The sequence below is a fragment of the Capricornis sumatraensis genome, chromosome 10 (genome assembly GCF_032405125.1).
Source record: "Capricornis sumatraensis isolate serow.1 chromosome 10, serow.2, whole genome shotgun sequence".
Classification (NCBI taxonomy): domain Eukaryota; kingdom Metazoa; phylum Chordata; class Mammalia; order Artiodactyla; family Bovidae; genus Capricornis; species Capricornis sumatraensis.
This window is the reverse complement of record NC_091078.1, coordinates 98,431,290-98,502,712: the sequence shown is the minus strand read 5'-3', so window position 1 is coordinate 98,502,712 and position 71,423 is coordinate 98,431,290. Positions and strand designations below refer to the sequence as shown.

At 47.0% G+C, this 71,423-nt stretch overlaps 2 protein-coding genes across 4 annotated transcripts; one reads left to right on the top strand and one right to left on the bottom strand.

The window, feature by feature from the left end:
- The first annotated feature begins 18,717 nt into the window (after window positions 1-18,717).
- On the top strand, window positions 18,718-20,222 carry CCRL2 (C-C motif chemokine receptor like 2). The gene is made up of 3 exons (XM_068983132.1): window positions 18,718-18,737; window positions 18,840-18,893; window positions 19,169-20,222. Exons 2-3 carry the CDS (start codon window positions 18,874-18,876, stop codon window positions 20,220-20,222), a joined length of 1,074 nt encoding a protein of 357 aa, XP_068839233.1. The 5' UTR covers window positions 18,718-18,737; window positions 18,840-18,873.
- Window positions 20,223-31,591: 11,369 nt separating this feature from the next.
- Window positions 31,592-62,057, bottom strand: LTF (lactotransferrin). 3 transcript variants are annotated; one of them, XM_068982995.1, is made up of 18 exons: window positions 61,930-61,976; window positions 60,309-60,313; window positions 57,952-58,115; window positions 54,951-55,059; window positions 54,472-54,654; window positions 53,994-54,141; window positions 52,998-53,053; window positions 49,349-49,527; window positions 48,746-48,920; window positions 48,174-48,328; window positions 46,437-46,527; window positions 44,184-44,231; window positions 43,302-43,457; window positions 41,251-41,392; window positions 36,919-36,986; window positions 34,782-34,966; window positions 33,469-33,658; window positions 31,592-31,922 (listed from the first exon to the last, which is right to left on the bottom strand). In XM_068982995.1, exons 1-18 carry the CDS (start codon window positions 61,974-61,976, stop codon window positions 31,888-31,890), a joined length of 2,136 nt encoding a protein of 711 aa, XP_068839096.1. In that variant the 3' UTR covers window positions 31,592-31,887. The 3 variants fall into 3 exon arrangements, with proteins under 3 accessions (XP_068839096.1, XP_068839094.1, XP_068839095.1); XM_068982993.1 differs by lacking the exon at window positions 60,309-60,313 and having other exon boundaries at window positions 61,934-62,057; XM_068982994.1 differs by lacking the exon at window positions 60,309-60,313 and having other exon boundaries at window positions 48,180-48,328; window positions 61,934-62,057.
- Window positions 62,058-71,423: the final 9,366 nt, after the last annotated feature.

The window sequence follows — 71,423 nt, the reverse complement described above, 5'->3', positions numbered from 1 at the left end:
GTCCTCATGAAGATCTAGGACCTTCACCCCGAGGTGTACCAGTAGAAAGAAAGCGCAATCCAGAGACCCCACAAGCCCACACTCCTCCCACAGAAGCTGGGACAATCAGGGTTGAAATAAAGGGTCCACATCGGCCCTCCACTGAGAGGGAAAAGGGATGTGGGCAGAGCCTCTGCCTTCCGTGGGCCAGAAGTAGAAACCTGGGGAAACAGGAAACGAGGGCAGTCACCCTAGTACCATTCAGCTGTGCATTCAGTTCAGTTCAGTTGCTCAGTCGTGTCTGACTCTTTGCGACCCCATGAATCGCAGCACTCCAGGCCTCTCTGTCCATCACCAAATGACAGGGTTCACTCAAACTAACATCCATCGAGTCGGTGATGCCACCCAGCCATCTCTTCCTCTGTCGTCCCCTTCTCCTCCTGCCCCCAATCCCTCCCAGCATCAGAGTCTTTTCCAATGAGTCAACTCTTCACATGAAGTGGCCAAAGTACTGGATTTCAGCTTTAGCATCATTCCTTCGAAAGAATCCCAGGACTGATCTCCTTTAGGATGGACTGGCTGGATCTCCTTGCAGTCCAAGGGACTCTCTTGAGTTTTCTCCAACACTACAGTTCAAAAGCATCAATTTTTCAGTGCTCAGCTTTCTTACAGTCCAACTCTTACATCCATACATGACTACTGGAAAAACCGTAGCCTTGACTAGATGGACCTTTGTTGGCAAAGTAACGTCTCTGCTTTTTAATACGCTATCTACGTTGGTCATAACTTTCCTTTCAAGGAGTAAGCGTCTTTTAATTTTATGGCTGCAATAACCATCTGCAGTGATTTTGAAGCCCAAAAATATAAACTCTGACACTGTTTCCACTGTTCCCCCATCTATTTCCCATGAACCGATGGGACCCGATGCCATGATCTTCGTTTTCTGAATGTTGAGCTTTAAGCCAACTTTTTCACTCTCCTCTTTCACTTTTATCAAGAGGCTTTTTAGTTCCTCTTCACTTTCTGCCATAAGGGTGGTGTCATCTGCATATCTGAGGTTATTGATATTTCTCCCGGCAATCTTGATTCCAGCCTGTACTTCTTCCAGCCCCATGTTTCTCATGATGTACTCTGCATAGAAGTTAGGTAAGCAGAGTGACAATATACAGCCTTGACGTCCTCCTTTTCCTATTTGGAACCAGTCTGTTGTTCCATGTCTAGTTCATGCATATAGGTTTCTCAACAGGCAGGTCAGGTGGTCTGGTATTCCCATCTCTTTCAGAATTTTCCACAGTTTATTGTGATCTACACAGTCAAAGGCTTTGGCATAGTCAATAAAGCAGAAATAGATGTTTTTCTGGAACTCTCTTGCTTTTTCCATGATCCAGCGGATGTTGGCAACTTGATCTCTGGTTCCTCTGCCTTCTCTAAAACCAGCTTCAACATTTGGAAGTTCACGGTTCACGTATTGCTGAAGTCTGGCTTGGAGAATTTTGAGCATTACTTTACTAGCCTGTGAGATGAGTCCAATTGTGCGGTCGTTTGAGCATTCTTTGGCGTTGCCTTTCTTTGGGATTGGAATGAAAACTGACCTTTTCCAGTCCTGTGGCCACTGCTGAGTTTTCCAAATTTGCTGGCATATTGAGTGCAGCACTTTCACAGCATCATCTTTCATGATTCGAAATAGCTCAACTGGAACTCCGTCACCTCCACTAGCTTTGTTTGTAGTGATGCTTTCTAAGGCCCACTTGACTTCACATTCCAGGATGTCTGGCTCTAGGTGAGTGATCATACCATCATCATTATCTTGGTCATGAAGATCTTTTTTGTACAGTTCTTCTATGTATTCTTACCACCTCTTAATATCTTTTGCTTCTCTTAGGTCCATACCATTTCTGTCCTTTATCGAGCCCATCTTTGCATGAAATGTTCCCTTGGTATCTCTAATTTTCTTGAAGAGATCTCTAGTCTTGCCCATTCTGTTGTTTTCCTCTATTTCTTTGCATTGATCACTGAGGAAGGCTTTCTTATCTCTTCGTGCTATTCTTTGGATCTCTGCATTCAGATGCTTGTATCTTTCCTTTTCTTCTTTGCTTTTCGCTTCTCTTCTTTTCACAGCTATTTGTAAGGCCTCCCCAGACAGCCATTTTGCTTTTTTGCATTTCTTTTCCATGGGGATGGTCTTGATCCCTGTCTCCTGTACAATGTCACGAACCTCCATCCACAGTTCATCAGGCACTCTATCTATCAGCAGTAGTCTCTTAAATCTATTTTTCACTTCCACTGTATAATCATAAGGGATTTGATTTAGGTCATACCTGAATGGTCTAGTGGTTTTCCCTACTTTCTTCAATTTAAGTCTGAATTTGGCAATGACAGAATGTGGTCCACTGGAGAAGGGAATGACAAGCCACTTCAGTATTCTTGCCGTGAGAGTCTCATGAACAATGAAAAGGCAAAATGATAGGATACTGAAAGAAGAACTCCCCAGGTCAGTAGGTGCCCAGTATGCTACTGGAGATCAGTGGAAAAATAACTCCAGAAAGAATGAAGGGATGGAGCCAACGCAAAAACAATACCCAGTTGTGGATGGGACTGGTGATAGAAGCAAGGTCCAATGCTGTAAAGAGCAATATTTCATAGGAACCTGGAATGTTAGGTCCATGAATCAAGGCAAATTGGAAGTGGTCTAACAGGAGATGGCAAGAGTGAACGTGGACATTCTAGGAATCAGTGAACTAAAATGGACTGGAATGGGTGAATTTAACTCAGATGACCATTATATCTACTACTGAGGGCAGGAATCCCTTAGAAGAAATGGAGTAGCCATCATGGTCAACAAGAGAGTCAGAAATGCAGTACTTGGATGCAATCTCAAAAACGACAAAATGATCTCTGTTCGTTTACAAGGCAAACCATTCAATATCACAGTAATCCAAGTCTGTGCCCCAACCAGTAACACTGAAGAAGCTGAAGTTGAACGGTTCTATGAAGACCTACAAGGCCTTTTAGAACTAACACCCAAAAAAGATGTCCTTTTCATTATAGGGGACTGGAATGCAAAAGTAGGAAGTCAAGAAACACCTGGAGTAACAGGCAAATTTGGCCTTGGAATATAGAATGAAGCAGGGCAAAGGCTAATAGAGTTAGGCCAAGAGAACACACTGGTCATAGCAAACACCCTCTTCCAACAACACAAGAGAAGACTCTACACATGGACATCACCATATGGTCAACAGTGAAATCAGACTGATTATATTCTTTGCAGCCAAAGATGAAGAAGCTCTATACAGTCAACAAAAACAAGACTGGGAGCTGACTGTGGCTCAGATCATGAACTCCTTATTGCCAAATTGAAGAAGGCTGTGCATTAACCATCTGCAACTCAACATGCATTCATTCAGCAAGCATTACAAGGGCCTTCTACATGCAAGATAGCAACCATTGCACAAAAGACAGTTCCTGCCTTCACAAGGTTCACTGTTGAGAGAGAAAGGCAAGCAAATAAACAAAGTGGTCTGGTGTTTGAAGGCAATGAGGTACAGGAAGGAGGCCCTAAGAGTCAGAGGAGGGTAGCTCTCCCAGCCCAAGCACAGGATGCCCAGGGAAGTAAACCGGCAGGAGGCAATGTGTACCTGGGCAAGGGCTGCAGAGAAGCTCCTCAAGGAGATCACTGGAAAGGGAACAAGTGCGCAAAGGCGACCAAGAAAATGGCACAGGCCAGGGGCTTCAAGTGGCACAGCCACTTGATGAGAGAGGTAGATGGATGGCTAGATGGACTGCAAAGACAAACCATGTGAGTGTGTGAGAGGAGGGGAGGGGGGCATCCCTCCCAAGGGAGGTTAGGTGTGGTGGCCAGTACAGAGGGAGGGCGGGACCAGGTAGTGTCCCCTCCAGGCACTTCCTTTGAGCAGAAGCAAAACAGAAGGTGATGGGGAGCCAGGAATCTCCCCAACACAGTACCCAAGTGCATTAGCTATTTATGATTCCATATCCCCCATTTATTCATTAATTCAACATTTATTAAGTGCCTACCGTATGCAACATCTATATCCAGCTCTCAGGAGTGGATTCTATCCTGCCGGCCACAGGAAACCCTTGATACCATGAGACACCCTCAGCCTTGCTTTTCAGAAGTCTGTAGGACAAAACGAGAGACTCAGAGGAGGAGCAGTGTCACAAACCACAGCTGGAATGAAGTTTCTGTGTTCACCAAATGATTTAAGAGTCTGGAGACAGCAGCCAGAGAGATAAACAGACTATCCTAGAGCATAGAGTGAGGCATGCTTCAGCACCAAGGAGGACTCTCCAGCGGGGTGCTGGGTTGTCAGAACTGACTTCCTGGCAGAGATGATGGCTCAGTGAAAGCCTGAGGATCAAGGAGAGCCTTAAGACATCTCAGGATTAAATCAGCTCCCCCACCCAGAAGCATAAAAGAAACTATTTTATAACCAGACATACTTTTCCTCATTCTAAGTTGCATTTGTTTCAGAACGCAAAGTTCCCATTCCATCCTTCCTAGCATGTTCAATCCAACCTCATGACTCTTCAGCCAAATTCAGGATACATACCATTCATTTTCTGTTCAGTGCTCCCTTGCCAAAAACTCCCCCTTTCTCCTCACTCCCACAGTTGATTCTTCTAGTGTAGTGGATCTCAACTAGAAGATGGCTTTCCTCCAGGGGCCATCCAGCCATGTCTGGAGACATTCAGGTTGTTACAATTTGGGAAGAGGCCTAGAATCCCCCACAACAAAACCATACCTCAGCCCCCATCTGTTAGCAGTGCCATGGCAGGGAACCCTCCTCCAGTCTCAGCAAGGAGGACCCTAGATCAGGCCCCACACAGATGGCTGCAGCTGACTCCAGACTCATGGAACATTCCAGATACTTTACATGGCCAAAGGAGACTCAGGCTGTCCACAAGCGCCCATTCCTGTCACTCCACCATTTCCACAGCCTTTCCATACCTGCTGATGCAAGACAAACCCATAGCGGGTCCCACCAGAGGTGCTCTCCGCTTCCCCACAGCATGCGCAGACCTAGTGGGGGTGTGATCCGTCTCCCTACCCCACCCTCCTCAGCCAGGTGACTTTAGAACACAGCAGTTTTAGGTTATCTTTCTCAGCAATCCAGTCTGTGCGCGTATGGCAAGGGGTGAGGGGGGGCTATTAGATGAGGAGAAATTATAAGGGAAAGTCTATATATGTGTGATGAATGGAGGCATTTCACTGGCAACAGTGTATGAGAAAAAACAGAGTCACAGAGAAGAGGTGGCTTCACAGAATAGGTGGTGAGTGGTTTCATGAGAAGGGAAAGAGAGAAGGGAATGGAAAGAAATGGGACTGGCGGCTGGAGAGTAGACGGCAAATGAGGACAGACTTGCTACGGAGTCTGGCCTGTTGAAGCCAGGGAATAAATGCATACTTGGGCCCTGAATGGCCCGGGCAAGTGGTCGATGTGCTGGAGGAGGACAAGAAGCAGGGCAGGGACTCTGGGTGGAGGTTTTGGCAGTGCTCCTTCTGGGACACAATGGAGGGCTCTGCCAAGGTAAAGAGCTCTGTGTGGAAAGAAATTAACATATTTGGAAGCTACATTTTTAGTTGTTTGTTTTATTGGAGGATAATTGCTTTACAATATTGTGTTGGCCCTCTGCCACAGAGAAGCACTTATCAGGACTGCGATTTAGGGAGTGGGGAAGGTTAAGGGTTGAGCCCAGCCCAAAGGGATGGGGAGCACTGACTCCAGGATGTGGGATTCTGTTTTTAGGACAGGCTGAGTTAGAACTCCTGGAGGTGGCAGTGTCAAGAAAAGCTGGATGTGCTGGCCCTGAATTAGCAAAGCAAATGGGTAGAGATCCACATTTGGGGGGTCACAGGAAGTGAACACTGTGGGAATGGAAAAGTGGCTCAAGACAGGACCCAGAGGAATAGAGGCAGCAGAGGAGTCCCAGAGGAGAAGGTGAAGGTGTACTAGGCGGGGCAAAGACAATTGCAGAGGAGAGAGCTCTGGGCGGAACAGGAAATGTCAGTGGTGTTTAATGCTGCCAAGCAAGATAAGAGCAGAAAAACACATCTCCTGATCCTGTGACGCAATCAGAAAGGCACAATAATTTAGAAGCTCCTGCCGTGTCTCTTCCTGGGCCAACTCATGTAGCAAAGGGGCACAGAATCGTATTTCTTCCTTCCCACAGAAATGCATGATTTTTGTCCCCAAGTTCTGGGCTCTCTCAAAGACAGGACCCGCCTTTGCGGTCTGAAGGTCCTGTATACTGGGAGAGGAAGTGCCCTTTCCAATGACCCTTTCCAGAGGGTGTAGCTGACTCCTTTGGAACAGGAAGGGATGGGACCGTGGACTCTGATGCAGAGATAAGAGCCCGCTCAATGGCCCCGGGCCTGTAAGGGATTGGCTGCAGAGCCTCTGAGGAGCCTCAAGGACCAGCCTGGGGGAGCACTGAGCAGGAGGGAGCACTGCCTGAAGTTTCCAACATGGGGGCTGGCATGGGTGCTGGCCCTCGGAGGGGCCCAGAGCAATCACCCAGGCTGAGGACCAAGGCAAATCCCATCCTGCACAGGTAAAATCTGTCAGGATTTAATTCTAAAGGAACTACTTTTAAAGTGAGATGCTACTTAGTTTATTAACTTTTGTTCATAAGAAAAAAGTTTTTATCTAGTTAAGGTATGGTTAATATACAATCAGAGTGACTGTCCAGCACAACCAACCCTACAAAAGCTGGAGCAGGGAAGGCGAGGAGAAGGGCACGCTGGGGGTGGGGGTGGGGGGGACGAGCCACTTCCTCTTCCACTCTGCTCTCCATACCCTGTGGACAACGGTGAGAACCAGGGGGACAGTCAGATGGAGTGTGTGCGCAGCATGGCCTCCCTGTGCACATGACTTGTCCTTCCGTCCAGCATACACATGGGTTTCACAGTCTTGCAACATGATGGTGCTGAAAATTCCAGTTTCCATTTCCTGTCATCCAGGGTAAATGGCAATGCAGAAAAGCAGAACCCTCAGCCTGTGCCCTACTCTGCCCAGATGCCCACTGCAGTCCTGGGGATGGAGCTGCTGCCCCCATCACTGGAAACCACCCTCAGCTGCTAGGACCTGCCTGTCTGCGGGGTGACAGAGGCCAGTGACTGCTGGGCTGGGACTGCAGAGGCTGTGCCCCTGCTCTCCCCGTGGCATGGCGCTCACAGGCCGCCCCAGAGCACCGCAGAGGGTCAGCCGAGCCCTCACACTGTGCGGAGGCCTGTGCTATGCCCACGTCATGATGGCTTCTCCCTCTGGCCGGTCCTGCCTCGCTCACTCCCTCACACGTGAGTGTCCCGGAAGCTACCCTAACAGGCCCGCTGCCGCTGAGAGCTCTGGATTGCCAGGAACGCAATCTAAGATAGCCTGATTTGGGGTACAACTTTCTCTTCCACTGAAACTCAGTCACAGATGCCAGTAAGTAATAAGATGTCTCCACCTTGAATTCTGTTACTTTCCCTTCCCTTGCTCCATCTCTGGGATCCAAGTAGATGGTCCCTCAGGAACCTGAAAAACAAGAAACTAAGAGGAAAAGGGAGGAGAGGGGAAGAGGCCTCCGCACACTTCACCTGGTTAACTAGCATTCAGACTGCACTTAGAGACTCCCACACTGGAAAACCCGGCCTGGTGCCCCTGCTGACAGCTCCAACAGCTCCTGAGTGCTCCCCTCGCACAGCACGTGACCCCCTGAATCACAGCCGGGTGTGCACCCGACCATCTCCCCCCAGGAAGTTACTGCCATGAGGGCAGAGAAGAGGTCTACTTTGCTTGCCATTTTCTCCAGGGACCTGGCAAAGCTCCCGGCACTTGGGAGACACGTCCTGTAGGGTCCTGGCAGGAAATAAACAGCACATACAAGTAGGGCAACTGAGGCAAGTTTGGTAAGAAGACTCTTTACAAGATTTAGTCAGGGCATGAGGAAGCCACAGTGTACAGTGCGGCACCTGGTGGCAGTTGAGACCAGGCTGCCATTCCCACTGCCAGGAACAGGGGGCAGGGCACAGGCGTGGGGAGAGGCTGACAAGAGCCACACACAGGGCAAGCGACACATCAGTCCCATCAGTAAGACGAACCCTGAGAACCACCAGGAAGGACCCAGGGAGCTAAATCCCCTGACCTCACTCTCTAATCTCCTGCCTAGAACTCCCCATTGGCCAAATGCAGCTGATAGAGGACAGAGGAGACTGCCATTATAAGATAAGGCGCCCTGGGCATAAACCAAGGTGGAGGTGAGTAGAGAGTGGATCAGTTCAGTTCAGTTCAGTTCAGTCGCTCAGTCGTGTCCGACTCTTTGCGACCCCATGAATCGCAGCACGCCAGGCCTCCCTGTCCATCGCCAACTCCCAGAGTTCACTCAAACTCACATCCAGGAAGTCAGTGATGCCATCCAGCCATCTCTTCCTCTGTCGTCCCCTTCTCCTCGGCCCCCAGTCCCTCCCAGCATCAGAGTCATTTCCAATGAGTCAACTCTTTGCATGAGGTGGCCAAAGATTTGGATTTCAGCTTCAGCATCAGTCCTTCCAAAGAACATCCAGGACTGATCTCCCTTAGGATGGACTAGTTGGATCTCCTTGTAGTCCAAGGGACTCTCAAGAATCTTCTCCGACACTACAGTTCAAAAGCATCAATTCTTCGGCGCTCAGCTTTCTTCACAGTCCAACTCTCACATCCATACATGACTATTGGAAAAACCATAGCCTTGAGTAGATGGACCTTTGTTGGCAAAGTAATGTCTCTGCTTTTCAATATGCTATCTAGGCTGCTCATAACTTTCCTTCCAAGGAGTAAGCATCTTTTAATTTCATGGCTGCAATAACCATCTGCAGTGATTTTGGAGCCCAGAAAAATAAAGTCTGACACTGTTTCTACTGTTTCCCCATCTATTTGCCATGAAGTGATGTGACCAGATGCCATGAAGGGATGGGACCAGATGCCATGATCTTCATTTTCTGAATGTTGAGCTTTAAGCCAACTTTTTCACTCTCCTCTTTCACTTTCATCAAGAGGCTTTTTAGTTCCTCTTCGCTTTCTGTCATAAGGGTGGTGTCATCTGCATATCTGAGGTTATTGATATTTCTCCCAGCAATCTTGATTCCAGCCTGTGCTTCTTCCAGCCCAGCGTTTCTCATGATGTACTCTGTATAGAAGTTAAATAAGCAGGGTGACAATATACAGCCTTGACGTACTCCTTTTCCTATTTGGAACCAGTCTGTTGTTCCATGTCCAGTTCTAACTGTTGCTTCCTGACCTGCATATAGGTTTCTCAAGAGGCTGGAAGTGGACAAACAGGAGATGGCAAGAGTGAATGTCAATATTATAGGAATCAGCGAACTAAAATGGACTGGAATAGGTGAATTTAACTCAGATGACCATTATATCTACTATTGAGGGCAGGAATCCCTTAGAAGAAATGGAGTAGCCATCATGGTCAACAAAAGAGTCAGAAATGCAGTACTTGGATGCAATCTCAAAAATGACAGAAAGATCTCTGTTCGTTTCCAAGGCAAACCATTCAATATCGCAGTAATCCAAGTCTATGCCCCAACCAGGAACGCTGAAGAAGCTGAAGTTGAACAGTTCTATGAAGACCTACAAGACCTTTTAGAACTAACACCCAAAAAAGATGTCCTTTTCATTATAGGGGACTGGAATGCAAAAGTAGGAAGTCAAGAAACATCTGGAGTAACAGGCAAATTTGGCCTTGGAATACGGAATGAAGCAGGACAAAGACTAACACAGTCTTGCCAAAAAAATGCACTGGTCATAACAAACACCCTCTTTCAACAACACAAGAGAAGACTCTACACATGGACATCACCAGATGATCAACACCAAAATCAGACTGATTATATTCTTTGCAGCCAAAGATGGAGAAGCTCTATACAGTCAACAAAAACAAGACCAGGGGCTGACTGTGGCTCAGATCATGAACTCCTTATTGCCACATTCAGACTTAAATTGAAGAAAGTAGGAAAAACCACTAGACCATTCAGGTATGACCTAAATCAAATCCCTTATGATTACACAGTGGAAGTGAGAAATAGATTTAAGGGACTACTTCTGATAGACAGAGTGCCTGATGAACTATGGATGGAGGTTCATGACACTGTACAGGAGACAGGGATCAAGACCATCCCCATGGAAAAGAAATGCAAAAAAGCAAAATGGCTGTCTGGGGAGGCCTTACAAATAGCTGTGAAAAGAAGAGAAGCGAAAAGCAAAGAAGAAAAGGAAAGATACAAGCATTTGAAAGCAGAGTTCCAAAGAATAGCACGAAGAGATAAGAAAGCCTTCCTCAGTGATCAATGCAAAGAAATAGAGGAAAACAACAGAATGGGCAAGACTAGAGATCTCTTCAAGAAAATTAGAGATACCAAGGGAACATTTCATGCAAAGATGGGCTCGATAAAGGACAGAAATGGTATGGACCTAAGAGAAGCAAAAGATATTAAGAGGTGGTAAGAATACATAGAAGAACTGTACAAAAAAGATCTTCATGACCAAGATAATGACGATGGTGTGATCACTCACCTAGAGCCAGACATCCTGGAATGTGAAGTCAAGTGGGCCTTAGAAAGCATCACTACAAACAAAGCTAGTGGAGGTGACGGAGTTCCAGTTGAGTTATTTCGAATCATGAAAGATGATGCTGTGACAGTGCTACACTCAATATGCCAGCAAATTTGGAAAACTCAGCAGTGGCCACAGGACTGGAAAAGGTCAGTTTTCATTCCAATCCCAAAGAAAGGCAACGCCAAAGAATGCTCAAACGACTGCACAATTGGACTCATCTCACAGGCTAGTAAAGTAATGCTCAAAATTCTCCAAGCCAGACTTCAGCAATACATGAACCGTGAACTTCCAAATGTTGAAGCTGGTTTTAGAGAAGGCAGAGGAACCAGAGATCAAGTTGCCAACATCCGCTGGATCATGGAAAAAGCAAGAGAGTTCCAGAAAAACATCTATTTCTGCTTTATTGACTATGCCAAAGCCTTTGACTGTGTAGATCACAATAAACTGTGGAAAATTCTGAAAGAGATGGGAATACCAGACCACCTGACCTGCCAGTTGTGACTAGAGACCATAAATTAGTCACAAATTCTGTCTTCATGGGTAAGTGGTTTTAACCAGCTATTCTCAGAAACACATTCCAAAAAAAGAATGGCAAGCAGAACTAGAGTGATGGGATCTAAAGCCGGGAATCAAGGGCACCCAAGGTACTGACCAGAGAATGACTGGATGATAGACTATGGGATCTTAGCTGAACTAGGAGGGATGTGGCTATAGCAAGGGCTGAGACAGAGGCTAGAGGGCTTGATGAAGGAGAACAACAGTACAGAAGGAACGAATGCAGTGAGAAAGATCTAAGGAGTAGATGCTGGGATCAGAAGAGTGAGCAATTTTACTGTCAAAGTTCAGTGGGGAATCAACTTAACAAATCCCAAATCTGACTGTTAGTGTGTTATCCACTGTTATGTGTTATCCACATACCCTTGTCTTAATAAAAGAGGAGGCGGTCAGGCAGACAGTGGTAATCAGCAATGATGAGCAGAGTGCAGGGTGGGGGCTGGAGACCGCAGTAGTCTGTTATATATCTACCTACTGAAACCTGTAGGAGTAATGGTCAGGAAGAGGCACTGGAGCCAGGAATACCACCTTCTGACCCTCAAGGATGAGGCATGTGTGAGAGGGAAGGAGCACCCTCAAGGAACATGTTGAGGAATGTTCTGGGATTCAGTTCAGGAGGTCAGGAGGATTGTCTGCAGTGGAGTTCAGATTTCAGAGGGCACAGAGGAGAGCAGTGGAGAAAAGGGAGCATTAGGAAGGGAGGCGAGGGCAGAGGAGACAAGAAGAAGAATGCAATCAGAAACTGACCTGGGGCACTGAAGATGGCGTGGACAGGGGCATAATGACATCAAGTGGCCGTATGTGTCCCAAAAAGATTGACCCCAGCAGAGCACAGGTAAGTGAAATGAAGTCTCTCAGTCATGTCCGACTCTTTGCAACCCCACGGACTATAGCCTAACAGGGTCCTCCATCCATGGGGTTTTCCAGCAAGAGTACTGGAGTGGGTTATCATTTCCTTCTCCAGAGGATCTTCCCAACCCAGGGATCAAACCCAGGTCTCCTGCATTGTACTCAGGCACTTTACCATCTGAGCCACCAGGGAAGTCAGGTAGACACTGGCTAAAAAGATGAGGAAGGGATTAAGATGCTGATAAAGAATCTGCCTACAATGCAGGAGACCTGGGTTTGATCCCTGAGTTGGTAAGATCCCTGAAGAAGGAAATGGCTACCCACTCCAGTATTCTGAAGAATTCCATCAGAAGAGTCTGGTGGGCTACAGTCCATGGGGTTGCAAAGAGTCAGACATGACTGAGCTACTCACATTTAAGATGCTGCAGAACGTGTCATTCTTCAGTAAGTGAAGGACTCAAGACTCTCTAAAGACTGATGTCTCCCTTCCAAGGCTGTGTTTACCCAAATTCTTTCAAGATACAGACACTAATATGGGACACAGCATAAAATAAATGGACGAGATGAAACACCTCTGAGAGAGATTGCGAAGGGTGGTGGGCAAAGCTGGGAAAGTTACCAGATCACAATGCAAGTCTGACCCCAAGCGGAGGACAGAAGGAAAAAGTAGGGTGAGGGAGAAGCACCAGTCCATCATCCAGGAATGGGCCCATCCCAGTGGCCCTGTTAGGGATGGGAGCAGCCCACTGACTGGGAGCAGCCCTTGGCAGGCAAGGCCTTCGCATGGATGCAAGGATGTATTTTTGGAGTGAGGAAGCTGGGCTCCTCAGCCAGTTATGCTCATTCCCACACAGCACAGCAGTATTTGCATGTCTGAGGTAACATTTCTCGAAAACATGTTCTGCAGAGCACTTAGTCCATACGCAACAGCAAGAGAATTAACAAGAGAACTCCATGATCTAACAACTGTGGGAAATACCACATACTTTCTCCAGGATCCAAATGCTTATCAGCACTTGAAGAGCTCTGAGAAGCACTGTAGTAAAGACTTGTTTTATATTTTTAGTCCACCTACCTTCTAAACATCCTTGAGCAAAGTCACTCTCGCCCATTTTTTACGTTTTTTAGCACAATGCAGAATAAACCAAACATACGTTGAAAAAGTCTTTGTTAAGGATATAATTAACTACTTTTCTTCCAGTAAGTACATATAAAATCTGTATTTCAGAGTTGGTCATCAATACAATTGTTTTTTGAAAATCTTGTCTCCCCCTTGTTGCCCTCCCAGGTAGCCCAGGTAGTAAGAGGACTAAGCACTAAAGAAATGCTGTAAGCTTGGCCAGGATGTGGGAGAAAATGTGGGGGCAGGATGAGACATTCTCAGAATCCCTACAATTACAACATGAAGGTATGTTCCCCTTCAATCTACTGCTCAGCACCAAACAACGAACCCAGAGGAAAACTGATGGTTTTCTCAAAATAGGTTTTACACACTTTCCATCAAGAAGTAGTTCTATTTAAAAATTATAATCGCTGCTATTTGGGAATATCTATATCAAAGATTTTTTTCCCTATACTTACCAAATTTTCTGGAATATTTACTAATAAAAATTAGATAGATAATCTGACAGCATTGATGAAGCCATTTTAAGAAATAGATAAAGTATTGTAATTCTAAATTTTTGAATACCCTTTTCTTTGAAAATGCCACCACACTAGGACATATCAAGCATCCTAGCAATCTCCCATCCTTCACTCAACTAATTTAATGTTGTATCTATGAATTAGCATCCAGTTAAGAGACAGGAATCATACCAGTAATTTGAACAAAGAAAATTCACTACCAAGAACTGTTAACCAGTCAAAGGGGACTGAAAATCCAAGGGAGGAGGAAGCAGGTACAGGGAGTGGCCTCCAGGCTGAGGTAGAGCACCCGAGAAGGAACACACCTGGAAGATGCCTGCCCTTGCAAATCTGAGATTCAGACCTTGTCAGAGAGGGTGACTGCAACCCTGTAGATGGTCAGGATATTTGCCAAGGTGCTGCCCTTCGGGGCTGGCGAGTAGGAAACTGCCTGAAAGGGCACCAGAAAGACACACAAGAGGGCGGGCGTCACTCAGTCTCCACACAGCACTGTCAGCTCATCCCAAGGAGCAAAAACAAACAACAAAATCCTGGAGCCAGAGTGAGAAGCCCCGGCCTCTTCCTGTGATTCTCAGCACCTGCTATGCCAGCTGGCAAAGGACAAATGTTTACAGAGTTCAGCTTGAGGATCACAAAGCAAAAGAAGGAAGGTGGGTTAGGGGCTAAAAGGCAATGAATTACTAACAGGTGCACTGCACCCTCAGCTTTTTTTTTAATGGAAAACCAATGTAACATGAAGAATATTTCCACATCTCCTGTCAAATTATTGCTAAGTGTGTTTTCTAATCTCCCTGATACAAGAACTCAGTAACACAGAAAAAAACGAGTTGAGTATAAAGTATTGGACCTAATCATTTGCTGTTTCATCTCATCAGAGATTATTTTGTCAGCAAGGCTTTCTCCGACTATTCTACATAAAATGTGAACTCCCAAACCACCCTGGCCCCTCCTAGTCTCCTTCCCTGCTTTACTTTTTGCCACAGAACTTCTCTCCTACCACCTTCAACTTACATACTTATTTTGTTTTTGTCTGCAATGTAAGCTCCATGAAGGTCAGGATGTTTGTCCACTGAACAGTGCTGGGCACATGCTAGGCATTTTATAAACAATCTTTGAATAAATGAATGATCTACATGTTAGGGGGGGAATAAGAGTTATAACATGATAGCCTCCTATACTGAAACTGGGACTGAACTTGAATAAACACTTTTCTAAAATCATACAGACTGCCAACAAACACATGAAAAGATGTTCAACATCACTAATCATCAGATAAATGCAAATCAAAATCACCTCATTTCTGTTAAAATGGCTATTATCAAAAAGGCCACCAATAACTAATGTTGGTGAGGATGTAGAGAAAAGGGAACCCTCGTACACTGTTGGCAGGAATGCAAATTGGTGCAGCCACTACGGAAAACAGTATAGAGGTTCTTCAAAAACCTAAAAATAAAACTTCCAGATGACCCAGCAATTACACTCCTGGGTATATATCTGAAAAAAAAACATGAAACCACTAATTTCAAAGATATAAGAACCACAACTTTCACAGCATTATTTACATTAGCCAAGATATGGAAGAAACCTAAGTGCCCATAAACAGATGAATGGATAAGGAAGATGTGGTGCATACATGTACAATGAAATATTACTCAGCCATCAAATTGAATGAAATGTTGCCATTCACAACAACATGGATGAACATAGTATTATGCTTAAATAAATCATAGAAAAACAAACACTGTATGTTATCACTTATATGTGGAATCTAAATTTAAAAAGCAAGCTCACAGATATAAAACAGAAAGAGCCTCACAGATGTAGAGAACAAACTAGTGGTTACCTGTGGAGAGAGAGAAGGGCCAAGAGAGGGGTAAAGGATGAAAAGATACAAACTATTATGTATAAAATAAATAAGCAACATTGATATATTGTACAACACAAGGAAATACAGCCATTATTTTGCAGTAATTTTGCTGTTATTTAGTCACTAAGTCATGTCCAACTCTTTGCGACCCCAAGGACTGCAGCACACCAGGATTCCCTGTCCTTCACTATCTCTGAGAGTTTGCTCAAACCCATGTTTATTGAGTCGGTGATGCCATCCAACCATCTCGTCCTCTGTCATCCCCTTCTACTCCTGCCCTCAATCTTTCCCGGCATCAAGGTCTTTTCCAATGAGTCGGCTCTTCACATCAGGCAGCTGAAATATTGGAGGTTCAGCTTCAGCATCAGTCCTACTAAAGAATAACTTTAAATGGAGTATAATGTATAATATACTGAATCACTATGTTATACACCTGAAACTAATATAATATTGTAAATCAACTATACTTCAGTTGTCTAAAAGACTGGGGTTTAATTATGTTTATCACAGAATCATGTGAAATTTGAAGTTTCCTAGAGAAAAGCATTGTTCGGTAAGGATCACCCTAACTTCCTGATATTCAAATGGACTTCACTTTCAGAATTATTTTATTTGGCTTGATTCCCAGAATTCTGCTTATTTACATCCAGACCTTGGACTTTTTTTTTTTTTTTAATTGAGATTGCAGCTCACAAACCTCAGAATGTAGTGAAGTTTCACCAATAATGATGACCCTATTACAGTTCCAGATACTAAAATGGTAAATAAAACCTTCCTCCTGCTTCAACTTTAGACCTTTAAACCACTCCTTCCTACTGATTTTCAATTTTCAAGCATCCCGTGGTCTTCGAGATCGAATATACAGTATAGTGATTACAGACAACCAAACTGTATTATAAACATTAAATCTGCTAAGAAAACAGAACTTTATTGTTTTTACCACATAAAAAAATTGGTAATTTTGTTAGCTAACACTACCATAGCAATCATATTGCAATATAAATGTATCAGTATGGCACACCTTAAACTTCTAGAATGCTTTTCGTCGATTATATTTCAATTAAAAAAAAAAAAAAGAACTCCAAGGTCTGGGTGTAAATAAGCAGAACTCTGGGAATCAAGCAAAATAAAATAATCCCGAAAGTGAAGTCCATTTGAATATCAGGAAGTTAGGGTGATCAGGAATTTACCGAACGATGCTTTTCTCTAGGAAACTTCAAATTTCACATGATTCTGTGATACAGATGAAGCACCTGTTTGCTATTTTCCTCCACTTAACCACACAACGTGCAGTGTGTATGTTCACGGGGTTTTTTTAAGTTTCAAAGTTTGACTTGACCCTCATTCCCCTCTTGGAGACTGACCAGTGAGCATCAGGCAATAAAGCACCATGAGGCACCATCCCTTAGTCAAAGTTGTGGGGGTACTGATGTGTCTCCAAATAGCCCAGCTCCAGGGGGCAGAACCCCCAGGGCACGGTGACCCTCACTGACACAGAAGCCATACTGGGGGATGATGGGGGAAGAGTTGCTGGGAAACATTCACAGCCCAGGTTCCCAGCAGCACCGATCTCTCCCAACCCCTTCCAACCCCTTCCTACAGAGGAACATCACGAGTTTCCCTCTGGGTTAAATTTAATGCTTGTCACATATTTGTCCAGGCGTTTATTGTTTATTTTTCCTTTCCCTTAATAGATCCCTCAGTTATATTTCTACTTTGACAGGTCCACATTCTGCACCGACTATCACCTCAAACACATTTTTGGCATTAACAGAAGTCTTTTAACCAGTGAAATGAACACGAAGCCAACATGTAAGACTGGTCCCCAAATTAGGTCCATCACAGGTACAAAAAGTTGATCCAGGAGTTCATACAGATTTTCCAGTCACTTAAAGTTATTTTTCTCAGTTCATCTTTCTTTCCAACTACCCCCATCTCCCTTCAAATTTGGACTCTCAGCTTCCTTTCTCTCTGGCCTTAAACGTCACCCACCCCAGCCTCAGTCTAAGGTTGAACTTGTTCCCCTCACATTCTCTGCACAGCATCTCGATAGAGCCTTTGTGTTCTCACCATGGAATCTTCCTGCACTAGGCCCTTCTTACAGGAGCAGGGTCAGCTCCTAACACCCTTCCTAACTCCATCGATTTCCCCCAGGCTCACTGGTACTGAGGTCTCATCTCTGCACCCACTCTCTTCCCAAATGACATCATTCTGTGGCTTCCACTGTCCCCACATCCTCCCTTGGGGACCCATTCTTCAGCCAAATATCTGACACACAAAAAATGTCTCTCAAAAAGAATAAAGAAAGTCACTCAGTCGTGTCCTACTCTTTGCAACCCCATGGACTATACAGTCCACAGAATTCCGCAGGCCAGGTTACTGGAGTGGGTAGCCATTCCCTTCTCCAGGGTATCTTCCCAACCCAGGGATCGAAGCCAGGTCTCCCACATTGCAGACGGATTCTTTACCAGCTGAGCTATGAGGAAAGCCCTGTTACTGCTCCTCTCAGTTACTGCTACTTTGAAAAGTAACAGTACCAGTCCAAGCAGAGTTGCTCACTACAAGTTCTTGAAGACTGACCCATATGCTAATACTGATGAAATGCTACAGGGGAGCGTCAGCCCGGTCTGGACGCACAGTCACCGCGTATGACACTTGTCTGCTGCTACCCACTACCTGCTCAGAGTTGCACATCAGAGCACTTTCCATCCCTCCCTCAGTATCACTGAGAAGCAGCAATAACTTAGTTCCTTATCTGGGGCAGCCAGCAGGATGGCCACAGGGAAATCAAAGGCGGGGTGCGGGGTAGGGGTGGGGAGAGCAGCAGCAGGAGCAAACAACTTCCCGGTTTCTCTCTGCAGCTTGAGAAACTCTCTAGGGGTTAGTGGGAGCTTTCAAGTTGCTTTATTTCGCTTAGTCCCTGAGACCTGTGACTGGTGGGACACAGCCACCAGGGGGATAAACAGTGGTTTCTCTTGCCCCAAAGGGTCAGGGGCCAGCTATTCAGAAGGAAGTTAGTCTTTCATCTGGCCAGACGGCTCCCACAGCAACTCGGATGGTAGGTCAGGAGGCTGTTCCCTCCCCTCCCAGGAACTCAGTCACTGGTAAGTCATCGACGTATTTAACCAGTTGTGTCCATTTGATACTTAGAATGGTTTCACTTTTGCAAGCATTTATTTATATCCTTCGAGACAAGAACTCAGACTTCTCTGCCTATCACAGGAAGCTGTTTACAGAGGGTGAGCAAACTTTTTAAACACATAGGAACTGTGACTGACACCAATTTTGTGAAACTAAACCCTGGTACTTAGTTCTCTCTAATTGTGTTTTTTCTTATATAGCTTCAAGTAGGCAAGTCTTGTTTCTACCAAGAGAATGAAGTTGTATGAAGAAGGGTAACGTTTACTTTTGTCTCCCTGTGGTAGCTGGCATACTACTAAACACCTCAGTGCTTAATGAAGGGATGAATTAGAGCAGCTGCGCTCGGGATGCAGGGGCATGTTAAAGAAATGTTTATTTTAAATCTTCTGAGTTGTAGACCTGCTCTGGCTAAAATAAACACCAGAAAAGAATGAGTGTGGCTGCAGGGGCTCTAGTCCTGTGTGCTGTTTCATCCAGGACCACACAGCTGTATGAAGGAAAAATAACCTTTCATTTCTCCCCAGGGCAGCCTGAAGATGGCTAATTACACGTCAGCACCAGAGGATGACTATGACGTCCTCATCGAGGATGATCTGAGTAACAGCAAAATAGAACCATGTGTCCCATACGACCCCAAGATTCTCTCAGCCCAGCTGGTGCCTTCCCTCTACACCACGGTGTTCATAGTTGGCCTCCTGGACAATATCTTGGTTGTGTTTATCCTGGTAAAATACAAAGGACTCAAGCAAGCAGAAAATATCTGCTTCCTCAATCTGGCGCTTTCTAACTTGGGTTTCTTGCTCACTCTGCCATTCTGGGCTTACGCAGCCTCTCATGGGGAGGGCTTTGATGACCCCCTGTGTAAGATTCTCCTGATGCTCTACTCCATAGGCCTGTACAGTGAGGCATTTTTCAACGTCCTTCTGACTGTGCAAAGGTACAAGGAGTTTTTCCACGTGAGAAGGCGCTTCTCAGCCTGTAGGACTGTGGCCGGCAGCATCCTCCTGAGCGCTCTAGTGTGGGTCACAGCCACTCTGGTCACTTTGCCTGAACTTGTTTTTTACAAACCTCAGATGGAAAGCCAGAAATACAAGTGCTTCTTTACCGGACTTCACTTCTTACCAGATGATGAGACATTCTGGAAGCATTTTCTGACCTTAAAGATGAACATTTTGGGATTTCTTTTGCCACTGTTTGCTTTTGTATATTGCTACGTGCGAATGAGGAAAACACTCCAGTTCCAGAAGAGGAACTATGGCCTCTTCAAGCTTGTTTTCACCATAATGGCAGTTTTCCTTCTGATGTGGGGACCCTACAATATTACACTTTTCCTGTCTGCTTTCAACAAACACGTCTCCCTGCATGGCTGTGCCAGTAGTTACAACCTGAACAAAAGCGTTCAGATCACGAGAATCATCGCCACCACCCACTGCTTCATCAACCCTCTCCTCTACGTGTTTCTTGACAAGGCATTTAGGAAACACCTCAGCCGCCTTTGCTGCCTGTGTAGTGACACTGCACCGCAACCCACTGAGGAGCCTGCCCAAGGCACCTCAGGGGAAGAATATTACCTTTCTCCCTAAATGGAAACTAGCTCCTGTCAAAGGCAGGATAAATAAACATCGATTTTTCACTCATCGCCTTGTCCTGTCCAATAGTTTTTTACACATTTGTATATAAAATAGGGTACAGGGAGAAAAGAGGGCAGTGAATAAACACCCACCAAGCGCCGAATCTGTCTCAGGCAATGTGCTAGGCTTTTGACAAACATGAGCTCCTCCACATCTCACTGTTTGCTCATGATATGGGTGGAATTAGTCTCCTTTCTCTGGGGAGGAAACAGGCTCAGAAATTTGTCTATGATCACACAGCTAGAGAGTGGCAAAGCTGGGACACAAACCCAGTGCCATTCACTCCAGAATCTATGCTGTAGCCAGCACACCAAACTTTCAAAATTCAGGTGAGAAAATACATAAAGAAAATATGCACTTTTACAACCAACTGGACTACATTCTGTAAGAGAAGCAACCTACTCACACAGAAGTAATTTATCAGGCACCTTTCCTTTCATGTAATTGAAAGAGCTGGCTAGCTGGAGGGTCTGGATGGCAAAACCAATACAGTATTGTAAAGTAAAAAAATAAAATGTAAATTAAAAAAATAAAAAAATTAAAAAAAAAGAGGAAAACAGACTTTCTCTGTGGAAAGTACTCTGGGTCTTCTTGGCTACTTGCCACACCCTCAATGAGCCCAGATAACCCCAACCACTGAGCCTCCCAAGGTTTCTAATACTTCCTCCTATTTAACAATAGTAAATGCAAGATTGCGTCTAGAAATCTTTAACACAAGGCATCCTTTGTTCTTTTCAGTGTAACATACACCTTAGGCCTCACCACATGTAACTACAAAATGCCACAACAGGCTTGCCGGGTGCTATCTAGCGCCCGTTTTCTGTTACATATCCCAAGTAGAGGTGACAGCTTAAATGTGGGATGACTATAGACAACAACCTCTCACCTCCATTACAGAGGAGGGAGGAGAAAGAGGTAGCACCTGGGAGAGATCTCATAGTAAGCACTGCTGCTACTGCTAAGTCGCTGCAGTCGTGTCCGACTCTGTGCAACCCCATAGACGGCAACCCACCAGGCTCCCCTGTCCCTGGGATTCTCCAGGCAAGAACGCTGGAGTGGGCTGCCATTTCCTTCTCCAATGCATAAAAGTGAAAGTGAAGTTGCTCAGTCACAGGCTATACCAATCCCTGGCTCTTTCGTGTCCTCACAGGGTAGTATGGATGGATCGTGTCCTCCAAAACATTCATATGTTGCAATCCAAGCCCCAGTGTGACGGTATTTGGAGATGGGGACTTTGTGGGGTAACTTGGTTTAGATGTGGAGCCCTCAGGAAGGGATTAATGCCTTTTAAGAAAAGACACTAGAGAATGTGTTCTCTCTGCACCATGGGAGGACACAGCAAGAAAGTGACCATTGGCAAGCCAGAGAGAGAGCCTGCACCAGAATTCCACTGGTCCCTCAATGCTGGACCTCCCAGCCTTAAGTACTGTGAGAAATAAGATTCTGTTTTTTAAGCCACCAAGTCCGTGGTATGTGTTGTGACAGCCTGAGCTAAGTCAGGACTCATCCTGAATGACATTAAATAGCAAATAAAAACACCATGACAAGTTAAAAGCAAGACCTCAGAAGAAAGTACCCCAGCAGATATGAAGAGAGGAGAAGGAGAAGGCACGTGGGAATCTTCTTCACATGCTGATATGAGTAGGTCTGGACTCTCCATTCACCTCTACCACATATGGGACAGAAATCGCAGACAAAATGACATTGGTTTTGGATGTTCACAGACACAGTGCTGAAATAACAGAACACATCTTTTCAGAATTTTCAGAATGAAAACATGGGCGTATATAAATTCTGACAGTGACTCAGAGTGAAATCGTTATTGAAAAGCAAAAGTTTGTGAAGGATGATCCAGTTACAACAGCTCACACACATAAGTAGTATATTTGGAACATTGATAATCCAGCAAGATCTTCTTTCCCTAGCAGGAGACAGTTGTCCTAAAGATAAGAATGATTCCGGCTTGCACCATTTACAACAGCCAAGACATGAGAGCAGCCCAAGGGCCATCAAGTGCAGATCAGACAATGTACACACACCCAAAGCGAAATATCGTTCAGCCATAACAAGGAAGGAATTTTGACATTTGCAGAAACGTGGATGGACCTACAGAATACTGTGCTGCATGAAATAAGTCAGACAGAGAAAGACAAATACTGCATGGCATCACTTCTATGTGGAATCTAGAAAATAACACAAATGAGTGTCTATGAAAAACAGAAACAGAGGCATGGACATAGAAAATACACTTGTAGTTACCGAAGGGGAGAGGAAGTGCAGGGGACAAGTTAGGGATATGGGATCAACAAACACAAACCACTACGTATAAAATAGACAAGTATCAAAGGTGTGTCACATAGTATAGGGAACTATAGCCATTACCTTATAATAACTTATAAAGGAGTATCATTTGCAAAAATACAGGAGCACGATGCTATATACTTGAAACTACTAAAATACTTGAATCAACTATCTTTCAACTAAAAAAAAAAGCACATGCTTTTGCACTTTTCTATAGATTATTGCATTAGAAAACTAACAATCATTAAAAAGCCAAAGAGAAGATAGTCAGCATAGTTAAGAAAAATTGATGATGTTTCTGTTTTGCCTGTAAATTAAATTATTTTCTAATGCAAAAAGAATTTCCTATCAAGTCAAGATAATTCTGATTTGGGACATTTGAGAGAAAGGCTGAAATCTCACGAGAAGTCTCTTGTTCATCTCAATTCTATGTATTTGTGGGTATAAATGGAACAAATTATAAAATGGTAAACAACTGATACAGTGAATGAGAAAACAATAAAATTTGAGGTTGAAAGAAAACACAGGATGCCAGTTAATTTTGAATTTTGGTTAAGCAACAAATACCCTTTTTTTTTTTTTCCAAATGTTCTGGGGCCACATCAGCCCCAGTCATCCTCCTTCCTAAGAGCTGCTCATCCTTTGCTGGTCTCAGGCTCCCCCACCTAGCTGGAATTTCAATAAGACTTTGTTGTTGTTGTTGTTTACCAACTGCCTTCACAGACATATCTGCACCACAGAAAAACCAAAGAAAACTGAGAATCATCAGCTTCAGTTTACAAGTGTGGAAACGGAGAATTAAATCAGACAGCTCCCAGGGGTCAGAATCTGGGCTTCACATTTTCTGATATCAAATCTTATGCTCCTTCCTCTCCTCCACCCAGTACTTCCTGGTTTGTCTCTAGAGCTTGGTTTATAGAATGAGTTCCTGTATATAACTGCACCAGATTTTTCACAATATACCAAGTGATTGGGGGAAGGCAGGTCTGAGGATTGCCGGTCCCGTCAGCCACCCATTTACGGACACTGAGAAAAGCAGAGTTCTCCAAACAACCATCTCTGGCACATACAACAGAAGAAAATCTTTGATCTAAATTTCAGACTCTAAATCCTTTGATCTTTCCCTGGGGTGTGGCCTTTAGCTATGACCAGGGCCATTAGTCACATCCCTAGAGTCCCCTGCCATGCCTGCTTGGAGAGAGGGTAGGAAGGGGTGTCTCTCTTCCAGTGGGACCCAACACAGGCCATCTAGCCTCCCTGACCTTCAGATAACTGGGAATAAGACTTCTCCCCAGGCAGGGTTGATAGACGGGATGAGGGGTTAGTGAGCAACACAGTGACTGGCCCATTAGATGCTGCCACACAGCACTTTTCCTCACACCCTCCACAGATGCTGCCTGAAACTTGATGGTGTTTGAATTTCAGTTCTCATGGGCCTCCTCCTCCCCATATCAGCCTCCTGCAACTGCCAGGTAAATGACTATGTTTAACAAAAGGATCTGGGGACATGTGGCTCATCCCCGCTTCTTTGTTTGAAGGAGTGGTAGGGAGGATCAGACCATCTGGCTTGTATCGCCTACGACAATACATGTTTTCCTCTGCCCTCAACCACATGGTCAGCTCAATAGTTTTGCTGTGAGTCTGTGGACAGCCCTCCCCACCAAGCCCTCGCCCACACGCTACTTCAGGCGTCTGTCTTTGCAGCTCACCTGCCACACACTTCCTGGGGGTGCACCCAGCTTGCTCACCATGGCTCAGGACCTTCCCCAGCTGCCCTATGCAAACAGGCTGGCCCTCCTCTGCAAAGCACACAACACAAGTCCCCAAGTACACGCCAGCTCTGTCTGACGATGATCTGCACACACACACACACACACACAGTTTCCACTCTGTCTCTGAAAGACTCCAAGGCAGAGGGTCAGGTTCATCTCCAAATGGACTAGAGGAGATGGGATGCAGTGACAGATGAGGCGGCCAAGAAAACGACTCCAGCCAATACAGGTGCTGTTATTCCCACAGAGAGAAGTGAGACTCATGCCCATGAGGGAAGGTAAGAAGGAGGGGTTGACTACCAATGGGTAATGGGAACACTTCCTTAAAAAGAGGCTAAAGACATTACAGGGAAAATCTGAAAAATATGACTATGAACAACATATCAGATGCTATAGATTTATCATTTCAAGAATAACAATAAAACTGGAATTATGTGGGACACTGTCCTTACTCTTAGAGAATGCATGCTCAGGAATTTAGGAATGATATGGCTGATTCATGTTGATGTACTGCAGAAATCAACACAATATTGTAAAGCAATTATCCTCCAGTTAAAAATAATTTGTTTTTAAAAATGCAAAAAGAAACAACTTAGAAATGAAATGTCACAGTGGTCACAACTCACATTCAAATAATTTAATGTCTCACACACACACACACACATCAGGTCATATAAAGGAAACGAGGAGGAAAACACATCAAAATGTTAACACCTGTCAGCTCCACATGGTGGGTACCTAGATGTCCACTGAGCCCTCTTTGACTCTCACTGCACAAACAGAAATGTTCCTAAGATCAACCTGAAGAGGAAAACTGATTTTTTTTTTTTAATTTTCTGGCCATGATGGGTCTTCATTGCTGTCTGTGTGCTTTCTCTGGTTGCAGGGAGCACGGGCTACTCTCTAGCTGTGGTGCATGGGCTTCTCACCGCAGTGGCTTCTCACCTGTGCTCAGCAGTGGCAGCTCCCTGGCTCTGGGCACAGGCTTAGTAGTTGAGGAACACAGACTCAGTTGCTCTGCAGCTTGTGGAACGTTCCTGGACCAGAGATGGATCTCATGTCTCCTGCACCGGCAGGTAGATTCTTTACCACTGAGCCACGAGGTAAGCCCAGAAAACTAACTCTGATATTGTCTGGATAATATAGTGGCCAGAGGACAAAAGAACAAGCTGAGCTCGAAGGGCCTCAGAAGGCAGAAACAGAAAGCATCAGACCCTTATCGCCCTTCCACCCATGTCGCAACTGTTGCCATTTTTGCGCCATCCTGGGGAGCATAGCTCGTCCCTTTGCTAACCCCATATTAGAAAGGGTATTTGTCCTGTTCTTCTCCCCCGAAAAGGAAAGCATACATATGGTACCTAATTAGTAAATGACAGCAAGATTTCTATCCCATTCCCTTCCTTGTTTCCCAGCTAGAAAAGACAGGCAGATGACGCGTGTTCGTTGTCATTTCTTCCCTGATCCTGCCTGCTTTGTCTATCAGACACACTCTATTTAATAAGAGTGCCCTCTAATAAACTGTATTCACCTCTCGTTCTGCCTTTCCAGAAATTCTTTTCTAGCCTGCACACAGACCACCACAGGTAAAAACAAAGAAAAAAGTATGATATCCTCCCCCAGGACAAACTTTAAAAATCTTCTCCTTTCTGGTCCCTCATGACTGGGGTGAGACTCAATCTGTTCGACAGTCATAGAGAACAAGGCCCAGCCCCTCATTTCACCCAGAAATAAAGCTGAGGCAAGAGCAGCTAAGGGACTTACCTGAGGTCGCACAGCCACACAGCAGCAGAGTTGGGCCTGGGCTCTAGATGTCCTGCTCACAGGCCACTTCTTTCCCACTCAGGACTGACTTGTAATTATTTCTGGAAACAATGCGGCGCTAAACTAGTCCAAATACGCTAAGGGTAACAGCTAACTCCCTGAGAGAGAATTACACAGCCTCAGTCTGTTTCCCGACTTAAGAATACACGACGCTCCTCCTGACAGGAAGCTCCTCGCACCACATGGTACCGGCTTTTCCCTCAAACTAAACCCGCAAAACAAGGAAAGCAGCCCGAGGGAAAACTTTGGAGCCCTCCAGGGAACGTTCGAGCCCTTGACAGAATCTTCGAGGCCGCCAGAGAACTTTTGAGGCCTCGCGAGAACCTTCTAACCCTCGCGGTAACCTTCAGGCCCTCTGCCGCGCAGCCCTCCACGGAAGGACTGCGCAGGCGCAGGCGCAGGCGCAAACACTGCCAGCCACGTGGACTCCTGCGCGGTACAGATGATCCGAATAGCACTGACCAAGCGCTGCAGCACCGCGCTGGAGGTATCGGCGTGGTGGCTAAATCGCTGCCCCAGAGCAGCTCTAGGCCCTTTCGACACGTGGTGCAGTGGAAACAAGAGTCGTCGTTGTTGTGCTTGTCGAGCTCCTCCAGGACCTTGTCCTGCTGGGCAGGGGCAGAGCCTAACTTGCGAGAGTAGATGGAAAGGGCCAGGGATGTTCCTACCAGAGAACAAAGGGCGGCATCCAAAGGAACTGGCAAACCACAAGCCTTGGAACAAACCCAGCCTACCACCTGTCGTTTTGTTTGGCAGGGCACCTGCATAAAGAATGGCTTTTACCTTATTTTTTAATAGTTGGGAAAAAGTCAAAAGACTATTTCATGGCATGTGAAAGTCATATGAAATAAAGATTTCAGTGTCCATTAACAAAGTTTAATTGGCATTGTAAATATGTATTGCTAGTGGGCTTTTTTTGCACTGTAATGGTTGAGTCCAGTGGTTGTGAGATGGTTTCTGGAACTCATGGCTTCCTGCTGCCCTTTGGTGCGTTGCAAACCACAGTCAGGTGGTTATGATTCAACAGCACTACAAGTAGCAGACGGATGATGTGATACGGCAATGACATGTACATGCACACGTACAAAACAATATGACATGTACATGCAATCTTCAGCCTAGACTGGTGGGGTGATAAGAGTGTCTTTTGTTATTCATAATAAACTTTATGCCTGAGTTTCAGTCAGACCTGAGCATATGCTGGTGAAGTAACTTTTGCTGCTCTCCTATCTAAGTTCAGGGTGGGAGCTGGTTCCCAGCACCAACTTGTAATTAGAGGATTGGATCTTTCAGCTCTACTTCCCAACCTCCAGGGATGGCAGAGTGGCTGGATAATCACCAGAGGTAAATGGCTCAATCAATTGTGTGTATGTTACAAAACTTCCATACAAACCCTATACTACGGTGTGCAGAGAGCTTCTTGGTTAGTGAACGCATTCATGTGCTGGAAGAGAGGCACACCCCAACTCCACAGGGACAGAAGCGCCTATGCTCTAGGCCCTCCCAGTCCTTAGCCTATGTACCTCTTTATCTGGCTATTCTGTATCTTTTATATGCTCCTTTAACATAAACAGGAAACAATAAGTGAAGTGTTCCCCTGAATTCTGTGAGTCATTATAGCAAATTATCAAACGTAAGGAGGAAGTTGTGGGAGCCCTCGGTTTATAGCCAAGTTGGTCAAAAGTATATGTAACCTGGGAACCCACTACTTGTGATTGGCATCTAAAGGAAGAGGGCAGTCTGGTGGGCCTGGGCCTTTAACCTGTGGTGAACTCTTAAGTGGTTAGTGTCAGAATTGAAATGACTTTCAGGAAACCCAGTTGTGTCCACAGAGAATTAAAGAATTGTTTGGTGTAAGAAACCCACATATTTAGTATCCAAAATGGTTTGAGTAGACACATGCATACAGAACAGACTTGTGGTTGCCAGTGGCAAGGGTGTTGTGGCAGGGATGAATTGGGAGTTTGGGATTAGCAGATATAAACTATTATCTATAGAATGGATAAACAACAAGGCCCTGCTGTATAGCACAGGGAACTATATTCAAACTCCTGTGATAAACCACAATGGAAAAATATTTGTAAAATAATGTACATATATATATACAACTGAATCACCTTGCTGTACAATAGAAATTTGACACATCATAAATCAACTGTATTTCAATATTAAAAAAGTGTTGTCAGTAGAGAAAACAGTTTCTCTTTACACACAATGTAAATTTTTAGAAAATGTTTTCAGTAGACAGTTTCTTTTTATTACCAGTTCATATCCAACATGTCAAAAATAAGCAAAAAGAAAAGTGAACTTCAAGTGTCACTATGGATTGTGGATTATTTTGTTATCAAATTAGATGACAAAGCAGTGTATTTATTACACAGTGAAACTGTCATTGTGCTAAAAGAATACAACATGTGTTGATATTTCCAGCCTAAGCATTCATTGCACTATTCCAAACTCAGAGAGAAAAAAAAAAATCAGGAAATTTATAAATTTTAAAGTGAAATATCTCATCACAACAGAATTTCTTCAAGGGAATTCCCTGGCAATTCAGTGGTTAGGACTTGGCTCTTTCACTGCTATGGGCCCAGAATCAATTCCTGGTCAAGGAATTAAACTTCAACAAGCTGTACAGTCCAGCCAAAACCAAAAAAAAAAAAAAAAAAAAGAAAAATTTTTTTTTCTTCAGAACAAAAAATGAATAAGGCTACAAGCAAAGTAAGTTTCTAAATAGCTCATTTGTTAACCAAGCAAAAAAAAGCCTTTTAACTATGTTGAATTAAAGAAATCATTTGATTGCAACTGCAAACAAATGTGTCCAGAGAAAATTAACTTATTTAAGACTGTTAGGGCTTCCTGGGTAGCTCAGTGGTAAAGAATCCGCCTGCCAGTGTAGAGGACACAAATTCAATCCGTCATCTGGGAAGCTCCCACGTGCCACAGAGTAACTAAGCCTCTGCACCCCAAGTACTGAGTCTGTGCTCTAGGGCCAGGGAACTGCAACTTCTAAAGTTCTCATGCCCTAGAGCCCGTGATATACAACGAATGAGGCCACCACAGTGAGAAGACCAAACACCGCAACTAGGGAAAAGCCCATGCAGCGACTAAGACTGAGCACAGCCCAAAATAAATAAATATTTAAAATTTCCGAAAAGACTGTTAACCTTTCATTGACAATTCTTGCTTACAGAGCTGAAGACACTGGGACCAATATCCATGGTCAGAACACAAGGCAGATGGTTCTGAATAGCTTTCCTTGGCTTTTGATGAGTAAACAGATGTTACAGATGCTGCAAACTGTTGTCTTTCTGAGGAATTAGTGGTGAGTTTGAAGTGAGTAAATAATTAGCCTCCGTGAATAGTCTGCATGGGTTAACTATAGAGGAGAATATTTTCCAAAAAACTGAGGAAACACTAATTCAGTACAATCTGAAGTGGAATGTGCTAAAATGTATTACAGTTGATTGTCATTAATATTTGTGTCAGGCAGAAAAAAGCTTAGAGTGGGAACCATGCAGAATGCAAGGCCATGTGCTTTCCTAGAAGATTTTAAGGAACTTGGGCGTTTCAGAAAGTAAAACCAGGGACACCAAACAGAGTTCACACTCAATTCAGGGTCAGAGTGAAAGGATGTGAGACCAAAGACCCCTCCCCCACACACACACAGTGATGCTGTGACCTCCTGACTTGTTTTGGGGTGATGAAATGATGGAAATTATATGGCCTCTCCCAGGAGGAAGCTTTAAGAGTTATTGTGTTGTGCCTCCAACCCTTTTATTTTCCCCTGTTTATAGGCCAGCACACCCCAGGTGGGAGCTGCTGGTTCAGCCTGGGTCTCAGAATAAAGAGACCCAGGTGCGGTCAGAGTGCGGGCTCTGATGACTCATGACAGGCATGAATGTGACCCATGACCCATGAATGTGGCTTTGTTATGTAAGGCACTGGGATGTTGACATAACTTAGCATGAGCTAATGGATACAGGGGCTTCCCTGATAGCTCAGTTGGTAAAGAATCTGCCTGCAATGCAGGAGATCTCAGTTCGATTCCTGGGTTGGGAAGATCCCCTGGAGAAGGGAAAAGCTGCCCACTTCAGTATTCTGGCCTGGAGAATTCCAAGAACTATAGTCCATGGAGTCGCAAAGAGTCAGACATGACTGACCAACTTTCATTTTCAATGGATACAGTGAAGTTAGACTTTGAACTTTATTTCAGCCAGAAAAGGGGATTTCATGGGCCTTTCATTCCACTTAAGTTATCTACTGATACCCTTGAGCCCTGGAGTCCATGCTCCACAACAAGAGAAGCCACTGCAGTGAGAAGCCTGTCACAACAACTAGAGAAAAGTCCTTCCAGAAACGAAGACCCAGTGCAACGAACAGAAGAAGAATAATAAATTTTAAAAATAAACTTTAAAAAATGTTGAAGGCAGAGAAAGGAAGGAGGAGGAGCAGCAAGGAAGATCAGGAAACAGGGCTTCAAGAAACACATGGTCCACAGGATCGGAGATGTACGGGGCTTGGGGGAAGAGATGGGAACCCTACTAAGCTTCTGTCTTATTCCAGAATTCTTATTCACTTCAAGGGAGTGAACAGGTTAGAATCAAATTACAGTGAGGTGAAGAGAGAATGACCCAACCACCCATCCGACTTGCTGAAGGAAGTGAAGGCAGCCCTCTCTGACAGCTCTTGAAAAAGCTTGGCTGAGAAAAGTAGGAATAAACCGATGACTAGAGGTTAACTGGAGAATGAGGACCAATAAAGCCAAGGGATAAATGCACAGTTATGCACAGTTAGTTTTCCCTTGTACCTCAGTATACCCAGGGATTGGTTCCAGGACAAATCCAAAGATGCCCAAGTCCCTACGTAAAATGATGTTGTATTTGCATACAACCTATGCATATCCTCCTGAACATTTTATCTTTTTTTTTTCCTCCTATACATTTTAAATCACCTCTAGGCTACTTACAACACCTAATACAATGTAAACCATATGTAAATAGTTGGCAGCACATGGCAAATTCAAGTTTTACATTCTGGAACTTTCTGAAATTTTTCAAATATTTTCAGTCCTCTGTTGGTTGAATTCAAGGATGTGTAACCCAGGGACATGGAGGGCCCAATGTATTCCACATTTTCCCCTGGTTGTCTATATTTGTACATGTATTACACCTGATGCTATTTACTTAAAATACCAAATACTCATAAACCTTCTTGGCACCCACTTTCTTCCACTGATCACTTGATTCCTACTCTCTATTTCTTCCCCACCTTAGAAACAAACATATATGCACATACACACTCAAACCTACACTCACACAGACAACTATGTAACTGACCAACCATGTTCCCTAGAGGAAAAGAGTTTCTTGGCCTGACCTTAGATTCCAGACCATCAGACACCAAACACAAAACTGCAGGAAAGTGGGAGGCAGGTGTGACCTGGAAAACAGGGAAGGAAAGGTTCCACTGGGCAGGTATTTTGTCAGACACGATTTCAGTAGAACATTCGAGAGAAGATAATTGGCATTTTATAGGGAATGAAAATCAACAGCATTTCTAATTTTATTTCTTGCTAAGATGACAGCAGGGAATTGTGAATACTGATGGGCTTGGCAAAAATCCAACTTCAGGAAGGGAGAGGAAGGTCCCTCACGCCTGGAGACTGAGGCTGAGAGCAGGGAGGAGCTGAGGCCCGGGGAGGCAGGCTAGCTTCTTTGCAGGCTTTACCTCGTCAGGAAGGCGCAGGCTTCCAGAAGCGCTGTGGGACACAACAAAGCCAGAGATTCAGAAAAGGATTCCTTTTTTTTTTCCCTTGGAATCAATGCATCAATCAAAGAAGACACTAAAACAGATTTCCCTCTGCCCTTCTTCCCCACTGTAGGTCAAAGCTTACCATCCCCGTATTTCCCAATGACCCCTCCTGCTAAGAGCAGCAGGGCCCAAGGGAACACACAGAAGCTCTGGTCCTCATTGAGTTTCGAGATTTCCTGCTCTGGCCTGAGTGACACGACCCCCACCCACTTGTCTCCAGGTGAATCAGCTGTTACACTCTCAAGTTCGCATGGTCCTCGAATTTCTTTTGCGAGCAACCAATCATCTTCATGCAAATCTGCCTGCAATAGTGTCGACCTCGGCACTCACTCATTCATCCGTGAATGCCTCCTGAGCACCTGCTTTGTACGAGTCTCTGCTAAGCCCTGGGGATTCAGCACAGACAGAGGAGCCTGCCCTGCAGAGGCGCATGATCTGTGCAGTCCTGAGTGGCTGCTCTGAGAGTAGCCCTGCAGCAGGGTTCTGAGTGTGGCCCTAGATCCACCTGCATCACGATTCCCGAGATACCTGTGGATACAGCAGGGTTTCTCAGCCTTGGCACTACTGACATTTGGGGCTGGGGAACTCTGCATTGTGAAGGCTGTTCTGTGCTTTGTGTAGAAACATCCTTGCAGCACCCCCACCCCAAGTCATCAGAATTAAAAATACTTCCTGGCATTGCCAAATGCCTCAGGGACAAAATCATCCTCGGTTGAGAACCACTGATGTAGAGATTCCCAGCTTTCCCCCTCCCCCTGGACCACCACACAAGCCCCACCAATGCCTCCAACTCCCCTGGGGAGGGACCAGAAACAGGAACCCGGATGACTCCAGTGCACAGAGGAGGTAGAACTCACTGAGATTTGGGAATTATTGCCTGGAGCCTGACAACACTCTGCTATGTCTTCTAAACATTTTTAAATTGTTGTCAATACATTTTCCTGGCTAAAATGGTTTATGAGAATTTGTATTCTCTTTATGGTTACTGTTTATGGTAACTGCCTAGAAATCAGAATTTGCCATTTCTCAATATATATGTATAGACATGTGTACATATGTTTATATGCATTGGAAGGCAGGTTCTTTACCACTAGCACCACCTGGGAAGCCCATGTGTATACATACATACATATATTTACGAACATAGATATATTTACATGCATAAATATATTTACAATTGCTATCAGCATTATAAAAATTTAGCATATTATCTACTGCTTTATTTTATTCTCTAATTCTTTCACTTCATCAATGAGAGCATAATTTCCTGAGGTATTTGTTGTTCAGTCGCTCAGTCGTGTCCAACTCTTTGCAACCCCATGGACTACAGCATGCCAGGCCTCCCTGTCCTTCGCCATCTCCATCTCTGAGGTACAGAGACATTGTATTGCCTTAACGTTTTTAAACCCACATCACCCCTAAAATGTTTGACCCTCCAACTTTGACCTTCATGCAAGACGGTTTCTCAGTGATGTTATTTATATTCCACTTACGGGAGGTTGAGCATTTTTTCAGGTTGGCAATGGCCGTGACATACTCTGTCCCCAAATATTTTTCATACGTTGGTCTGCCTCCAAGTTTGGCCAGACACTCAGTGTTGTCATTGAACAGAAGGTTTTTGGTTTCAGATTTGAACAAACAAAACTTGTCCGGGCAGTTTTTTCCATTTTTCCCGAACAGAGCCTATGTCAGAAGGGCAGACAATAAGAGACCAGCTGAGGAAAAGAAGAGACATTATGGACTTGGGAGGCAATCTCTGCTGTGCAGGATCAGCTGCCCGAAGACCGTGGGGCAAAAGGAGCCGAGTTCTAGAATTGATCCACTGCCCTGGCTGAGCCTTCCCCTGCTCCAGGCCCCAGGCCAGCGCCCAGGCACCTCACCACTTCTGATCTCACCTCCCACCATCTTGCCTTGCTCCTTAAATCTGTGGCTTCCGCCCTCAGAACTTCTTATGGGTGACTGGGTACCAGAGGAGGAGTTTGAGATCCATCCTCAAGGTTAATCACCTCTAGCATTCTAATAGGCCAGCTCTCCCAGAGGGGCAGTCTGCACGGGAAATCCTCTCTGCCACAGACCAGGTCATTGCCTTGGGCGGGTCACCTGGCCTCCCCCAACCACGGTTCCTCCTTTGTGCCCAGGGCTCCTCCAGAGGTGAGCTGCAAGGACCAAGCACCTTCACGGTGGCAGACCTCTTATCAGCACCTGTGACTATGCATAGTGGGAGCTCCAGGCATGCTAGTAATTGGGCTTATTTTTACATCCTAGGGTCACTGTCTTTAAAGCTCATCTAGAAAAAAACATGCCGTTTTAACACAGAACTAGACAAGCTAATAGAAAAATCCCAGACTTTAAGGAAATTATAGGATGTCTTTCAAATAGAAAGAAATCTTCACACAGATAGCCTTAAATCTATAGAGGTTCTGGGTCAGCTGTTTTTAGAGATTACAAATGCAGGGGCCTTGTCAGAGAACATTGCCTAGCCAGCCCAGGCTCTGGAGACATCAGCAGAAGAAACTCAACTCTCTACCTGGCTGTGAAAGGAAGGCTCAGTCGCCTCCCTCATTTGCCGGAAGAACAACAGGAGGCTCAAGGAGAGACAGCCTCTCCTGGCTGGGCAGTGAGCACATGTCCAGGGGCCTGAGACTCGGGGCAGGCCAACAGTGTGGACAAACACTGTCATCTCCAGCCTCAAGCTGGGGCACGAGGAAGAATGGCTGGAGATGAGCGGATCCGCCGAGCTCTGTGGTTGCCCACCTGAGGGGAGCCCCTGCAGGTAAGCACAGGCAGGAGGCCCTGTGATCCTTACCTGCTGGTGGAGCAGCACCTGTTCCACGTGTGCTGCCCTATCGCTCCGAGACACCACAGCGTGATTCGGGGCCACCGCCAGGTAGCAGCTCTGAGCCTCCGTCACAGGCTTCGTGGTGCCATCGAGGCAGAGCAACCTGAAGTCCTCGCGATTCAAGTTCTTGGCCCAGTCTGCAGAGCTCTCTCCTGGAGACAGAGAGAAGGCTGCGTCAGCCACGGCTGCCCGGCTGAGTCCAAGCCTCCTTTCTGGGGCTGTGACCACCCACCGGCCTCTTGAAATGCACGCACGTGAAGGAGAACAAATAAAGCTCCTCAAGCTACACAGACTTCAAGTGTATCAAATACCAGCACTATATGCTCACGACGGAGCCTTAATCAGCAACAAGAAGGAGCCAGGTTCTGACGCATGCTACCACGCGGATGAAAACAGGGTGCAAAATAAGACAAACCAGTCACAGAAGACCACTTAGCGTAGGATTCCATTTCTGTGAAATGCCCACAATAGGCAAATCTATTTTTTGGAGACAGAAAGTGTATTGGTGGTTGCCAGCTCTGGGGGGTGTGGGGAAGGGACTGCTAACAGGAGCAGAGCTTTTTAAAGGGGTTTTGTGAACGTTCTCCAATTGGATTTTGTTGGCAACTGCACCACTCTGTGAATGTGCTGGAGATCACTGAATCAGAGAGTCCGAACGGGTGGATTTTACAGTATATAAATTATATCTCCATAAAGCTGTTACATTGGACTGTGTATTATAAAAATATGAAAAATCCATATTTTCCAGCAAGTTCCAGAAATAGAAGTGCTGGTTTGTGTTCAAGAAGAAATTGTTTTCTTTCGTATTCCAACGCTCTTAATGTAACTAGAAGAAGGATAGGAACTTCTCTTATGGGTTTATCCAATATATTTAAATCAATTTCAATAAAATACAGTTGCAAAATCCCAGAGCAGCTTAAAACTATACTCATCTGAGCCCTGGAGATCACTTAGATTCACGGTTCCTGAATTCGAAATACAGTTGTGTGCAGGCCCGCCTGTGTGTACGCAAATCGCCTGTGTGTATGCAAATACGGCTTCCCCGGTCACACGGCTGGCTGCTTCTCTCCTTTTGCCCTCTCCCCTCAAGAAAATACTTCCTCCAACCTCTTGGCTTTGTCTATCTGATACTCAGATCATCCCAAAATTTACATGTCTGGCCTCAGTCACTCTCCCCAGGGACTTGAGGAAGCAGAGCCTAGGACTGTAGCTGTCACTGAGGGAGGGAGGTGGAAAGCTGAGGCAGGTCCTTCTCCAGGGGAGGAAGTGGTAGTTCCCTCTGGGTGGAGAGGCTGATGGGAGGTGAGCACAAAGGTGCAGTTTAGAACGAAGCAAACTGCGGAGAGTCTTGAATTTATCATTATTATTTTCACCAGAGGTCAGAAGAGAGAGTGGCTACTTCTCTACTGGCTGGCGGATCTTCCGCTTCATCATCCGCCTGTGATTTTGCCCTCATTCACTCTCCAAGGAGTCTCCCCACTGAGAGCTCATAGGGGCTGAATGAAGGCTTCTACTTCCTTCTAAAAAAGGGGAAATTTTTACTTGCATATGTTCAACTTTTTTTTGTTTTAGTATCATTCACCTTCAACTTCTGATTGGCTGAGACAGGCAGATGGCATGCTTCTGTGGCCCAGAGTCAAGGGCACCTCTGGAACTGACTGAGCCCCATAGTAACCATTGCCAAAAGCCCATCTGATCCTTACCGACCAGTTTCCTGACCCCATATTATTAACAGGAAAAATTGCCTACCCTGGTACTCACCCTCTAGCGCCCTAACCAATCGCCTAATCCACCCTTCCAGCAGCAATTTTCGTCTTGAGGTTATAAAAACTGGCTACTAACCCAGGAAAGAGTCGGCTCTCCCTTGAGCCTGGCTGCTGTTCTAACAGCGTTCGGTCGACCATCCCTGGTCAGGAGGTCGGCCCACTGTGCCTGCAGCACCCTCATTATCTCTGCTCCTTGTTCTTCTAAAGTCACTCCTTGCTGAAATACTTTGTGTCAGGAAATGCTTTTCCAACCCGCGCGGGGGCTGCCACAACAGTAGGCTATGCTGTGACGGCAGAGATTGTGCTCTGCAGGGGGAAAGGACAACACCTTCACCTACCATTCGTGTTCTCCCAGACTGTGTCGTTTTTCACAAATGCAACGTCCCCAGCGTCCTCAGCCAGGCACCTAAATTGTTCCAGAGAATAAAAACATTGCCAGAGAGGAAAGACTATTAGAATTTTCATAGCTATTTATGATACACATTCCAAAACCTGCAACGTGGAAGTAAACATAGAAAAAATAAAGATAAATATGTCCAGGAACTTTTAGAGTTTAAAACAGTAGCTCAAAGACTTCTAAGTACCCTCCCTCCTTGTAAAATGCCAATAACATGGCACGAATGAGATTTTCTTTTTTTAAGCCACAAATCCATGAGTGAGAGGAAGGCAAGAGGGAAAGAGGGAAGATAACAATGTCATTTGGAAGTCAAAGATCAAATGGATGAATGGTAATTGACCCAACAGAGCAAAGAAAACTGTGACATAAATTGGACGCCCAAGTGTCCAACTTGGGTGGGGAACACCCAGGGAGAAAGCTGATGTGCACAGCAGAACCCCAGAAAGACTCAACAATTAGAAGTACTAGGTACCACTGAAAGTAGCTGAGAACAGGAGGACTAAATAGAGCCGATATACATGCAGCGTAAATACACACGTGCCATCCAATGGCTTAAAAGAAGACCCACACATATAACCTCTTGAAGTTTCAGAACACTGGAGGGAGCTTTAAAAATAATTTTTACAACTATTGCTTATTTCTTTTATTTTTTAAAATCAAAAACGTTTCAAGAAAATAACTTTCAAAGCATTTTACACTGGATGAAACCCCGAACTCATTTTTCCTAAAGAGTGTTTTTCATTCATTGTTTAATCTCTGAAATTTAGAGATAAATATGCATCAAATATGTCTGATTTATTTACACTTCAAAAATATATTCTTTGTGTAGATCTGTTTACTAAAACATCTCATGAGCTTTCTAAAACTTCTCTCTCAGAATTAGGAAGCCAAAAATAAACTGCTAAAAACTTAAAAACAATTTTCTTTTCAAGAAGAAAAAAATGTCATATACAAAGAATTAGGAAAGCAATGGCAATCCACTCCAGTAGTCTTGCCTGGAAAATCGCATGGAGGGAGGAGCCTCATGGGCTGCAGTCCATGGGGTCACTAGGAGTCAGACACAACTGAGAATTTTCACTTTCACTTTTCACTTTCCTGCATTGGAGAAGGAAATGGCAACCCACTCCAGTGTTCTTGCCTGGAGAATCCCAGAGATGGGGGAGCCTGGTGGGCTGCCGTCTATGGGGTCACACACAGTCGGACACGACTGAAGCGACTTAGCCGCAGCAGCAGCAGCAGGGATCAAAAACCGCTATCAGCTTTCTCATCAGAAACTTTAGATTTAGAAGACAATGGATTGATGCTCTTAAATTTCTAAATTTGCTTATTTTCTTTCTATGTTACATTCTACATAATTTTTTCATGTATTTTCCACATCACTACTTCTCTTTTTAGCTATGTTTAATCTGTTAAATTGGTCAGCTGCATAGCTAACTTCAATTGCTGTACTTTTTTTCCTTCCTAGAAGTTCTATTTATTCCTTTTAAGAACACTAACCTGCTGATTCTTCTGTTTTCCACTTCTGGCAACTTCTTCCCTGTATGTTTGCTTAACAATGTTATAGTTACTGTTTTCACTGTGTCTGGCTCATTATTATTCAAAGAGTATTTCTGAGCAGTCTTTGAGGCCTAACCTGAAGATTCTGTCTTCCAGACAGGTTTCCTAGAGGAGTGATCTTGCTAGTCTAGGGTCCCTTTTTTTGGAATTATGAGTTGAGAATTCCTGAACCATCCTAAGAGACACAAGTTGGAGCTGCAAATTCATGTAAGAGCTGGCCCATGGTTTCACTTTTTCAGGGATGGTGTGTATTTTCCTCCGCCTCTAGGCAACTTGAAGCCCTATGGGAGTGGAGGGGAAGCTACCTCTCGTTCACTCCTACCCTAAAGATGTATGTAAACTCTGAGTGTAAGTTTGTCAGAGTCGATAACTGTCCTCAGGACAAAGTGGCTCCACTTAGCTCCCTCAATCCCTATTTGCCTTAGATTTTAGTCTAATAATCCCTTGTTACTTTGTCAGCTATTCAATGCTCTTAGGAACATGTCTGTGTGTGTGTTTGTGCTGAGTCCAACACTTTTCCTTGTTTTTCGTGGGACCGTTGGTCAAACCAGTTAATGCTGCCATTTCCCAGATGTGGAAATCCTGCCAAAATTCCTAGGAAAATTTTTTCTAGCCTACATTTAGTTATTCAAACTATAAATCCCTTCAAGGGTGGACTAAAGATGTTTTTAAACATGTAAATACTCAAAAACCAGCAACTCCTATTCACTCTTCCTCAAGAAGATATGTTCTGTCGCAACAAAATCAAGAAAGCGAAAGATGCAGGATCCAAAAAACAAGTCCTTTAACGGGAAGTAAGACAATGGAAAATCCCAGAATGATGATTCAGGGGAATCCCACGACCACAGATGTGCGGGGGGCCTAGAAAGGGCCAATCTAGATTGGGAAGGAGGGTGGAAACTTCAGATGCAACATGTGCAGGTAAATGATGCACCTGGGGCAGCACCCAGTCTGTTTATGCACGGGATGTTAGGAGATTTGTGCTATGAGTGGAAGGCCTGGGGATGAATGAGTGATTTTTTCAAAGCAGTATAGAAAGTTAAATGAAGTTTAATAAGACACTTATCAACTCCAGAGTAAACTAAAACTTTGTACAGTAAGGTAAATATAATCTTATTGTATCACATATTTAATATGAGACTAATATTTGCATATTCATGATAAAGTAAACCCTAAATACGTCATACTCTTGCTGGATACTAAAAGGAGGTGAAGCTTGTGGTTATGAGTAGAAGAGGCACAGGAGCAGTAACAGAGGCTAGATTTTCTTTTTTCCTAATAAAAAGTCAGCAGAAAATGACTGGCATTTAAAAATTGAAAACCAGCAATATATGAGGATGTTAGAAACAGAGAGATGAACAGAACTTCCAGTTCCAACTTTCGAGTTGAGCAAAAGACAAAGCATTTCCTTTTAGTATAAACAGGAGTTCTAAAGTGTATGTGTTTTCAGTGAAATAGTGCCTTACTATAGGTTTGAAAAGGAAAACCTCATGGTTTTTTATCAGACAAGTTGTCTGTTCAGTATTTCTGAGTGGAATCACATTACAACTTTTCCATGTGCAAAAATTTAGCCCCTTAAAATTTTTTTCTAAATTCATGAAATATTTAATAAGTCACTCAGAGTATAGGAAAAGCTACTTTTATATCATTCCATCACTGAAGAGGGGGCTACTGAATTTACATTAAAAAAAAATTCCAAGACCAGTTTGAGCAGTGTTTCTTAAATACATGACGCCACCTGGTGGTGAAATATATTCTTGGCGAATAGAGATAAAATAACGGATGGGGGAGAACTCTGCCCTTCAAACCCCCAACCATATCACTCAGAAGTAACAGCTGCATGAACGTGATTGAAAAAATGAGGACTGTGAAAAGATACTGTAATTCACTACGTGTTTATAATTTGTGAGTTCTGAAAACACTTTTTTGGTTTATTTTTCACTAGTGGAGAATAACTCTGCAACACTCTTTCTCCGCCATTTCTATAGGCCAAAATCAAACAGAGCAGAAAAGCGTGAGACATAACTACCTAGACTGGGGGAGAAGGTGGTGCCTACGGGAAAGAGAATTCTTCCCCATAAAACTGAGTTGCCGAAAGGACTTACACCACAACCTCTCCCTATCTGATTCTGAACACGACACTGAGGTCCACTGAGATTGACCTTGGTTCCAGGACACAGGAAGGGGCCCAGCAGGGCTGAGGTCAGACAGCCCCGGGGTCAGTCCCCACTCGTGGGATGATGGGAGCCCTCCCCAGCCCGCCCATCAGCTGATCCCCAGGCTGCCCCCAACAGACCACATCAGGCCGCTTAGCAAAGCAGTGCCAAAGACTTGCGGGCACAGCAGAAGGAAGGAGAGCGTGGGACAAACTGAGAGAGAAGCACCGAAATGTAACATCACCGCGTGTAAAACAGAGAGTCAGTCGCTGTACCACACAGGGAGCTCAACTTGGTGCTCAGAGATAACCTACAGGGGTGTTCTCGGGGGGCAGGGGGCAGAGAGGGAGGAGATGTACATGTACTCCTGGTACTTACGGCTGATTTGTGTTTTCTATGGCAGAAACCAATACAACATTGTTAAGCAGTCATCCTCCAATTAAAAATAAAGGAAATATATTTTACAAAGAGAAAAAAAATAAAAAGGAATGTGATGTACCAAGACCCTGGAGGCTGAGGGCCAAGGCCCTGTCCTGGTGAAGCCTGGCCACAGCACCCACCTGAAAGCCCCGGTGTAGCCATAGTACTTCTCCTTAGAGTTGGGCACACACTTGTCCAGGCCCTGGTCATCGCCGGCACACAATGCACAGAGGCTGGATTTCGGGTCGGCCCCAGGGGCACAGCTCTGACTAAAGAATTCATCTGCAGAGAAGAAACATGGGGAGCCAGCTCTTCCTACCTGTGTCAAGATTAAGTGGTCTCTGCCTAACAGGTGACAGGCGTGGCTTGGTCTGACCAAGGCAGGCAGAACACACTCATTATAACACATAGTAACAAGTTACTACCAACCTGGGCCCCAACAGGATTCAGAAAAACTTGGGACTATAGGCAACCTGACTGGGGCTGGAGAAGAGAGTCTGTGACTGTACAAAGGGTCCCATCCTCGCAGCCTCAAGCAGGGGACTCAGCTTGATGAACTCCGTGGTCATTGTATCAGAAGCTGCAAAATGTCCAGGTTCTGCTCTCCCCTTTTCCTCAGGAATAGGAACCCTGCTTTTCACCAGGGCCCCTGGTACCCGGTAAAACAGAGAGAAGCCTTATCAGACTGTGGCTAGTAAGCCACGTGGCCAGGCACTCACTTCTGAAATATGAGCAGGAGTATCAGGGGCCAGTGTCCTGACATCTTCAAAAGACAGCTGGCATACACGTTCTGCCCTTCTCCTTCCCTTCCTTCATTCTGCACGTGGAAAGCAGAAGCGCAGGCTGGACTGCCAGATGTGACATGAGCCGTGAGTGACCTTGAGCATGGAAGTCACGTACGTGTCAAAACAGCCAGATATTTGAAAGCCAGGTCCCTGATTCCATGGTGCTGTCCTGTCAGCTCTGGACAAGCCACCTTTGGGCTTCACTCACATGAGAGAGAAATAAGCCTCTACTCACTTCTACTGGGGGTTCTCTGCCCTTGCAGCTGAACCAAATCTGGACCAACTCATCATGCGATTTAGCCCATATTAAGAAGTTAGTGGAGCTTCTCTGGCGGCAAAGAATCCACCTGCCAATGCAGGAGACTCAGGTCCGATCCCTGGGTCGGGAAGATTCCCTGGAGAAGGAAATGGCAACCCACTCCAATATTCTTGCCTGGAGAAATCCCATGGACAGAGGAGCCTGGCGGGCTACAGTTAATGGGGTCGCAGAGCTGAACACAACTTAGCAACTAAACAACAACAAGGAGTTAACACGGATTAAAACAGGTTAAAGAGAGAGGAAATAAAAGTGACAAGGAAGCCCTGCCCCAGTGAGCAAATAGCACCCCTTATCTGACTTGTGCATTCTCTGCCACTGAAAAAGCCACACCATGTGCCAAGCTCAGGCGATGCTGGGAGTGTCCCTCCATGGTCCTGGCAGCCTCCCCACAGCTTGGAGGCAGCCGTGGGGTCAGAAAGAGCCACACCAGCGTGCACTCCTGGGGAGCAGCAGAGCCACATGAAAGCCTGCCAAGGCGGAACCGCAAAGACCCGTTCAAAACGCAGCAGGGCCCCAACGAGCAGAGGCCTTCCCGGGACGCGAGCCACAACGAGAACGTGGCACACACCTCCCCATCACCATGCCCACGGCAGGTAGGGTGTGGCTCCTATGTGAGGCACGAGCATGGTGTGCAGTGGGGAGGGCAGGAGGGGGGAGGCTGAGGCAGAAGTCAAGAGGTCTTACTGGGTTTCCTCTGTAAGTCAGTTCTGTGTAGTAGCAAAAGGCACCTTTTATGAGGAAGGCAGGTGGCTTTTCCCAAATTAGGGAGCCAGCACCTGGGAGGAATTTAGATCTGGAGCTCCAGGAGGTGGAAAAAAAAAAAAAAAAAGACTTCTGAACTTCTCAGTACCTGCATCCATTCTTAGCGTGCAGAGAGGCAGACTGACCCTGCAGTTCTGTGCCTCCATGTGGGGTGGACGGGGCGTGGGGCAGGATGTATGAAGAAACTGAAGGAGGCAGCCACAGGGGACAGCTTACACCAAATGAGGCCTGTGGGCCGCAGCCAGCCTGCAAATCCCCGCCCCTCCGTGCCCTGACTTTCTCAGGGGACGCCAGCCTACTCCCAGGACTGCCTCAGGACTCCTACCAAATGCGCAGGAGCCTGTCTGGTTGGCGATCAGGCCCATGGGGATGTTCCAGCCTGCAGTCCTGTCCACGGCGGTGTGGCACGACTTCTTGCCTTTCAGAGAATTCCAAGTGAGCCCCTCATTTGCTTTCTTGACAACTGCCACGGCAAGGTACCCTTGGACAAACGGAAGAGCAAGTCTTAACCTCCCAGGGCCTGGGCCGTGGACTCTGTTGCACAGCGTGCAACCCAGGCCCACAAAGGTTAAGAAGCATCACCAGGCAGCGATCCCCCCAGATGACTGCTTATTGTCAAACAGACCAACACAGCCTAAGCTTAAGTGGGGTGCAGCTCCCCTCCTGCTAGCTCACGCCTGGTAGACTCTGCTGCCAGCAAGTGTCCCTGTCTACCGAAGCTGAGGAGGCACCAGCTCTGGAAGGTGGTGGGCTGGCTGGTGCACAGGGCATGGGATTTGGCACAAGGGACCCTGGTTCCGGCCAGGATCTGCCCAGTATTATCCATGGCTGTGAGTGAGATCTGGGGCTCTGCTTCCTCATCCGTACGAGACGGAGATGAGCCACCCCTCTTCCCCAGGACACAGTGGGGCTCAGGACACAGTGAGGAACTCTGAGATTTCTCTGCCATGTGTGAGGGTCCATGTGAACACGAATCCCAGCCACTCTCATCTCTGAATGACTGGCATCTGTGAAAGAACTCACAGCTTCTATGGCTGCATCTCTGTGAGTTTATTTTTTAAGTTCCCAACCTCTCCTCCAGGGACAAGAATGTACCCTCACAAACTTTTAAATCTCAGCAGTGCAGAATCAAATCCAAACCGACCATCCCAGCAGTTCCATGCAGCAGAAATGCATGTATGCGTTCACCAAAAGACAAGGCACTCACCTTCCGTTGGTCTCAGCACACAATCTAGGCTACTGTATTTGGAGGATTCTGAAAGAATAAAGAGAAGCAAAATGTCATTAAACACATTGTTTAGTGTGTTCATTTATTTTTCAAAGGTGCCCACATATTGAAAAACGCATATTGGCATGGCTTTGTACATGTTTGTTTTTAACATAAATACATGGCATTGTAAAACAGACTTCACTATGTTTCTTCCTTTTTTTGTTTTTGTTTTCAATTCAACCCAATGCTGTGTTTTTAAGTTCTTTTTTTTTAAACTGAAGTATAGTTGATTTACAGTGTTGTGTCAATCTTTGCTGCATGGCAAAGTGACTCAGTTAAACGCATATACACATTTGTCTTTTTATATTCTTTTCCATTATGGTTTATCCAGGAAACTGGACATAGTTTCCTGTACTACACAGCAGGGCCTTGTTGTTTATCCGTTCTAAAAGTAACAGTTTGAATCTACCAACCCCAAACTCCCAGTCCATGCCTCTCCCTCCTCCCATCCCCCTTGGCTACCAGTCTGTTCAGTATGCCTGTGAGTCCATTTCTGTTTGTAGACAGGTTCATTTGTGCCATATTTTAGATGCCACATATAAGAGACGTCATGATATTTGTCCCAATACTGTGATTTTAAGTTCGCATCGCTTTACTGTCGTCTGTAACTCACTGAGCTGAGTTACGGCTCCTAAGGTCTCTGCACATCTTCATACATGTCTGGGGATGTACCCAGGGGTGGAACTGCTGCAGCTAACATCTGGACAGTTCAATTAACAGTTTAAGCCACTTGGCAACTGGTTGGTATTATTTGCGACCAAAGAACTCCGACCTAATCCTCACCGGTCGGAGGTGGGGGGCACCTGGCCTCCTCTGGTTCCCTGTGGAGAGGCGAAGGATAAAGTGGAATTGTTTATATCCTTGCAGCACTCTCCATCCATGCCTTTGGACTCCGGAATCAGCTTCTCCTTGGGAAAAGGTCTCATCACCCCCACTTCATGTGATGGATAATTTGAATGTAAGTGTTGTTCTATTGGAAAAACATTTTTTAACTGGTTTATGACATTACGTAAGTTTTATGAGTACTATACCTATAGTGTGTGTGTGTGTATGTGTGCTCTTTGTGACCCCATGGACTATAGCCCCCCAGGCTCCTCTGTCCATGAAATTTCCCAGGCAAGAATACTGGAGTGGGTTGTCATTTCCTCCTTCAGGGGATCTTCCTAACCCAGGGATTGAACCCATGTCTCTTGACCCTCTCGCATGGGCAGGCGTATTCTTTATCACTGCGTCGCTGGGGAAGCCCCTTACCTGCAATGTGCTCACCGCCAAAACTTTAGTTTCCATCCCTCACCTACAGCTGACCCCCACTGCCCATTTCCCTCTCCCCCACATCTCCTTCCCTGTTTTCTTATCCACCACTCTGTTCCCTGAATCTGCGTATTTGTTTTTGCTTGATTTGGTTTATTCACTTATTTTTTAACTATCCCACATAGGAGTGAAATCAGAAGGTATCTGTCTTTCTCCACCTGAGAAATCACAAACTTTTAAATCTCAGCAGTCCAGAAGCAAATCCAAACAGACCATCCCAGCAGTTCCAGGCAGCAGAAATGCATGTATGTGTTCACCAAAAGACAAGGACCCAGATGTTCACAGCAACACTATCCACAGCAGCCAACCATTGGAAATTACCCAAATGCTTCCTCACAGTAGAATAAATAAGTCACTGCAGTGGAGTCACAACAGAATACTGCAAAACGAGATATAATGCTGAGCAAAGGACATTTTAAAAGGTACCTTCTACATCAAGTTCAAAGACGGGCAGAACCGCTTTGTGCCGTTTGAAGTCAGGAGTCATTACCCTTGCTGGGGTAAGAGGGCTAGTGGGCGCGAGAGGACTTGCGGAACCCGCTGTGTCTTGCTGTGGGCACTAGAGCTTGGGGATGCACCGGTGTGTGAAATGTTCTTCAGTTGTACACCTACGTGCACTTTTCTGTACATATATCATAACTTACTAAAATCTTTTTTAAAATCAAAAAGAGGAAATCAAGCTGGGCTCTGTCAGTTCTCACCACACTAGGCCATGTGGGTAACACAGCCACTTTCATCTATTCTTTCTCCTGATTCTCCTGTTTGAACCTATCTGTCCATTTTAATGTCTCCGCATGACCCACCGAGTGGGGTTACTCCTCTCCACCCTGCCCTCGAAGCCCAGAGGGAATAAGCCAGAGGGTGCTCTTCTCCACTTACGCCGGTTCTCTGCCATGACAGGCACCAGGCCACACTTGCCGGCAGTGTAGATATATCCTCCATCCAAGCTCAGGGCGTCCGCTTCCCCTTTCTGCCAAGACAAAGCATATCTTCAGCACCACGGTGAGGCTATTTCCCATCCTGCCTGTCTTTACAGCTCTAAGAGAACGGATGTCAGGTGCCCCAGTAAAGCAGCAAGGATTGATCTGGGCAGCCCAAGGAAACGCCGCGTGCACTATTAATTCTCTACCGGCCGTGCAATTCTCTACCGGCCGTGCATGCCTTTCACGCTGTCACTTCCACTGGAAAGACCAGGAACAGGCAGCCCAGTCGTTGCTGCTGTTTAGTCACTAAGATGTGAACGACTCTTTGCAACCCCATGGACTGTAGCCCACCAGGCTCCTCTGTGTATGGGATCTCCAGGCGAGAGTACTGGAGGGGGTTGCCATTTCCTCCTCCAAGGGGATCCTCCTGACCCAGGGATCGAACCTGCACCTCCTGCATTGGCGGGTGGAGTCTTTACCCCCCGGACTCGGAACAGAAACGCCTTCTGTACTTGGAGCACTGTTGGGACCACTCCTGCACCAGCCTCCCTCGCTGAGGAGACAGGTGGGAACGGTTGGTCTTGTCTGGTCTCCACTCATTAGCACTGCACTCAAAAGTATTCAGCAAGTGAACAGAAGCAATTAAATTCGCTCACCATCAGAACGAACAAGCCCTGACTCCAGCACTGGAACATGGATTCAGCAAGACTGTGAAACTCCCTCTTTGAACTAATAACTTTTTTACAACTGTATTGAAGGTAGTTGGAGATGTGGATGAAGATTTCTATTCGAGGCTGCACAGCACAGGGTTATTGGTAACATCAAAATAAGGGGACGAAGAAGAATAGGGTCACGACTAAATTGTGCCACATCCACATACAAGATATTCTGAAATATATATTTTTTGTTTTTTTGGCCACACCATGCACCACGTGGGATCTGCCCCAAACAGTGATCAAACCAAGGCCCCCTACAGGCCTTCCTGGACTCTTCACTACTGGACCACCTGGAAAGTCACTGAAATAACTTTTTAAAGTGTTTTCAAAGCATATGTCACGTGGGAAAATAGCCAAGATATACTGTTAAGTGAAAAGGACTCAAAACAACAGAAGTGCAACAGTCCACTACTGTTCCGAGGCTAAACTGAGATGAACTGATGAATCCTACGGTGAGGAATTAGTGAAACTCTTAACTATGGTGCTTTCCTGCTGGCTCAGATGGTAAACAATCTGTCTGCAATGCAGGAGACTCCGATTCACGCCCTGGTTCGGGAAGATCCCCTGGAGAAGGGCATGGCAGCCCACTCCAGTATTCTTGCCTGGAGAATCCCATGGACAGAGGAGGGCTGCAGTCCATGGGACCACAAGGAGTCAGACGTGACTGAGTGACTAACACACACTGAACTGTGGTGGCCCCGTATGCGGTTCCATTGCTCTCTTTGTTTTTACATCACATCTTTCCAAATTTTCCAAATTACCTGCATTCATTGTGAGTTGTTCTTAAGATCAGAAGAGTGTGAAGTCCACAATAGACACTCTGCAGGACAGAAAGCTCTGTCCCCACTCTGCGCAGGCACGAGCAGACCCTGCCCCCCTGGGGGCGAAGCACCGCTGAGCCCCTGCTCCCCTCCAACCAGATGCGGTGACCTGGGCCCCCCGCCCGCACCGCTCGCAGGCCGGGCGCAGGCCCCTACCAGCACCAGGGCGATGCAGTCGTCGGTGGTGGAGGCCGTGGCACAGGTCACGTTCTGGCCGCTCTGCTCGCTCCACTGCTGGCACTTACTCTGCTCCTCGGGTCCCACCGCGCACCACACGACCCGCGTGCACCGTGCCTTCACCTCCTCCGCGGCTGCCCAGGGACACAGTGGTCAACAGGCTGTGAGCTCCCTGGAAGGAGCCAGAAGGGCCCTGGCTCTCTTGGGGTGTCTTCGTACTTTTCACTTCCCCAGAAGCAAACTGACTGCTCTACCAGGGCTGGGCAACCTGACGCACACAGGGTCCTGTGGCAGTATTATCAGGAGGCGACATGCTCCTTTGGAGACACTTGTCACCTGATTTGGTCCACAGAAGATGCTCACATTCACATCACACCTACCCCGGTGAAGACCTCCAGGGGCTGGAAGGTGACCAAGGGACCGCTGCAGAGCAGGGTCAAGCTGCCCATAGCGGGCGGGGGTGGAGGGTGGTGAGGTGCTCCCGGAAGGCCTCAGCCAAGGCTCCCCGCCCACACCGGCCTGCCCTTAGGGCGGGCCTGGCCCTCACTCACTTTCCCTGAGGTTCTTCAAGGCGGTCAAGTAGCGGGAGCCCAGGTACAGCGCCGAATCTACTTTTGAGGGGATCCTCACAAACCCAAGGGCAGAGTCTTTGAATAGCAGGTCCCTCTGGCCTTGTGGAGAGCCAAAGAGCTGGAAGCGCTGAGACTTGTTTTTTCCAAACTTCTCCTAGTGAGGGGAAAGAGAATTATGATGTCAGTGGTAAACAGGAAGCCGAAACACCAGGTTGAAACAGAGTATCCGGTATTCTGGGATGATTCTGAGAGCAGGAACCTGGGTTGCCCTCCTCCTGTAGAGGGTCTCACGGCATCCCTGAGACACAGCTCAGTCATGGCTTCGTCATTACGAAGTTGCTGGGGTCTGAGCACCTTAGAGTCTTGAGAATATTGCATCATCCTTCCCCTACTTCTATTCCAGCCTGGGAGACACCGCCAGTGGGTCACGCTAGAGGAGGCATCATTGTTTCAGCTGTATGGAGTACAGCCTAGACAGGCAGGCCACTGAATCTTCCAGAGTGGCAGCAAGTTAGGGAAGGAAGGAAGGAAACCTCCCCACCACCAGATCCAAGCGGGTGGGGGTACTGTGGGTGGGGATACCTGTGCCTTCCTGAGAAGCTCCCAGATCAAGTTCTCCTTGCCGTCCACACTGCGGGCCACAACAGCATGAGAAGGGACCTGGGCCAGGTGGCACTCCTTGAATGCATCCACTGGCGCCCGAGTGTTGTTTAGGCAGAGAAGCTCATACTGGTCCCTGTCAGGCTTCTCTGGCAAGTTCTCTGGGGGGAAGGGAGAGGTGGAGGAGAGGAGGGTCCAGATGAGCAGGCCCCAGTCAGTAGCCATGAGCTATGGCCCTCCTCTCCCCATGGAATTTGAGCTGGAGGAGACATCTTATACAGTTGACAAAACTGGGGGTCAGAAGGGCAGTGGATTGCGCCGGAACATGTGGAAAAGTAAAGACAGTGCCCAGGAAGCCTTAAGGGCAAGCCCATGATCCTCTGATTGGATCATACAGGCTCTGGGATTGTTGCAACTCTTGCCTGGCAAGCCAAGGAGGCTGAACCAGACCCATCTTTTTACATGACAACCCCACCTACAAAGAGTCGCAGGACGGAAACAAGCCCAGAACTGCTGCCTTCACCCACATCTCTAGAAAGAATAAAAATGGTAAAAATTTTAAAGCAAAAAATACAGTTGAATCACTTCTCAGCACTTGGGTGTATCCAAAAAAGGGGGAAAGGTGGTATGAGTGAGTCCATCCCAATTTGGAACTATTGATCTGCATCACATGTAAACTGCATCAGAATACGTTAAGTGATGGAAACTGACCCAAGTTGTTTTATGAGCTTAGTATAATTTGGATCTCAAAATCAGAGAAAGAAGTACAAGAGGAAATAATTACAGACCTATTTTACTTATGAACATAAACAGAAAAATCTAAAATAACTAGCTAACTCAATATAACAGACTATTTTTAAACTAATAGGTCAGACTCTTATGTTTATCAGTTTATTCCATTCACAAAAGAATGACTGAATGCCAAAGGAGCTAAAGACATTCATGGCAAGAATGAATTAAAGGAAGACAATGAGATCATCTTAATAGCTACAGAGAAAAGCATTTATATGTTGAACATTTATTTGTGCTTTTTTTCAGTTTTGGAAAACCAGTAATATAGAGAACTTGGTAAAGGTATTAAACTTGATACATGCTAGTTATCAAAATATCTACAGCAAAATCATACTAAAAGAAGAAAATTTAAAGTCACTTCAAAATCAGGACCAAGCAAAGATGTCAGCTGTCACATTGCCAACACAATACCAGATGACCTGTATTTCACAATTTACTAAAGAAATAAGAGATATAAACACTGGAAGGAAAAAGACAAATTCTAATTATTGAAAGATGATGCAATCACCTACATAGAAAAGCCAGTGAAACCAAGAAAAAACTAATAAAACTAACAAGAAAAGTCCAGCGAGGCAACACTACAGAAATCAAGTGTTACCCTCATTAGCAACAACAGAACAGAAACTAATACAGATTATAATATACTCTAAGAGCAAGTAAAATCATTAAATAGCAGGCAGTTGGTTTCATCGGCTTCTTGGGTGGCTCAATGGTAAAGAATCCGCCTGCCAGTGCAGGAGATGCAGGAGACATGGGTTCAATCCCTGAGTCAGGAAGATCCCCTGGAGAAGGAAATGGCAACCCACTCCGATATTCTTGTCTGGAGATCCCATAGACAGAGGAGCCTAGGGGGCTACAGTCTATAGGGTCACACAGAGTCAGACACCACTGAGTGACTGCAATTAGTTTCATTAAACAATGCAGAAAAAAAAAGAGAAACAATCCAGGAGGGAGCTCCCGGATGGTCTGCTGCTGCTGCTGCTGCTGCTGCTGCTGCTGCTGCTGCTGCTAAGTCGCTTCAGTCGTGTCCGACTCTGTGCGACCCCATAGACGGCAGCCCACCAGGCTGCCCCGTCCCTTGGATTCTCCAGGCAAGAACACTGGAGTGGGTTGCCATTTCCTTCTCCAATGCATGAAAGTGAAAAGTGAAAGAGAAGTCGCTCAGTCATGTTTGACTCTTAGCGACCCCATGGACTGCAGCCCACCAGGCTGCTCCGTCCATGGGATTTTCCAGGCAAGGGTACTGGAGTGGGATGCCATCGCTTTCTCTGCCCTGATGGTCTAGTAGTTAGGATTCTGTGCTTTGACTGTGGTGGCCTGGGTTCAATCCGTCAGAGAACTGAGATCCCGCGAGTCTTTCTGCTCAGCCGAAGTAAGACAAAAACAACGCAGGAGATTAAGAGAAAAATGTTAAGTTCTATAAATTCTATTGAAGAACCTAAAAAGAGGTGTGATCAAAAGGGAGAGATTTATTATGATCCAGGGATTAGAAAATTTGACATAAATATATCAGTTTTTCATGAATCAATTTAAATTCAATACAATTCTACTTAAAGTATGATGTTTTAAACAATCAAGAAAATAATTCAAAAATTTTAGTTAGAAAATAAATAGCAAACTGTTTGGGGAAGGTTCTCTCTCTTTCTCTCCCTCCCACTTCCACCTCCATAAGCTATTAAGGATCACTACAAACCAGAGGAATAAAAGCAGAAAAATACAAATAGACCAGTGAGACAAAATAGCTCAGAATCCATGATTATAAATAAGTTTTATGTCTAAGTGGCTCCACACAGCAGTAGGAAAAGGGTAGAATTTTTTACAGTCAGTATTATAAGGAAAATGGTCTCACTATAAAGGGGAGAATGCTCAAGTGGAATCCATACCTAATTTCCTAGGTAGGGTACATATGAACAGACAAGAATGTGTTAGGGAGTGGAGTCTATAAATTGTTCTGTAGAAAATCTTTATGATTTAGATGGAAAATAGCATCTTTAAAAGACCCCCAAAACATATGCCAGCAGGGCAAAAGTGACCAATTTGACTTTATCAATATCAAGGACTTCTGTTCAACAAACCTGTCACTGACAGATTTTTTTTTTTTTTTTTTTTGACTGAGAAGAGATTTTCCTAAAGTCTAGAACCAACCATGGCTGGTTACATAGAGAGGAGGAACGCCTCACTTTGAATCAAAATCATGAAGAAACAGACATGAAAATCAATAGAAAGATAGTCAACGGTGAAAAAAGGAAGAAAGGGAAGCCCAAACTACCAGCAAATACACTGAGATGATCAAACTCACTAGATGCCAGAGAAACGCAAGATAAACCAACAGTGACGTATCTACTGCTTTACAGCTGTAGATAGTAAATGTGATGTGTGCTCTCCACGGAGCACTTCTCACCTGTTAGAACCCCTGAACCAGACAAGCCCAGCACAACAACACGGATAAATCTCTAAAACAGAATGCTGAGTGGAAAACCTTGATCAGATCATAATCAATAACGATCAATGAAGCTTCTGTGAGCTTAGAATCAGAAACACAGATCACCTCTATACACTCTGCAAGACCACATCTATCTTGGAGGACATGTGTCAGCTACCTTGACCTGGGTGTCCTTGATGCAGAAGAGAAAGACAGCGGGCACGGGAGTTTCAAAGAAAACTGATTGCTTAAAATATAAAGTCACATAAAAATCAGAGCTGTGCTCTGCAGAGAACTTTGGTAATCGTGTGCCAGGAAGTGAGGAGTCAAATTAGCTCACTACTTGGATTTGCAATGAAATGAAAGGAAAGAAAAAGCAAAGGAGGCGGTACCCGCAGCTCCTCGCCCTCCCCTTACCAAACACTGTCGTCTCCTTGACAAAAGCCACGTCTCCAGCCCCGTCCTGCAGGCACCTGTGGGACGAGAAAGCACCAGAAGGGTCAGCACAGAGCGCCCTGGCTTGTTCCTCATGCCTGCCTGTGGAACGGGGCCCTGGGGCTTGTCTTCTGTGGGTTCCTGACCTGCAGAGGACAGGGCTCTGAGGCTCTGGAGCCCCCACTGCAAAGGCATCAGGGGCCACCTGCAGATGGATTCTGAGGAAGAAAGAACCAGAGGATGCTGGCTAGAGACCCCGACTTTCCCCTTTAAGGATTGATTGAGAGGGCAAAACTTTGTCTTTCTATATAAAAGAATTTCCAAGCCTCTACACCAGAGGGTAAAAGCAGTACATGTGGCCACGTGGTTTTTCCCCCTCCCAGGGCTAAGTGGCAAACGTGCCCTAGGCAGCAGGGAATCGGGGAGGCCCCCCAACACACACAAAATGCCTGAGTCCGAGAGGCAGATGGGGTAAAAGGAGAAACATCAGCTTCAGCATGAGGCTGGGGCGGAGGAGAGAGCTCCCCAGTGAGGCAGAGATCACTACCTCCCGGGGAGAGGGACCAGGCTGTCCGGCTGCCTGGCCAGGGGTCTGGGGCCAGTCTGCTCATGACAAGACTCCATCAGTCCTTCTGTAGTTAGGGAGGGGACAGCCATCAGCAGGAGGAGCCCAGGACCACAGAGGGACAAAGCCAGATTCAGGGACCTCTGGGGAGGCAGGAGGGTGCGCTGACGAGGTGACTGCTCGCTGGGCTGGTGCGGAGGTGAGGGGGTCCTGCGGGGGGCTAGGGGACTGGAGGAGATCATGCACTGGGCAGAGCCAGCACCTTTTTCGGACTCGGTTTCTCTGCACAGCTCGAGAACTGGACCTCCTTCGTGGTCCCCGCTAGCTCATTGAGCTCTATGTGGGGCCAGAGAAAGGGCTTCCTAGCCCGAGGATACATGGGCCGCTGGGGAAAAGACGATAGTCTCACTCACTTGAAGGCACCAGAATAACCAAAGTATGGTTCCTGGGAGGAGCAGGCACACTTGTTCTCTCCCACCCCCTTGCACAGTTGACACAGGTTGGGGTACGCTTTTCCATCAACGCAGGGCACACAGCTGGCAGAGAAGAATTTAGCCGCAGCTGTTGAACAGAGAGAAATGAACCAGGGTATGAGCTCACCAGACCACAGCCAGTGGCACCCCCAGTGTTCCCTCCCCTCCACCCCCACCTGACAGCCTTTGCAAAGCCAGGAGCTCAGAAGATGTACATTGGCTGAGACTAGACTCAGCTACCACCTCCCAGGGCTGCTGATACAGGAGACCCCACCCCCACAGGCTTCACAGCAGTTAACCTGACCCCTGCCTTGGATTCACCCCACATGCTCACCTGGGACACCCCAAAGTGGCTTGTGAAGGTGCCACTGGAGTAGGGACCCCAGCCTGAGATCACCAGAGCCCCCACACGTCTTACCTCCCTGGAGGGGCTCGGCCGACTCTGTCCAGCTCAAGAACGGGCGAAGGATTCCCATAGGGATGTTCCACCCAGCGGACCTGCCAAGGCCCGTGTGGCAGGACTTCTGGCCTTGCAGCTGGTCCAGCTGAAAGTTGCTGCCCTTCTTCACGACAGCCACAGCATAATAGTGGGTTTGGGGAGCTGCAGAAAAGGTAGAGAGAATCGAGAGCTCTTAGCCTGGACCGGAGAGAGAGAGAAACAGCCGTCCCTGAACGAGCCCCTCGTGGGAAGGGGAATTCCATCTGGTCACTGCAGCCCAGAGCCTCCTCTGCTTCCCCAGTGGGTCGGTGACTGGCCCAAAGAGCCCAGGGACATCATTCCCTGGACGTGTGACACTGTCTGAGACCTCAGCTCTGTGCCTTGTCCACTCTGACCCCACAGAGCCCAGGGCCCAGGTCCAGGCCACCTCAACTTCTGGGTCCCCAGGGAGAACTCACACTTTTCTGTCCCATAGATCTCTGCCGCTACTGGCCGCAGTTTGTAGGGGTCCAGGCCCGCCTCAAACACCATGCCACTATCCAGGGTCACAGCATCCGCCTTTTTTCCCTGAAACCACAGGCCAAACCAGCTTCAGGAGAAAACCTACCCTAAGCCAGGCAAGTGAACCTCAGGATGTCAGAAGGCTCCATGGCTGGAATGATCTTCCAGAGGGTCAGCTTCCAGTCACGTCCCACTCAGTTGCTGTGAGAGGTGGCATGAGCCCAGAGCCCCTCTTTTTTGGGTAACAGGCTCCAGCCCCTTTTCTGTAACTCCTGAGGTCGCCAGGCAGTCGCCGCTTTTTCACAAGACATGCCTCAGATCACTCAGTGATGGCATCCTTTGCCATCTCTTATATTATAAACTTTGGGGATGGACATATAGTACACACTGCTATATCTTAAGTGGATAATCAACAAGGACCTACTGTGCAGCACAGGGAACTCTGCTCAATGTTATATAGCAGCCTGGATGGGAGGAGTTTGGGGGAGAGTGGACACCTGTATATGTATGGCTGAGTCCCCTTGCTGTTCACCTGAAACTACCACAACATTGTCAATCAGCTATATCCCAATACAAAATTAAAAGTTCAGTAAAAACAAAAGTTCTAGATGCTTCCCCCCTCCCCTGGTTTTCCTCTATATTTCTTTCAAGTTCTTATTTTTATTGAATACACATGTTAACTATTAGTATATCTTAAAGTTATCATCATCATAAACCATGTTCATCTTCTTTGGCATATTACTTCACCTATGCTTACTTATTTCTCATATTTGCAGCCTGGTAGAAATAATATTTTCTGGACTGCTTTATTCATCTAAAACTGCCTACATTTTCTCCTGTAGCAGCTTTCTTGATTGTATTGACTTCATGATATTATATCATAATGTGGCTGTTTTATAATTTATTAAGCTAAATTTGAAACATTCCCTCCAATGTTCACCACCTGGGTTCCTTCTAACTTTTTGCTGTTAAAATTATACTTGCATGGGCAGCTTTGTCCTCTTAGCTTTTTTCCCTTCTGATGACCTGTTGCCTTGGGATAGGCATCTGAGGGGGGGATCACCCAGACAATGGGCATTTTGTCTTCAAGGCCTTGGCCATCATTGCCATCCTGCTTTCCAGACAATTCCTTTCCAATCTGGAATGCCACCTACCGTGAGGACCAGTTTCATTATAGAACCACCAGTGTGAGAGGCTTTCATTTTATTAAGTGCTATCACTTAGAAAATTCAAGTGCTAACAAATTGCTTAGATTTGTATGTCTCTTGATTATTATGGGGAACATTTCATAGTATTTTTATTAACACTACCTCCATCTCCCCATATTGTTTTTCCTATGTGATCTTACATTTTTTATCAGCTGAATTAGTTCCTTATAGAATACAGTCACTTGTCAGAGCTGGTGCATATTCACTCCAGTGCTTTCTAAATTTTCTTTTTAATTGGAGGATAATTGCTTTACAATGCTGTCAAATGTTTTGCTTAAATGTTTTTAATGGCTATAAATTAAAATTTTTAATCATTCATTTTACTTCATGATTTGGTTCATTGCTTTTTTCAAAGCTAAGAGACTTCTCTTCCCTCTACGGTTCTGCTAATGAATCTGCCTCTCTAGGTTTTCGATAATACACATTTTATTTTTAAGCATTTAATCTATCTCTGTTTTGGTGTATGGTATGTAGTTGCTGTTGCGTAGTCGCTCAGTTGTGTCCAACTCTTTGCGACCCCATCAACTGGAGCCCACCGGGCTCCTCTGCCCATGGGATTTCCCAGGCAAGAATACTGGAGTGGGGTGCCATTTCCTCCTCCAGGGGATCTTCCTGACCCAGCGATCGAATCCACACCTTCTACACTGGTGGATGGATTCCTTACCACAGAATCACCAGGGAAGTCTGTGGTGTGTGGTGCTGATTTCAAATGGGGCTCTAATTAAAAAGGCAGATTTTGAGGTCTTATTCACAGATGTGGAACAAGTTGGAATAGGGCCTATAAATCTGCATTTTAAGCCAGCAGGAAATGCTGGTGTTGTTTGTCCACAGGCCATAGTTGTAAACTAACAGCCTGAAATATTATTCAAACTAGACTTTTTCCCTTAAGTACTGTTCCAATAAGCCTAGATATTAATAGGAACTTTACACACATTACCTACTTTGTGCTAAAGTCATATACACATCACCATGGCACATGGCAGACACACAACACACTTGCCAAACAAATGAATAAAAGTGATTGCAATAGATTTTACATCTGAAAAAAACAAAAGGAATCTGAAGTTATGCACAAGTCAGGACTCCCTTTCCTTTCTCTCTCTGCTAACGTCTTAGACAAGTGTCTTTCCAGTGCGGCCTGGCAGGCTGTGCCCCAGCATGTGATGTGCTGACTATGATGGGCTCAGCTTTTTTCTCTGCAAGTTCAGAGGTAATCTCTCTGGAGATTTTCCCTTAGAGTCACCTTGACTTTTGCCAGTGATACCTATTCACCCAATACAACTGCTTCTGTGACATCACTGTGTGTTAGTGGCGGGTTAGTCACTCAGTCATGTCCGACTCTTTGCAACAACATGGACTGTAGCCAGCCAGGCTCTTCTGTCCATGGGATTCTCCAGGCAAGAATTCTGGAGTGCGTTGTCATTCCCTTCTCCAGGGGATCTTCCCAACCCAGGGATCGAACCCAGGTCTCCTGCACTGCAGGCAGATTCTTTACCGTCTGAGCCACCATCATTGCACTGTCATTATTCTCAGTTTCTGTGGTGATGTCGGTTTCCCTACAGATGGTTTTCAAATGTTAGAATGGCAATGTCTGCTTCCAAAATGGTGTTGTGTCCTAGGAGAGAGGACAGCTCCCAACTTACAGGCGCTCAGGAAGAAGAGCAGAGAGGGCAGGGCGAGCTCATGTTCCATGGCACTTGGATCCTTTCCCTTTCAGTCTGGTCCCACCCAACCTACGGCCTGGACTCACCGCGATGGCCCGGATACATTCCAAGGCAGAGGTCCTCCTCACACAGGTGATAGAGGGAGCACCCAGCTTCCTCATCCTCCTCTGCCATTGGTAGCATTTGGACCACTCCGGTGGTGAGATGGCACACCATCGAACGTTTTTCCTCGGGGCAGCCAGACACAGTCCTGGGAGAAAGAGGCCAAGGAGTGAGGGTTCTATCACTGTCCGTGGAAAGGACAGCCTTGCCCTCTCAAGGAGTGGCCCTCCCCTTCCCTCTCCATTCTGTGGCTAAGTCAGGCCACTCTCCTCCGATGGAGGTGTTTCGCTAGCCTAATGACCACTCCATGCTGGCCAGAGGGCTGTGACCCTCAACAAATCTGAGGAGATGATCAGAGCCTCTGGAATCGTTTCCCTCCTCTGACTGACATACTTCTTACCCCTGACAAAAAACGCAGCAATGCCCCCTTGCATCAGCTAAGGGAGTTCTTCCACCTGCTTTGTTCCCCTGGAACCGAGGAGGTATGCAGGGGAGGAAGTATCGCATCTGTCTTTCCGGTGTGGAAGCTGACTCTTGAGCATGGCTGAGTGACAGTCTGCTCAGCAGTGGCAATGTCCAGCCTGGAATCTGGGTCCCTCTAGGTTGTTGAGGCTTCAGACATCTTCCCAGACATCCTCCCCAGAGGATGCCAAGGGAATGAAGGAAAATACACCCCACCCCTTGTCGGGAGATGAGCTGCAGTAGGTGTTGTACCAAATGGGTCAGTGTGCCTGAGTTACACCATCCACCACCGCACCGAAGACAGGACTCTCAAGGAGGGATGGAAATGTTTTTAAACTGATTTACCGCAATGGTTGTACCACTTGGTAAAGTTACTAAAAACCACTGAATTGTATACTTTGATGAGGTGAATTTCATGATAAGTAAAATATACATCAGTAAAACTGCTACCAAAAAAAAAAAAAGCCTCTTGGTTGCAAAAGCCACTCCTCTTTTGGATGTGATTTGGTGGTGAAGGGGGCTGCATTCAGCTCTCTGCCACCTCCTATTCATAAGCACCCCCTGCACCCTCCAGGGTATTGAGACACCTGGCGAGGATGTGGCTGCCACACCCTTCCCCCCGACACCAGCCACCGTCCCAGGGAAATTTCTAGGGGTGTAATCTACCCTGGGAAGCCTTCTTGGATATGTCCTGAAGTGAGAATCTGAACTATCTGATTTAGCCACTGGGATCCAGCAGGGTTTCCTGGATGCCCTCTGTATACAGGGCACTGGGTGATATGCAGAGGAACGTGCAAGCAGATGGCAGCAGCCATCTCATCGGGAGAGGCAAAAAGCCCCCAAGGATGCAACCAAGAATGATGAATGCTCTAGAAGAGAACAAGTGCCAAGCCAGGTGTGATGTCCCCATGACCTCAGCCAGTGACTGGGGCGGGGAGGCAATCCAAGAAGTGGGCGCAATGGGCCACATGCTCAGAGACGGTTGCAAGGCCGATCTGTGCCAGGTCTTTACTCAGCCCATCATGTGTTCCGTTCCCCCTCCATCCACCCAATCCCTTTTTATTGAGTTTTGCTGATATCCACGTTTCCTAGGTTAGAAAACTGTGGCTTTAACTTATGGCTTGCCCAAGGTTTCACAACTAATAAGTCTGGATCCAGAATTTGAACCTAGGCAGTCAGACACCAAGCCTCCTGCCTATGTAGGCTGACTGGTTAGAGACGGGATGCCTTGGAGGTGGTAAAGGGTTTGGGGGCAGGTCATGGAAAGCCTCCAGTGCTGGTCCTAGAAGGTCTCATTCAGAGCGGCAACTCACAGGAGGGCAGAGACAGGTGGGCTGAAACCTGGAAACCAGGCAGAAAAGGGAGTCGAGAGGAGGGAGCACAGCAGAAATCAGGAGTTGGGGGTCACAAGATGGAAGCTGAGGGTGAAAGGAGAGAGCAAAACGAAGACCATGTGTCAAGCTGGAGGGAAGGCTTGAGCAGGGGCAGGAATAGGGAACCAGGGGACGAGCTTGGGTGCTCCCTTGGGAGGGGTGAACCAGGAAACTAAAGCGCCACTGAGAGGTTTTCTGAGATGCCCCCCAAACACCAGCGCTCGGTGCAGAACGCAGCGCTCTGCTCCTCCCCTCCACAGCTCCCAGCAGCCAGCTCTGGAGCTGCCGGTCTCTCTCAAGACGAAACGCTCTGAGGCAGATCTAGGTCTGGCCCTTCCAGTATCCCCAGCCCCGCCCCTGATCTGTCTCAGTCACTCACATGCTGCCCACTTGAGCCTGGATGGCACCCTCCTGAAAGGACACGTGCTCAGATTCCTTCTGTGCGGACACACAGTGCCCCTCTCTCAAAGGCAGGGGCTGGGCTGGAGTTACTCTTCTCGCCCCACCCAGCCTCTTCCTGCCACGACACCCATGGGGAGCAGGGCAGGAACCCCCCAGGCCAGTGGCCGCCCCTTCCACTGGGTAGGACTAGGGATTCAGTGATACTTTGGGACTTTGGCCACCAAGACAACCAAAGATTCAAGTGAAAATGGAATCCAGTGATGCGACTCTGAGCCAGATCCCAGACCACAGTCCATGACCACTTCTAGGAAAGCAAGGCTTCCTGCCCCTCCGGCCTCTCCTAGGTGGCCCCGACCCTGTGCTACAGGCCCAGCAGGCCACGGGTCAGGGAGCAGAAGGAAGGGTAGTCGTGAGCTGGTGGTCCTGGCCAGGTCCAGTCCTGCCTTAGAGGAGAGAGAAATAATCCACACTCCTGGGGAGGATGAGATGGTTGGATGGCATCACCGACTCAATGGACATGAGTTTGGGCCAACTCCAGGAGATACCAAAGGACAGGGGGTGCCTGGCGTGCTGCAGTCCATGGGATTGCAGAGAGTTAGACATGCCTGAGTGACTGAACAACAACATGGGAAGGAAACTGGAGAAGAGGACCAGAAAAGACAGGGATAGGTTAGGGAGCAAAAGCTCCCGGTTATCCTCTAGACACCTCTCTTCATCCAGGAAGCTCCCAGCCCGGAGTAGATGCCGGAGGACAGAAGGAGGCTGCACTGCGCGGCTGGCGGGGCAGGCTGCAGGGGGCGACACCCGGGCTTTCACCCGAGCCCTGCACACACCCCGTCTCACCGCTGACACTCTCCAGCCCCTGCGGCCACTGTCAGGACTCTCCCCCTCCGCTGCTGGAAGCCCGGCCCTCACATTTACATCACAGTGTCCAGCAGAGGTGCGTGGGCCCTCCAGGGATCAGTTCAGATACTTGGTGGTGGGGGGTGGGGCGGTGCGGTCAGAAGGAACGGTGGTTTAGTCCCCTTCTAGTCCAGGCACAGTAAACACCAGGCACCAGGCACTTCTCTCGCACCCTCTGACAGAAGGGGCCCAGCAGCAGGCTCTGTGCCCCCCACCCCTGCCCCTTTGCAGTGGGAGGGCTTGTGTGCGCCTCCATCTACCAGGGCAGGCGGCCCTGCGCCCTCCTCGCAGCCCTGTGGGAAAAGGGTTGAGCCATTTTTCAGTGAAGCTGAGGTTCAGAAAGACTGTCGCTTGCCCAAGTTACACAGTCCTTGCAGGAGCTGGGACCCCATCTGCAGTCTCCTGAGTGTCTTGGGCAAGTCACTCGCCCTCTCCGAATCTCATTACCACCCCTGCCTCCCTCTGTATACTCTTGTCACCAGTGCTATGGGTAGGACAGAAGGGACAGGGACCGGGAAAGACCCTTAGGGGAGCTCGGCAGCTCTGGGCACGGACCCCGCCGGCTTCTCGGAACCCAGCTCCGGGCTCCTCCCCAGGCGAGTGGGCGGGATCCGCTCCGCTCCCGGGTGCCTCGTCTGCGGCAGGTGCCCGCGCCAAACTGCCTGCTGCGGGGGACAAGGAGGCCCACACGGCGGGGAGCCAGGACCCAGACGCCTACACTGAGGGGTGAGGGGACTGGGTGTGGGATGCTCTCACAGCGGGGCGTGGGGACCGGGACACCTACCTGGAGGGGCATGCCCCCGCCCCCACCCATACCTGCACTCACCAAGGGCTCCAAGGGACAGCAGGGCGGGGACGAAGAGCTTCATGTCTGGGGTCCTGGGGCGACTCCGCAACGAAGGCTCTGCCACCTGCCCTCGTTCTGCGTCCCTTTATCCAGTGCTCGGTGGCTTCACGAGGTTTGCCCCGCCCTGTGGTCCTATAAGCGCCCCAGGCCTCCCTCCTCCCCCCTCCCGAGGTCTGCTAGTTTCTAGAGGGGAAGGACTGGGGGAAGGGGGAGGTGGGGGCGGAGAACGAGGGAGCGGGAAAGGTGCCCGGGCGGGGCTTGGCGCTCGGGGAGAGGATACCCAACCCACACCCACTTCTCAAGTCCCCTCAGCGCTGCCTAGTTGGGGGATGCTCTTTCGTTCCCACTTGTCCGCAGCCCCTCGGGAGTGGCAGTCCCTGAGTTTTGTCCCCCCTCTGGTCTCAGTGCCTTCTGGAGATGGGCACCTAGAGCAGGGGTCCTAAGGTGAATCTTTGCGGATCAGCTTGACTGTACAGATGGTATCTAAAGAGCTTGGGAAACAGTTAAGGCAGATGGAGACCCTTGCGTCTGCACGCAGCAGCCAGCCTGCAGTTTTGAAAGAAGGCCCGCTGCCTGGCCCGGGGTCCACAGCAGCCTGGTCCAGCTGGCAGAGGCAATATGCTGCCCAGAGTCTGACCCAGATTGCCTCTGGGGCCCTCCTGAGACCTAATACAGCTCCCAGAAAACAGAACCAGAGGCCTAAGTGCCCAAAGGCTCTCCTGGTCCCTCATTTGCCAATGAAAAGGATATCCCTACCACTTGTTTTGTTTTGTGGCAATATGAGGTGGGAGATAGGAACCTCATTTTGATAAATGTCCTATTTTGTCCTCAGTACACAGGCTGACCCTGTTTCAGGAAGCTGGTCTTCAATTCTAAAGCTAGAACTCTGCTCTGCATCCTCGAAATACACTCCTTTGAAGCACAATGACTCCCACGCAGGGGTCTCCAGTGCAACCCTGCTTATCATTCACTGATTGCAAACAAACTAAATGTCCATCAAGGGGTGGGGGCAGGACTTCCCGGGCACTTCCGATGCAGCATGTGCAGGTTCAAACCCACTTGGGGGAACTAAGATCCCATATGCTGTGAGGTGTGGCCAAAATTTAAAAAAAAAAGAGGGGGGTGTCACATAGAGCATGATGCTCTGAAACACACTGGGGGGCCCAGAGAGAAAGGGCCACCATGCAAGTACTGATGAGCACTTGGCTCCAGGAGATACTAAGTGAAGAAGTCAGGTCCTAACAGTGAGAGAAATTCCCTCCGTGGGTTAGTCTGGACAGTATGTTATTCTGAAATCTATCTGTCCTGAAAAGCTGGCCTTGATTCTTTTGCTTAGACTACTGAGTACACAAAGGGTTTCCAGGGGCAGAGGGGCAATACCTCGGGAGACGGCCCTGTTGGGGGTGGATATGCAGTGGGCGGCACTTGGCACCATGGCAAAGCAGAGCCAGCCCAAGTTTTAGAGTCCCTCAAGGAGACTGTGGGGCCCCTCTATCCTGGGCATGGATCCTGCCAAGGCACATGAGTGGAGTCTGACTAGGGATCCCGCTTGCTGGGCACAGGAGTGGGATCCAAGGTTCAGTGGGAGGATCACCAGTCAGCTTTTGGGGTGACAGATCCAGGGTCTCTCATGGTTTGGAAACACAGTGTTGCAACATTAAAAGTTGCTTTCATCAATAATTGCAATAAGCCATTACAAAAATAATGAAGTAACACAAAATTGACTAATTCTCAGGAGTGCTGAAGCATCTTTGTACCTTAATTAGCAACTTGGCTTTGCCCTTCCGTGATTATAAAAGAATTAAGACATGTCACAACCCAGGTCTGTATCTCCAAGTGCAAATTAGAAAAAGGATGGGTTGGGAGGTCAGATGCCTGCAGATTCTCTCATGTCTGATAGAGTTGGCAGGAACACAGAGAACCTGGGGCCACAACTGAGAGGCAGAGCTGAGGGATTGCCCTGGAGGCAGGATTGGGGTAAGCAGACTGTTTTCATGCTGTGTCTTCAAGGAATGTCCCAGCCTCAGGCCAGCAGAACAGCCCCCAAGGCCATCTGAAGCTGACAAAGGAGGTGGGGCTGCCCAGAAGACAATGTTCCACTGATCTGTTATCAACATTCATTCATTCGTTCACTCATCCAAGCCAGAACTGGTGGGTGCCAAGAGGGACACAGAGAAGAGGGGGTCCCATCCTGGCCCTAAGGAGCTGATGGCACACAGGGGGTGGGGTGGGCACAGGCCACTGGGAAGAGGCAAGGCAGCATAAATAGAGTGAGCAAGGGAGCCGAAGGAAGGCCATTTGACCGGTTTGCATCATCAGGAGCCCATAAGGCTTTGAAGAAGAGCATTTGACCTAGGTACCTGAAGGAAAGGGTACCTGTCTACAAAGAGAACTTCAGGTAGAGGAAATAGCCAGGTAAAGGCTTGAGAACATGGATTCAGTGACCTCAATGGACAACCAAAAGTTGCCCTAGACTTTCCAACCTGGAACGCATTGAAGGAGGATTCACAAAATCATGTCCTCCATCCTGAGCTCCACGTCAGGTGTCTATCTGCCCCTTGCTGCTGGTCCTGCAGGCACTACAGTCAATGCATCAAAAATAGATCTCCTCTGCTCCCTCAAGCCCCACATTTCCTCTCATACCTCCCACTACTTCCCACCAAATGAAGAGCCTTGGGGTCATCCTCAAATCCTCTGGTCAAAGAGCCCTATGTGTGTGTTGGGCACTTAATGATTAACAGTGGTTGAAAGGATGAGTAAATGAGTGAGGAGGAGGGACAGTTCAGTTCAGTCGCTCAGTCGTGTCTGACTCTTTGCAACCCCATGAACCGCAGCACACCAGGCCTCCCTGTCCATCACCAACTCCCAGAGTCCATCTGAACCCATGTCCATTGAGTCAGTGATGCCATCCAGCCATCTCATCCTCTGTCGTCCCCTTCTCCTCCTGCCCCCAATCCCTCCCAGCATCAGGGTCTTTTCCAATGAGTCAGCTCTTCACATGCATGGCCAGAGTATTGGAGTTTCAGCTTTAGCATCAGTCCTTCCAATGAACACCCAGGATCTCCTTTAGGATGGACTGGTTGGACCTCCTTGCAGTCCAAGGGTCTCTCAAGAGTCTTCTCCAACACCACAGTTCAAAAGCATCAATTCTTCAGCACTCAGCTTTCTTTATAGTCTAACTCTCACATCCATACATGACCACAGGAAAAACCATAGCCATGACTAGATGGACCTTTGTTGGCAAAGTAATGTCTCTGCTTTTTAATATGCTGTCTAGGTTGGTCATAGCTTTCCTTCCAAGGAGTAAGCGTCTTTTAATTTCATGGCTGTAATCACCAACTGCAGTGATTTTGGAGCCCAGAAAAATAAAGTCAGCCACTGTTTCCCCATCTACTTGCCATGAAGTGATGGGACCAGATGCCATGATCTTAGTTTTCTGAACGTTGAGCTTTAAGCCAACTTTTTCACTCTCCTCTTTTCACTTTCATCAAGAGGCTCTTTAGTGGGAATATTCTTGGTGGGAATATTTATACCATGGAAATTAGCGAATTCTAGATGTCAGGTCATCTTTCCCTCCAAGAGAGCCAGCTGACAGCACACCTCTGCCTGTGCTTGTCATTATTTGGAGGAACACAGTGCCCATTGTTGTAAAGGGTGTGTATGGGTCGGGGTGAGGGGGGAGTGTCATCCTAGCAGGGAGAAGATAATAGTGCTTAGCAGTTAGATGGCACCTTGTCCTCCAAACAGCACCATCAGTTACCTTGTCTCCTGTGGCTCTAACAGAAACTCTGAGTTAAGAAAGTCACTGCTCTAAAATGAGGGAAGCTGAGGGTCGCCTGTGGTCACACAGTGAGTGAAAGACGGAGACCAAATTGCTAACCCCGTGTCTCCCATTAGGCCCGCAGCCAGGAACGCTTTCTACCACTCAGCCAGAACTTTCTGAGAGCTCCAGATGTGAGACCAAGGCCCAGGGATGGCCTCTGCCTCGATCTCAGTGGTGGTATTGGACCCCCCCTGTGCACCATGAGTTTGGGTAGGCTCCAGGAGCTGGTGATGGACAGGGAAGCCTGGCGTGCCGCAGTCCATGGGGCCACAAAGAACCGGACACGACTGAGCGACTAAACTGAACTGTGGACCAGGCACTGTCAGCCCCTTCACACATCAGCACCGCGATTGCCTTATTGGTCTTCCTTCCATACGTGGGGACTCTGGCAAAGCAGCTAGCTCATCCACCATCCAGCTAGAAATCTATCACTAATCCCTGCCCCCTGCCCCATGACCTCTTATTGGTTTGATCGTTCCTATGCTGACCACCTTAAAGAGAGAGCACAAAGTAAGCAAGAATGAGCAAGAGATGGAGGGAGAGCTCCCTGCTTTCCGGCCAGTGCGATGACCAATATTTCAGATCAGGTCTTCGCGCTGGGCCCTTGCACAGAGCCCAAGGTCCCTGGGAGCCTGTGGACGTGCCTGTGGGTGCTGGGGGGTCATCAGGAGGAGGAGGGAGCTCAGAAGGGCAGTGGGCAGGAAAACCGGGCCTCTGTTAACTAATACGTTGTATTGCCAATTGTTGCCCAATTCACAGAGAACCCACAGAGACAAAGAGTTTCTATTTCTGTGCACAGACCTCTTCCTCCTCCTCCCTGCCCCTCGTCATAATCAGGACCCTCAGCCAGCATGGACCCTCTCCTCTCAGGGCCAAGCCCTCCCGGGGCGGACACCCCACAGACCTGCTGAACAGTCTCCCCAGCAGTCAAAGGGGCAATGGAAACACCCCAGGTTTACCCAGCCCCAAGGTTTCAATGTTGGCACCGCACATCCCTGGCAACAATCGGATTCCATGAGCACCTAACTGAGGTGAGAATGTGCAGCATGCCAGGCCCAGGGAGTCTCCCAGGAAGGTGCCAGTCAGTGGCAGCCTGCAGGAAGCTGGGGGCTGGCCCCTGGCCAGCCACGCAAATTTCTTCCCAGAAGGAATGAGCCCCTTGCCCAGGGAAACCCCCAAGCAGGAAGCACCTGAGCCCTGGGGGCCCTTCTGCTGCTCCCTCCCCATTTGGGCAGGGAGGGGGCCTGCTCTCTGGCCTTGAGCAAGTCAGCACAGGAGGCCTCTGTGTCTGCCGCCTGCATCCCATAGCGAGAGATTAGGATGGCCTTCACCAAGAAGCAGCTGGAGATACACACTCAGAGAAGTGAGATCCTCCCTCCCCAGCTCCTCCAGGCTGGGAGTGCCTAGCGCCCAGACCACTGCTCTACCCAGGCTTCCCTTCCTCATCCCTCCATTCATTTCTTCCCTGGACAGCCTAGCATGTTGGAGGGCACGGGGGAGATGCAGTTAGAAACTCAAGAGGTGGGCTTGGATGTGGGGTTCCCACCTGCTCCAGCCTAAACTGCCACCTGGTCCTGGGCCATCTCTCAACCTGCCTAAGCCTCAGTTTCCCCAGGCGTAAAAAAAATAAATAAATAAGAGGGACACAGATAATATCAGTTCCTGAAGTGGGCAGAGTTCAGACCTGATGTCTGAGATGTTTATAAAGGCTCAGTACAGGCGAGGTATTGTCCATATTTACAGACATTCAGCAGCCCCGGCCACGTGGGGCTTGGCTAAGCAGAGGGTAACAAGGGAAGTAGAAATGGCCTCTGGGGGCACCGGGCCCAGCGGGAGGGGCTGTGTGTGCTGAGAGGTGCACACACACAGGTGTCGCAGGGAGCCTTGGCAGACACGGGAACAGCCCACCTAGGGTGCGCCCAGGTGCGCCATTTTCTGGCGTGTTCAGTCCTACCTTGCCCTGCTCTCTGCCCCTTCTCCACGTCTCTGTCTCTAACCCCCGCCTCCTCTCCCCCCCCCCTCACTTTCTGTCTCTCCTCGGCTTCTTTCTCCATGTCTAGCTCTGTCTCTCGCCCTTTCCCTCCTGAAACACATTTGTCCTGGATGCCCTGCTGCCTGGATCCTGTTGCGACCCTGGCTGAGCTTCCTTCTACCCCAGTCATCACAATTACTAACTCATCTCTGGCATCCCCTACCCCACCTCCCCGATGCTGAGCTCTGGGGGAAAGAGTCTGTGGCTGCAACCAGAAGTAGAACTATCACAAATCCGGGGCCCTTTTGGAGCTGCTTGCCGGAGAGCTGTGGCCTTTATCCTACAAGCATGTCTTACTCCGGAAATGACAGTCTCCCAAGGTCGCTCCACAGGGCACCAGCCCAGGGCGGGTGGGGTGGGGGTGGGGGGTAGCAAGATGCCTCCTCTTTGTCACCCACCCAAGACTGATCTTGATTGACCCTGAGCAAAATCTTCCTTCAGTGAGAATTAATTTCCAAAAAATGCATTTGAGAAAAGACTCTTGAAGTTCAGCCATCTGGTTGACCCTCTTGAAAACAGAGCTGACCCCCTGCAGCTATGGTGTTTGTGGGGGATTTGGAGGAATCTGAGGGGAGGGGGCTGGGGGCTAGAGAGCAAGGGCTCTGAACCAATAGCGGTGTTGCCCATGGTGGCCCCATTTGTAAAGGACACTCAGTGATCAAAGGGCTTCTCTGCTTGTCTTTCCTGCCCCTTCTCTATAGACTCCCCTTCCCCGTGGTCTTCTCTTCACTCCAGTCTGGCAGGGCTGGGCTCAGGTTCTCAGTCTCACAGGGTTAAAATACTTGTGTGTCTTTTGATTCCCCTTCTCCTTCATCCATAATGTGTGATCTAGGGCCCAACTGCACCCGGTCTTTCTTCATTCTGCCCACACATTCTTTCTTCCTTGTGCCCACACATTCCTTTCTATCCTATGGTCACAAGATGGCCCTGGGCTCCTGACCTTTCCCCTGCCTCTCGACTCCCCGCTGCAGTCTGTGCCGGAAAGAATCAATCTTTCAGAAGCACAGAGCTAATAGTGGTCCAAGGCATCTCCGCTTGACCCCATTTCCTGTCCCTGCACTCTGTCCCTGAAGACTCTCATCCTTCTTCCCCCTTGGGAGGTGCTGAAACTTCCCAGAACCATACTGCCCATCCAGGTCTCATCCCAGCCGTGACCCAGACAACTCTGTCTGAAGTCCCGCCAGAACCCCGAAGCAGCATACCCAGCTTCCAGTGCTGGCCCACGATGGTAAGACACATCTCTCCTTATCCCTCCCCCACCCCCAGCCAACCCCCGCTAATACAGCTTAAACCCTGGAAATGATAGAAACGGCGGCTTAAACGGCACAGATGAATCATCTCATAGTTGAAAAAGCAGAGGCTGAAGTCAGACTCAGAGGCTCGAGGACACCTGGCTGTGCCCCTCCTGGAGGCCCCAGGGAGCCCGCTTCCTGGCTTTTCCCACTTCCTTGGCTCCACCTCACTCCCCCTTCTGTTTCCATCATCATAGCCCAGTCTCTCCCTCTGACTCTCCTGCCTCTGTCTTATAAAAACCCTTATGATGACAGTGGGCCCACTAGGGTAAAAAACATCTCAAGATCTATAATTTAATCATATCTGCAAAGTCCCTTTTGTCACCTGAGGTAACATATTTACAGGTTCCAAGAATTAGGACGTGTACATCTTTGGGGTCCATACTCAACCTATCAGACCAGTATATAATGATAAGCTGCGTGTATGATATAATACCTAGAGCAACCACTATGTAAACTATACAAAGAGATATACTCGAAACACTACAGATAAATCAGGATGGAGTTCTAAAAAATGTTTAGACAACCTACGATTATATTAGGTGAAAGAAAACAGTGAAAATGTCAAAACAGGAAAAACAAACAAAAAGCAAAAATAAAATGACAGGCTTAAGTCTACTATATCAATAATTACATCAAATATAAATAACTTAACTATCCCAATTAAGAGGCTTCCCTGGTGGCTCAGACAGTAAAGAATCTGCCAGCAATGCAGGAGACCAGGGTTCAATCCCTGGGTTAGGAAGATCTCCTGGAGAAGGAAATGGCAATCCACTCCAATATTCTTGCCTGGGAAATCCCATGGACAGAGGAGCCTGGCAGGCTACAGTCCCATGGGGTTGTAAAGAGCTGAACATGACTAAGCAACTAACACACACACATCCCAGTTAAAAGGCAGATTGGAGGAGTGCTTTGAAAAAATAATCTTGTATTGACTGCTTACAAGAAACTCACTAAACTATATAATATCATAGCTAAGTTGAAAGTAAAAGCATGGAAAAAATATATACCATGTAAACAGTAATAAAAAAAAAGTGTGGCTATATTAATATCAGATAAAGTCAAATCAGAGTAAAGAACATTTTTACAGGCAGCAAGAAATATTGCATAATGATGAGTCTACACATCAAGACATCACAACAATCCTAAACGTGTATGCACCAAAAAACAGAGCTCTAGAAATGAAAAGAGAGGGACTTCCCCCATGGTCCAATGGCTAAGACTCTGCATTCCCAATGCAGGGGGTCCAGGTTCAATCCCTGGTCAGGGAACTAGATCCCACATGCTTTAACTAAAGATCCTGCATGTCGCAACAAAAATCCGGCACAGACACACAAATATTTTTTTTTTAAGAAATGAAAAGAGAAACAGATAAATTTATAATTATAGCCAGAAGTATCAAACTTCTCTTGCAACAACTGATAGAACAAGGAGACAGCAAATCAGCAATGTATAAGGACCAACCCAACAGCACCATCAACCAAGATCTAATCAACATTTGTGGAACACTGCCCAACAGCAGAATACACATTCTCCTCCAGTGCCCACAGAGCATTTACCAAGACAGACTACATCCTGGAACACAAACCAAACCTTAACCCTTTTAAAAGAATTTAAACTGTACAGAATGTGTTTGATCACAAATAAATCAAACTAGAAGTCAAGAACAAAGAGACAGGAGCACCTTCAAACACTTGGAAACCAAGTATCATACTCCTAAATAATCAACGGATCAAAGAGTCAAAACTGGGGAGCTTGAGTTCTTCCCAAACAACAGTGAAGTCATGACTTTGAGTAAGAACACAGTTAGTTTTAAAGCAAGCAGCCAAGCCAAGTTTTTGAGTAACGCAGGTGTGTATGTTCAGATATAGGGGGAAACACACACACACACACAGAATGAGAACCCATTATTCCTTAGGGACCTCCCATGAAATGAGATCACTTTCTCTGGCTCTCACCTCCCCCATGTCTCTCCCTTCCCCTCTCATACTGTCCTGGAAAGGGCTTCCTTTGAATCACATGGCTCTTTTGATTTGGCTACAGTCAACTAACTTAAACTGTGGATCACTTACTCAAGCTGGCCGAGTACTCTTTTTTTTTAAATTAATTTTAAAAAAAATCTCTCTCATACAGGAAAGTGTAAAAACATAAATGTAGAGCTCAATAAATTATCCCAAAAAGAACACGTATGTAACCACCACTCAGGTCTAAAAAGAAAGCACTGCCAACGTTCAGAAATCCCCTTACACCCCACTCAAACAAACACCCTCTCTCTTATCCCCAAAGTTAAACCTACTCTCCTAATTTTTAACACTATAGTTT

Coding starts and splice junctions, on each gene's coding strand:
- LTF (XM_068982995.1), bottom strand. CDS start 61,976: ATGAAGCTCTTCGTCCCCGCCCTGCTGTCCCTTGGAGCCCTTGGTGA. Junction 44,232..46,436: donor TGTCATGGCAGAGAACCGGC/GTAAGTGGAGAA, acceptor TTATTCTTTCAG/AATCCTCCAAATACAGTAGC. Junction 33,659..34,781: donor AGGTGCTGCTCCACCAGCAG/GTAAGGATCACA, acceptor CTTCTGACATAG/GCTCTGTTCGGGAAAAATGG.
- CCRL2 (XM_068983132.1), top strand. CDS start 18,874: ATGAAGTTGTATGAAGAAGG. Junction 18,894..19,168: donor ATGAAGTTGTATGAAGAAGG/GTAACGTTTACT, acceptor TCCCCAGGGCAG/CCTGAAGATGGCTAATTACA.